This window comes from Heterodontus francisci, chromosome 1, assembly GCF_036365525.1.
Source record: "Heterodontus francisci isolate sHetFra1 chromosome 1, sHetFra1.hap1, whole genome shotgun sequence".
NCBI lineage: Eukaryota > Metazoa > Chordata > Chondrichthyes > Heterodontiformes > Heterodontidae > Heterodontus > Heterodontus francisci.
This window is the reverse complement of record NC_090371.1, coordinates 181,206,226-181,269,524: the sequence shown is the minus strand read 5'-3', so window position 1 is coordinate 181,269,524 and position 63,299 is coordinate 181,206,226. Positions and strand designations below refer to the sequence as shown.

The following is a 63,299-nucleotide window of genomic DNA, read 5'->3' as shown; positions in this document are numbered from 1 at the left end:
AAAACTCGCTAGAGTTTCCAATGGGTTCCCGACCACTAATGGCCCTGCCATTTAGTAGATTAGTCGATAAAATTCCTGCTCCATTTCCAAATGTCAATGCATCGGAGATCTGGGTGCCTGACTCAATCAGAATTTGTGAGGTCAAACAATGATGGACACCTATACCAATATTGGTGTCAATGGGACATTGGCTAGAATAATAATGCATTGAATTGCTGTTAGCAACAAAAGCACAGATGGTAACAAGATTAAATCTTGTCTCTAATAGCTCAACAGATAAACATATCACCCAGTGTGATACCAAGCTGAGGTTCAATCCACAGTCTGTGCTGAGTTAACTAATTGGTTGGAGTGGCGGTAACTGATCCTGGGCTGGATGGGAGGGGGATAAAGAATCAGTCAGAGTTCCAACTTTGGATCACTGTTCAGAAAATTGTGTCATGCACATATTGGATGAGGACAGGTTCAGGCTTAGCCATTGTCCACAAAAGGTTGGGTAGCTTGCCTGCACTCGTTTCTCATCTCTCACCTAAAGAATAGGCACTTGGGCAAAATGTTGCAAGGCACAGAACTGTCCCCCAGCATGAATCAGTGCCTGCAGGAGAGAGGGAGGAAAACTGGAGAGAAAAGGGAGACACAAAATTGGCCAAGTTGGATACTTGACCTTGATATTGTAAAAAAAAACCTTTCCCCATAAACACTACAAGTGGTGGTGAACTAGCATCATCAGAAATACACCTGTCATCACTGGGCAGTTGACAAACTTCTCCAGTTATGTCTCTTTTCCTCTCATTTTCTTACAAATGCTGAGCATTAAAAAAATATTCTTTTCATTCATCCACTGTCAAATTCTGTCCCGATATGTCTCCAGTGGTTTGATCATTTTTTTTTTCAGATGGCCTGTTAACAAAAAGAACATTCTTGGAGCTGAATGTTATGAGCACGCCGCAAATCGTGGCGGCATGCTTTGAAGTTGGTGGTCCGCCCGCGCAGAGCGGCCACCGCTGAAACCCCGCAATATTTCGCGCAGGGGCTCATGTAAATGGAAGGGGTGGAATGGCTGTCCCCGATGACGTAGAGGGAGTGACTGCTCCGTCCCCGGCAATGGCATCCAGCCCCACCACGAAGGCACCATTTTTAAAGGGCTTCAAGCCCTGACAGATGATTTGAATGTTTAAAGGGAACATGACCTTTAATTTAAATAAAAATAGTAAAGTACACATCAAAGCCCCTCTTCCACCCCCCCCCCCCCAATCATCAACCAATACATTTATTTATCTCTCTCCCCCGAAAAACCATTTTTGCCAGTCCCAACCTTTCACCCCCAAATTTTCAGATCTTTGCCCTTCAACCCCTTCCCACCATCCCCTCAGCCAATGGAATAAGTTTTCTCCGCTCCCCCTGCCCCCAACCTGAAAATTCAACTCCTCCCCCCTCCCCAACAGCCTTGAATCCTCAAATGAAACCGAACGGAATAATTAACATGCATTTTTATTGATTTTATTAGGCAAATGAAGGCTCTGCCACCGTGCAGCAGGGTTTGGAGGGGTGGCCGCACCAAGGCCTCGCCGCCACCGCTAAAATGCAGTGGGGCCTTCTTGGCGTTGGGGGGTCAAGGTGGGCCTCTCAGAAGAATTTTCTGGGCACGCCCCGCCGCCACAACTCCCGTCGTTAGAGGGCTGGTAAAATCCAGCCCCTGATGTTCAATTCTGAATAAATTAAGGAGCTGTGTGGGACTGCCCACTACATAATCATTGTGATAAAGAGGGTGGGGTCAGACAGTGTGAAATCCTATCACTTTCTAACAAATATATTGATCCATGTGTTCTACAAGTTAATATCTTTGTTAAGATTGCAAAGGAATTTTGTTGGCATTCACTAGTTTACTGGCACACAGCTTAATTTTAAGGTCCTTGTTTCAGCACAAGGGATTAAACCCTGCTGTGCAATAGTAGTATTGGATGTGTATGAAATCCCTTTGTCCACTATTGTAATGAATATGTTAACTATTTATTGTAAACTGTGTTAAAGCTTTCATTAAAATAGTATACAGAGGAATTTCACATGAACGCATCGTAGCCTTCAAAAAGAAATTGGATAAATACTTGAAGAAGAAAAATTGCAGAGATATGGGGAAAGAGCAGGGTGTGGGATGAACTGAAATAAAAACCAGAAATGCTGGAAATGCTCAGCAGGTCTGGCAGCATCTGTGGAGAGAGAAGCAGAATTAACAAGAGGCCTTTGCTAGTTCTGAAGAAGGGTCACTGACCTGAAACGTTAACTCTGCTTCTCTCTCCACAGATGCTGCCAGAGAATTTCCAGCATTTCTTGTTTTTATTTCAGATATCCAGCATCTGCAGTATTTTGCTTTTATATTTGTGGGATGAACTAGATTGCTCTTCAAAAGAGCTACTGCATTCTTGATAGGCCTCTGTGCTGTACTCTTCTATGATTATCAACACAGGAATAAAATGTACCACCCAATGTTTGTGTCCTGATGCACCCATTTTTCAAACTCCTATTGACTATATAAGATTACACTGAATATATCTGAACTTGGAGAAATGTGAGAATGTGTTCCGTTAAACATGCAGATAAGAAAGGTGCAACAACCCTCTTTGAAATAAACACACAAATTGTCTGGTTCAATCTCTGTTTCCCATTAGTTAAACAAGTTACATGATATTAAACAGTCATGGTATGTTACAAAGCATTCAACATTCAATATATATATATACACATAGAATCACAGAATTTTTACAGCACAGAAGGAGGCCATTTGGCCTGTCAAATCTGTGCTGGCTCTCCGAAAGAGCAATTTACCTAGTGCCATTCCCCCGTCTTCTCCCCGTAGCCCTGCATATTCTTCCTTTTCGGATAACAATCCAATTCTCTCTTAAATGCCTCGATTGAATCTGCCTCCACCACACTCTCAGGCAGTGCATTCCAGATCCTAACCACTCGCTGCATGAAAAAACTTTTCCTCATGTCGTCACTGCTTCTTTTGTCATTACCTTGAATCTGTGCCCTCTTGTTCTCATGCTTCCACCAATGGGAACAGTTTTTCCCTATCTACTCTATCCAGACCACTCATGATTTTGAATACCTCTATCAAATTTCCTTTCAACCTTCTCTTATCCAACGAAAACAGCCCCAACTTCTCCAATTGATCCACGTAACTGAAGTTCATCATCCCTGGAACCATATTTCTGAATCTTTTCTGCACTCTCTCCAATGCCTTCACATCTTTCCTAAAGTGTGATGCCCAGAATTGGACACAATATTCCAGTTGAGGCCAAACCAGTGTTCAATACAGGTTTAACATAACTTCCTTGCTTTTGTACTCTATTAATGAAGCCTAGGATGCTGTATGGTCTATCAAGTGCTCTCTCAACCTGTCCTGCCACTTTCAATGATTTATGCACATATACATTCAGATCCCTCTTCCCTGCATCCTTTTTAATTTATATTTTATCAGGATGACAATAGATTGGTTCAAAAATATTACTGTAGCAATGATTATTCTACAGTAGTGGAAACTGACAAATGTTTTCATGCAACATTGTGAATAATATATGCTGTCCAGTGTCCACAGTAAACCAGGTAATTTTCTTGGTTGATATATTTGGAAATGTAAGTTAAAGCTTCCCTTGTACATGTATAAAGACTGAAAATGGAAGTTCAATGATATCTTGGAATTAATGTGGATTACAATTTCAAAACACATGAACACCTGAGCAAAATTTCCATCCAGTTTGCAAATTCAATCAGCATCATTCAAAATTTCCCTGTAATTGTCTACCCCCCCATGTTAGAGCTCCTTTATGTCCTCTTCACCTGGACAGTTGCATTTATTTTTATTATTTGTATTATTACACAAAATAATGGAACGCCAAAGAATAGCAGATGTGGGAGCATTCACTGATTTTGAAGGTCTAGGTGCATTCCTGACCTCTGCCACTGATGAGGTATTACTTCAAAACAATTTTAACTTATACAAAGTCATCTGAATATCCCAGCAAGATTGGCTGCTCACATGCAATTTAGAATGCAAAGTATTGAACAACTGACACATGCATTTTACACAAGTAACAAATCAGCTTCTGAGCAAGAAGAACTTTTATGAACATTACACCCAAGAAAGGACATATTGGCCTTGAAGTGAGTAAAGCATAGAAGTACTAGAATGATACCTGAACTCCAAGGATTAAGCTGTGAGGAGAGATTAAACAAACTAAAGTTGTATTCCCTGGAATTTGGAAGGTTAAGGGTAATTTGATCAAACTTTAAGATATTAAGAATAACAGGTAAGGTAGATTGGGAGGAAATATTTCTGCTAGTTGGGGAGTCAAGGACTAGGGGGCATTGTTTCAAACTTAGAGGCAGACTTTACAGGAGTGAAATTAGGAAATATTTCTTCTCGCAAAAGGTGGTAGAAGTTTGGAACTCTCTTCCATAAACAGCAATTGATGTTACATCAATTATTAGTTTTAAAACTGAATTTGATAGATTTTTGTTAGCCAAAGGTATTAAAAGATATGGAGTTCGGCCACAGATCAGCCAAGATCTCATTGAGTGTCAGAACAGGCTTGTGGGGCGAAATGGCTTACTCTTGTTCCCATGTTCTGTAAGCAAATTCTCATGCCCCTCAAAAAAGTCTCAAAACATTTCATATAGAATGACGCTGCATTGTAGAATAATTATTGTGAACAAATGTGAGCTATTTTTATACAGTCAGGTCCTCCAAACAGCAGTGAGAAGAATGGGCAGTTAATTTATTATTGCTTGTGTTAGTCGAGGGAGGAATATTGAAGAAAATAGTAGAAAGGTCTTTGTAAAATGATGTGGGATCTTTAACCATCAGAACAGACACTCAGGGCCTCAATTTGATGTCTAATGCAAAGACGATGACGACGACACGAGGGCCGCTGCCACAACTTGCATTTACATAGCACTTTTAAATGTAAACATTCCAAGAAACTTCACAGGAGTGTAATCAGGACAAAAAAATGACACTGGGAAGAAGGAGGAGGAGTCAGGTGACCAAAAGCTTGGTCAATGAGATAGATTTTAAGGAGGGTCTTAAAGGAGGATAGAGAAGTAGAGAGGTGAAGAGGTCCAGGCAGGGAATTTCAGAGATTAAAGCCAAGATAGCTGAAGGCATGGCTTCGAACACAAAGCCACAAAGTTTGACTTCAGAGACAGACAGAATGCTACAAACTGAGCCAAATCCACAAAAAGAAAAACAAGAATGCATTGGCCAAGTTGCAATATTTTCTAATTCGCAAGCACCCTGATTTCTATCGCTGCACCATTGTATGGCTTCAGCTGGCTAGGCTTTAAGTACTGGAATTCCCTCTGTAATTCTCTCTGCTTCTCTACTTCTCTCTCTTCCTTTAAGATGCTCCTTAAAACCTTCCTCTTTGACCAAGCTTTTGCACACATGTCCTAATTCCTTGTTATGTGACTCAATGTCAAATTTTGTTTGTTAACGCTCCTGTGAAACGCCTCTAGATGTTTTACTACATTAAAGTAGCTATGCAAATGGTCTTTGTTATTGTTGGCACAGCTGAGAAGACAAGCTTTTGAGTCATATTTAATATGTGTTATTATGGTTTCTCTTAAAAAGGGAAACAAAGAACATACATTAAAATATAACACCAGTAGCTCCTTCAGGGCATTGGTCAGCAAAGGCCTAGTGTTGTTTGAAGGCACTGACAAAAATTCATATCAATCAGTTTTCTTCCAAGGTTGCTATTTTGGATGTCTTTTTGCTGATGTAATATCTGCAATTAAAAGTGGGAAAAAAGTTTAGGATTAGTTTTATACAATTTTCAAAAGCAATTTCTTTGTATTTAAATGCAGGTCTTCCCCCAAGTGTTAAATTTAGATAGACACGGACATGCCAGTACAATGATTATCAGTAAATTCAAGCCAAAAACAGAAAACTCAAGAATATATAATTTATGGAAAGTTTTCAAAGAACTGAGCCAAAAGTTTAATTGATATGTGGAATTGGATTTACACCCTGGTACCTTAATTCCAAGAATACAATGGAATTTTATTTAAAACGTGTTAGTACTGGACTGGTCCATTTCTTACCTTTTGGGCTGCATTTCTGACTATTTAGCTGATCTGCAGAAAGCTGGTTGGAGTATGGAACATACCACGGGCATTCTGGCTGCAAATTACAAATTATATGTATATTAAAGATGAACAAGATTACAGTAAATTTATTGCATGGCTGATGAAAATGGCAAGAGAGTCTTGCATTCTTTAGTACAGATATTAGAGGTATAGCTCAGATGTTAATGGTAGGTTAGTTTTTTAAAAAAAAGTTTAAATACATCACATCCACAAATATGAACCATAATCATGTTGGATTACACAGGAATTACAAATATTTCTTTAAGATTGTGTACCTGGTATGATGACAAGCTCAAAATCTACCTTAAACTTTGAGCAGAGTGAGAAATGGCAGAGAATGTGTCAAGCAGCAAGATTAAATGAATACTCCAGGCTAAGACCCTACAACAGCCTGATCCTCGAGCATTCTTCTGAAAGTACAGACCTATTGCAGAATTTAAAATTTAAAGGCACTTTTGGTTAAGAATTCCATTTATAGTTTTCAGATGGGACTTTCGGCACTTTACAGCCTTCCTGACTCAACACCGAGTTCAACAATTTCAGACAATAACCTCTGCCCGCATTTTGTTTCTTTTTTTGTGTAGGTTTTGGTGTTACTCTCCTTTTTCTCTTGTTTTTGCTTTTGGACAGCAGCTTTTCATCATTCTGCCATTCACAGCTCCTCTACACACCTATTGTTTCTTTACTTGTCAAATTACCACTCCCTTTGGCCCTCCACCACTAACTCTTTTTGTTATTTAATCTCTCCCATCTTTCACCCTATCATAGACCGTCCCTTTTTCCACCTTCCCCCACTTTCACTTGCTTAAAACCTATTACATTTCTAACCTTTCCCAGTTCTGATGAAAGGTCATCAACCTGAAACGTTACCTCTGTTTCTCTCTCCACAGATGCTGCCTGACCTGCTGAGTATTTCCAGAATTTTCTGTTTTTATTTCAGAAATGCAAAACTGATTTCAAGAGATACCTAACCAGTATAGATTACACCCAACAAATATAAATGTGATTTCTGGGCTACTACGTCTCAACCATGTAGCTGCTTTGTGGACTGGTTTCTGCTTGAACTGTGTTTCTTCATCGCTTAATGGTTATCATGAAGACCAGATGCAATGGGGTAGAAATTTGTCTTGAGCTGGTAGCATAAAATGGGCAACAGTGAACCAGCAGCCTGTTTTACAACCCAACTGAATGGAATGTAAAATAACCTGCTGATTCGCCAGCGTGCTTTACGTTACCTCCCAAAACACATTTTTACCACATTGTGCCTTGCCTAATGTTGCTGACAGGGTGATTGTTGTGTTCCTTACTCTTCAGGAAAATCCACTGCTCTTTTTTTTAAAACAGCTTTTATCCTGGCCAGCATTTACTCCTCAATCAACACCACTAAAACAGTTTAATATGGTCAGGAAGAAAGTTAAATTGATTGTACATAAGTACAAAGATAAGTTCACATTAATATGCAAACCAAGGATCAACAAACAAATTTGGAATTCTGGAATGATATAGCACAGAAGGAAGCCATTTGTTCCATGATGCCTATGCTGGCTCTTGGAAACAGCTATCCAATAGCCCTACTTGCAGTAAGAGACCATCATTGGTAAATTGCTTATAGTTCAATGTACCCAGACATTGTAGCTGTGGTTTGATAGTTGAACTCAATATGAAAATGTGGTAAATGGTGCAGGCCCATACATATGTGCAGGTATTAGACTTGGCTCATTGGTATTAAACATAGAAACATAGAAAAGTAGGAGCAGCAGTAGGCCATTCAGCCCGTCAGGCCTGCTCCACCATTCAAAAAAGATCATGGCTGATCGTCTAATTCAGTACCCTGTTCCCACTTTCTCCCCATATCCCTTGATCCCTTTGGCATTAATATATCTATCTCCTTCCTGAATATATTTAATAACTTGGCCTCCACTGCCTTCTGTGGTAGAGAATTCCACAGGTTCACCACCCTCTGAGTGAAGAAATCTCTCCTCATCTCAGTTCTAAATGGCAAACCTTATATCCTGAAACTGTGACCCCTGTAGTAGCACTCTTGTCTCTGAGTCAGAAGGTTAGGGTTCACAGCCCCACTCCAGGGCTTAAGCATATAATTTCTGCTGATATTTCAATGAGAGAGTACTGTATTGTTGGAGGTGGTGTCCTTCGTATGAGACATTAAACCAGAGGTCTTGCCTGCCCTCTCAGAAGGTAAAATGTTCAAAGAGCAGAGGAGTTTGCTTGGCACCCTGGCCAGCATTTATCCCTCAACCAACATCACCAAAACTGTTTAACTGGTCATCTCTCTTTCTTTAACGTGCTATATAAATGCAAGTTATTTCTATATGGAGTAAATCGCACTCTGACTGAGATTGTAAATTCAATTTTACAATGAAAAAGATAAAAATTGCCATGCTCAGTAAAAACACGTCATATTCCTACTTTTAAGATACAAACTTTATTCCATATGGAATCTTTGAAATCGACCTTTCCTTTAAAAAGTGGTTAATGTGCTGCAAGATGGCTGCCAAAGGTCTGCTGACTTGGCCTGTATATTCAAACTGTCTCACTGTCTTGAAAGGACAAAAGAATACATTCCAGACTAAGGAGGTGTCAATTACACCCATCTGAAACAAGGGAAATTCTTGAATTGAATGGGTTCTAATGAAACAAAGATGTGAAGTAGCCACATCATAACAGGATTATAGCCATCCAGACATTAATGGATCACCATGGATTCCACATCCTGGCCCATCGCATGGTCACACCAGGGGAGAGGGCCATGTGCCAACTAACAAAGACTCTAATTTGATAGATTTTGAGCTTAAAACCCTGAAAGGGGGGGGGGGGGGGGCGGGAAAGAGTGATAAAGAGAGAGAGAGAGAAAGAGATCACAACAATCTCACAGAAGGAGACCAGCCAAGGGCTGTGGAAAGACCCAGTCCAAACAAGAAGAAGCCTTGCTGCTGATTCCACACTTCAACCTGGTGCAGCAGAGAATTGACAGTGATTGCCACCTCCAATCTGAAATCTTAAGCACCAGAAATCTACAACACCTCATCAAGTCAAGACTACAAACAACCCAGGCCTGCACCTTTAAAAGAAGAGGCTGTTCTACTTAAGAAGGTTCAACAGGTTTACCATAAACCACAAACACCTACCACACCTTGAACTCATACTCTTTGCCTTTTATTTATCTTCTCCTAAGAGTGCATGCAAGAGTGAATGTGTGCATGAGTGGTGTTGCAAATATTTTGGGGAATGAATATTGTTCAATAGTTAATCTTCTGTTTTAAACCTACAAGAAAACTTGTCACCTTCTGTTTATTTGGCAAGTAAAATATTCAGGAGCTAACTCATCATCATTAAACAAAACATGATTGCAGTCAGTTGGGAGGTGAACAGTGGGAGCCACTCATACCCCTTACCACCTGGTCATAACAACTTTGTTTTCTGGAATTAAAAACAAGAAAACCCTTTCTTATTCTTTCAGGGGAGAAAATAAATCAAATGCAGTCACATTCGTAAATAAATTGTTGCTTAATTTTCAGCTATGATACATTAACAGTTATACTTTGGGAAAGTGAGTTAGTGTGAGGGCAAAGAGAGAGAGAGAACAAGGAGAACAAGGACTTTTTGCCTTTGCATACTAGGGTAATTTGGTTTTATGTAGACAATGTGTTTTCCTGAGGTTGGGTTGTTCTGTGTTGGCTCCCAGGCTACTTCCCCATTAAAATCAGATGAGTCCAGTCACAGATACAAGCAGATCCTCCCTTCAGTGATGTTACCAGAACAGCATGGAGGAAAGAGATCTGCATGAGGATCTCCATTGAAGAGGGAAATTTGAACCTTGCTTTTAAATACAGAAAGAACTATATGTACATTGACATGAATGGGGTACAGTAAACAAAAAGTACTGTGCTTCCCTTACACCTTACTTTCCCTTTAGGGATGAGATACAAGTTATAATTTCTCTGTATATTTTTTAGGATTTCATTGTATAGCACAAACCAAACAAGTACTCACCATGGGATGCTGATAACCTCGAGTTTCTGTCAGTGGTGTCAGCAATGCTGGGCCTGGATAGTGGATGGGGAGTCCGTAGGGATGCCCATAATTAACATATGGTGTACAGGGTGCATATGTCAGAGGTGGATAAGGGGCTGTAGGTGACTGTGAAAAGCCTGTAGCCTGAAAGATACAAAAGGTCACATGATTTACTTTGGAACTGTCTGACTGGGTGAATGCAAATTTTGTGCCATTGACTTGTGCTGTGCCTTCACTTTCCTATTCTTAGAAACACAAAGCAGCACTAAACTTTTTATTTTCTAATACCGTCATAGCTCCTCTGAGCACAGAAAGGCTGGGCCCAATGGTATATTTTACAATCAGTAAAGTTGTTTAACTTGTCTCTCCCAAGTTAAATCAAGGTCATGTTTAGGGTGCATTTGTATCCCCCATGGACATTTCAACCCCTTAATTATCTCTGAAGTGATTTATTTCAAAGATGCAAAAACAATATTCACAAATCCTTGAAGGTAAGTTGATATGGTAGTTAAGAAAGCGTATAGGATGCTTGGCTTTGTAAATAGGTGCATTGAATACAAAACCAAGGAAGTTTAAATCTTTACAAATCACTGGTTAGCCCTCAGCTGGCGTACTGTATACAATTCAGGACACTGCAAAAATATCAAGGCTCCAGAGAGGAGGTTCACCAGGATGATACCAGGGATGAGGGAGCTCAGTTATGTGGAGAGATTGGAGAAGCTAGAATTGTTCACCTTAGAGCTTAAGGAGAGACCCAATAGAGATATTCAACATTTTGAGGGTTTTGATAGAGCAAGAAGGGAGAAACTATTTCCTCTGGCAAGTGGGTTGGTAAGCAGATAAACAATTGGCAAAAGAACTAGAGTGAAAATGCGGAGAAATTTCTTCACACAGAGGGTTGTTAAGATTCAGAACACACCATCAGAAAGGATGATGGAATCAGATTCCATGGGAACATGTATTTGAAGAGGACTAATTTGCAGGATTATGAAGGAAAAGCCAGTGTGTGGGACAAAATTAGACAGCTCTTTCAAAGAGCACAGGTATGACAGACAGAATGGCCTCTTTCTGTGCTGTAAGATTCCAAGATCCTTCTACTCCACATCCATTTTTTAAAAAAAAATTAAAATTTTTCCTCCCTTCTGAATAATAAAAAATGAAAAGAAAAATTAAGAAAGGAAATTTGGAAAATAAATTCTTAAGAGATATCGGAATGTATGGTCCTGACTTTCATCCCTGTTTCTGGCAGGAATGGGCTTTTAGCACGCTCATAATCAGAATATAGGCTCACTGCCTCATTCCTGCTGTTGTCAGACTTGCTGCTATTTGGATTGGGGCCTTCAGACAGGCAGCCAAGGCTCTTGCCAGAAACAAAACAGTCGAACCAGCAGTCCTTAAAGGGACTGTCTGTGCCACTCCTAAACAGGGAATGTAGTTTATTTTCTTTATGCAATTTTTGCAGGTACCAGGAGAAGCACTGACGCTGTTACTGACCCCACAAGATTGACTTGCCTGATACCTGTCTCTTTGCAGTCCTTCCCTTGGGATTCTCTCTCTCCTAGGATCAGAAAATGCCTGTTTGGTATCTAGAGGTGCTGCCAGATTTCCCACATTCCCCACTGTTGCATAAACTGTCTACATCCCCACAGGAACAGATAGTTGGTCATGAATATTGACCATGGAAATAATCAGACTCCAAGCAACTCAATCCCATTGACAACAACGAATAGGTCAGATCTAATGTGCTGCTAAAGGAAACTCTTGGCTGAAACATTTGATCCATTCTTCACAGAATAAAGGGGAAGGGATACCAATATTTTAAAGTAAAACTCATTACAAGTAAAACAGATAAGAACATAATAAATAGAAGCAGGAGTTGACTATGCAGTCACTCGAGCAAGCTCTGCCATTCAGTACAACCATGGCTGATCCTCGGCCTCAACTCCAGTTTCCCACCCACTTCCCACATGATGTGACTCACTGAGACACCAAACATCTGTGTCTCAACCTTAAATATATTCAGTGATGGAGCATCCACAACCATCTAGGGTAGACAATTCCAAAGATTCAAAGCCCTCTGAGTGAAGGAATATCTCCTCCTCTCAGTCCTAAATGATCCTTTATCCTGAGACTGTTCCCTGGGTTCTCGATTCCCCAGCCAGGGGAAATAACCTCTCAGTGTCTACCCTGTCAAGCCCCTTCAGAATCTTGTATGTTTCAATGAGTTCACTTCTCATTCTTCTAAACTCCAGAGTATAGATCCAATTTACTTGGCCTCTCTTCAGATGACAGCCATCTCATCCCAGGAACTAATCTCATGAATCCTCGCTGTACCGCCTCCAATGCAAGTATATCCTTTCTTAAATATGGAGATCAAAATTGCAGACAGTACACCAGATGTGGTTTCACCAAAGCCATGTGCAATTGTAGCAAGACTTCCTTATTCTTGTACTCCAATCCCCTTGCAATAAAAGCCAACATGCCATTTGCCTTCCTAATTGCTTGCTGTACCTGCAAGCAATTACTTGTACTTTCAGTGTTCCTTATACAAGTACACCCAAGACCCTCTGAATATCAACATTTACAAGTTTCACGCCTTTTAAAAATATTCTGCTTTTCCATTCTTTACTACCAAAGTGAATAACCTTACAATCCCCACATTATTCCTCATTTGCCACCTTGTTGCCCACTCACTTAACCTGAATATATCTCTGTGTCCTCCTCACAGCTTACAAAACTCAGTGGGAATGTATGGTCAGCGAACATAGATACACTACTCTTGATCTCTTCATCTAAGTCATTAATATAGATTGCAAACAGCTAAGGCCCAGCACTGTTCACTGCAGCACTCAACTAGTTATAGCCTGTCAACTTGAATCATTAATCCCTACTCTCTGCTTCCTGTCTGTTAACCAATCGTCCAATCATATATCCATGAGCCCTTATCTTGTGGAACAACCTTTTGTGTGGCACCTTATCAAATGCCTTTAGGAAATCCAAGTATATTACATCTACTGGTTCCCCTTTATTTACCCTACTAGTTACATTATCAAAAAATTGTAATAATGTCATATATGATTTTCCTTTTGTGAAACCATGTTGACTTTGTCATTTGTGATTTTCTAAGTATTGTTAAGACGTCCTTAATAATAGATTCCAGCATTTTTCCAATGACTGATGTCAGGTTAACTGACCTGCAGTTCCCAGTTTTCACTCTCCCTCCTTTCTTGAATAGCAGTGCTACATTTGTTAATTTCTAATCCACTGGACCATTCTAGAATCTTGGGGATTTTGGAAAATCATAACCAGTGCATCCACTATCTCTACAACTACCTCTTTTAGAATCCTAGGATGAAGGCTATCAGATCCTGGGACTTTGTCAGATTTTAGGCCTTAAGTTTGTTTACTTTTTTCTACTGATATTAATTACCCTAAGTTCCTCATTCTTATTAGCCTATTGGTTACCCTCTATTGCTGGTATGTAATTTGTGTCTTCTACTGTGAAGACAACCAAAATATTTGTTCAACGTCTCCGACATTTCCTTATCCCCACAATAATTTCTCTTGTCTCTGCCTCAAAGGGACCAATGTTTACTTTAGCTACTCTCTTCCTTTTTATATACTTGTAAAAGCTGTTATAATCTGTTTTTATATTCCTGGCTAATACACTATCATATTCTATGCTGGTTAGTTTACTTTCATATTCTACTTTTCTCTTTTTTCATCACAAAACATTTAAAACATTATCAATCCTCAGGTTTGCTACTATTCTTTGACAGATTATAAACCTCTTCTTTTAATCGAAGATCTTTAACTTCCTTAGTAAGCCATAGATGGCTCTTTCTTGCTGAGTTTTTTTTAATGGAATGTACTTTTGTTGAACAATTTGAATTCTTTCTTTAAATGTTGCCCACTATTTATTTACCACCATACCTTTTCGTCTATTTACCCTATTCAACCTTAGCTAGATCTCCCCTAATACCTGCGTAATTGGCTTTGTTTGAGTTTAAGATTCTCATTTGGGGTTGGAGTACATTGCTTTGAAACTTAATATGGAATTCAATTGTATTGTGATCACTTTTTCCTCAGCGAGTCAAGTACTTAGGGCGGCACAGTGGCGCAGTGGTTAGCACCGCAGCCTCACAGCTCCAGGGACCCGGGTTCGATTCCGGGTACTGCCTGTGTGGAGTTTGCAAGTTCTCCCTGTGTCTGCGTGGGTTTTCTCCGGGTGCTCCGGTTTCCTCCCACAAGCCAAAAGACTTGCAGGTTGATAGGTAAATTGGCCAGTATAAATTGTCACTAGTATAGGTAGGTGGTAGGGAAATATAGGGACAGGTGGGGATGTTTGTTGGGAATATGGGATTAGTGTAGGATTAGTATAAATGGGTGTTCGGCAGAGGCTCGGTGGGCCGAAGGGCCTGTTTCAGTGCTGTATCTCTAATCTAATCTAATCTACTTATTGGCAAAGCTGCCACCTCCTTTAAAAGGGATGACTGGAGCAGCAAGGATTTTGGTCAACATTTGTGAAGCCGGGAAATGAATCATCAAACCAATATTATTCTGGGAAAGAAAACAGTACATATTTGCAAATGAAGCTTAAAACAATGGCAACACAGGCCACATATTAGCAATGGCAAGAAAACATTTCCTGAGAATACATTAAATTAAGTTACTCAATTTATCTCCAAACCCTGATAACCCTCTGGGGGGAAGGGAGGGTGGGAGAATGTCCTTATAGAATAATGTTAGATATTTCTGTCATGTATCATCAGTTTTAGTAGGTGGTTAGCAATAATATTATCAATTTTACCACCTGTTGCTTGAAGATGGTGGGTGCAGTCCGAACAACATGTCACTATGGGCAGAATTTTGTTCTGCCCTGAGGCGGCCAAACAAAATGGCAGGAGGTGCCCTTCCCGACATTGCCTAGGCCCCCTGCCATTTTGTCCAGGATGGGGAAGGTCGTCTAGGCCAATTGAGGCCCTTAAGTGGCCCTTCCCGCCTCCACCTCAATTTTGTGGAAGGCAAAGGGGCCCATCGCCATGTGGAGATGCTGCCAAATAAAGCCTGATGGCTTCTGAGCAGGGTCGGGGAGGTCTCTCCTTTGGGGGGAAATCTAGGGCCTTGACGAGCCCTGCACTGGCGATCACCGCACCCCTCCTCCACCCACCCACCACCCCCCCCAAGGAAGACAACCCCCTCACCAACCCCGCTCCTGCCCCCAGCCATCGCAGGGGCCTGCCTGACCTGTCTCGGCAACCCCGACCCCACTCACCTGTCCGGGGGTCTTTTCCAGTCTTTGGTACTGCTAGGCCACCTCCAGTACTGGCAGTCACCACTGCTCCCAGTGGCGCTGCCAGTACTGCAGAGCTGCTGGCCTTCTGATTGGCTGGGAGCTTTGGAGGTGGGAACTCGTTTCTTAAAGGGTTGAAATCCCCGACAGCAGGCATTTAATTGGCTGCCTTCTGTTACATGGCTTCCGGGATCTGGCAGAGGTCTCCCCTTGCCTTCCGGCCTGCCACAGAACCCACTTCACCAGAATAAAATGCAGTCCTACATGTTTCCACATTTATAGTCCTCACCTCTTACACCGTTCACACTTATCACGGGCAAATGGCACTCGCCATTTGCCATTTCCACTGACAAAGGTGCCACTCTTAACATAGTAAGTGGATTGGTTATTTCGGGCAATTCAATTTTGACACCTTATTAAAGTGCGATTAATTATTCTCAGTATTGCACTGTCACTGTTTGTATCCAGAAGTGCAGTGAAATAATGGCCGAGTGACGGAATTATACAAATTTACCGGTTATCACCCGTGCTGCAATTTCTCCTTGCCTTCTACACGACTGTATTCCTCCTCCATGATCAACTGGAGCTTGAAGCTAAACTGGTTGAGGTCATGATGTTTATTTAGCACTTGGTACTTTTACCACCACTTACGGCAGGTAAATTAGGTTAACAGCAACCTGGACACTATAAGCGATAGGGATTGTATCTGTACTGTCTCCAAAATGGTACTGGCCTTGAGTAGTCTGGCAAGGATTTTCCAAAAAGGAACAATGTAGTAGCAATAAGGAAATGGTGAGCAATAACCAGAGACAACTCACTGCAATCCCTGAGTAGATTTTTATCACCTGTTTTACACTATGGTATAGTGTTAGCGAGTTGGTAGCCCATTTTACATCTGACATTAAGGCAACAGAAATAAAAATCAGGAGAGATGTAAAACAGGCTGCCAATTCTCCATCACCCATTTTACACAAAGTGAAAATATACCCCGAGTTACCGTAATAGTGGTGACTTTGTTATGGGAATTAAATCTCACTACCACGAGGCTCAAAAGTTCCCAGTTTCAATCTGCAGCCAGTTCATGGGTATCTGAATAAATTAAGAAGTTGAAGGTAACTTGTTCTGTGCTGTTCAAATTCAAATAGTTTTAGTATAATAAAAACTTTTAGCTTCACCTCCGAAAGGTTGGATTTATGTAAAATGTCTTTGAAAAGCTAGAAGACACATTCTTGTTGTGGGTTCGTTTGTTGAAAAATTGAATATCATTGTTTTAAATTCCAGTCTGACCCACACTTCACTGATGTAAGCACTCTTAATCAGCGCCTTTGGAGAATAATTTATGACAAGAGCAGCTAAAGACTGAGAAGTGCGTGGGAGCAGCCTGAGGTTTTAATGAAGATGGCTGCCACATGGCCCAGTGCTCACTTGTTTAAAATGGCTTTCTGATTACAAAGCATGTTCCCATGCTGCCTGCAAATGCCTCACAATGGGCAGCCGTGACGGAGAACATTCAGCCATCACTGACTATAGTTGCATCAGGCTCTGTTCTGGTTACTTTATCTGCTTTGGTGCAGTTGGTAAAGGTCACAAATGAATTCTGGACCTCTTTCAAAGGTTAATTGTACACTAATCTTTATTATCTGTATAACTTTGAGATGTGTTAAGATTACTAGAGACAGACAGAAATAATTTTATAGGACAAATGTAGATGAATAATACTCATCTACCCACATTGAGAAATAGCTTCCTTCAAATTTTCTTCCTGTCTCTTAAAAGCAGTGACTCATGCTGCGAGACAGTTCTACAGATATTTGTAACCCCTCCTGAACCTCACCCAAGGAGTTAATTGTCATTTGTAAACCTAGACAGAGAGTTGGCGGGCTATTCAACCATGGAGAGGCATCATAGCTGGCCAGGTATTTGAACTATCCTCACTCACTCAACACAGGACTCACTTTGACAGTGATTAGGAGTTGGACTGCACAATGATTTTACCTCTTACTAATTTTAGTGTTATTGAAGCTAATTGTAACAACCAAAAGTTGCTCCTAGCTCTGATCAGCTAATACAACACAGAGCAGAGATCAAACATGTAAACTTACTGGTTTGTACGGTTCAGCCCCAGAAAAGTTTGCTTCCAAAAGAATATCAAATCATGGGGAGAGAACTGAAGAGTTTAAATCCTTAGTGGCCAGAGTAAGTTTTAAAAAAAAACCTTACAGGCAGCTAAGTTGGCCACCTGACTGAAGGCAGACCCTCAGAAATACATTAAATCAGGGCATTATTAGGTAGCAAGGATTCCAGAACCATTTCAGTGGCCTACTGGGTACAGCCTCAGCTGTAGATGCTCCGCTCAGCACAGCTTGTTGGTTAGAAGCAGAGGCTCATTTGTGGCTCACAAAAATAATCCTGATTGCTGCTGTCCTGCCCTTCCCTCTCCACCCTCAGCCCACCTGTGAATTCCAGCCTCCAGCCAGCACACACCAAATTACCTGACTGCCAGCCAGGTGTCCTCTCGGCTGTCTGATATGATATTGCACCAGCTTGAATCTGGCAAGCTATTTTGGGGCAGGCAGCTCGCTGGTTCTATTTAAATGAGGTGCGGCCTCCAAAATGGTTCAACCCTCCCACTTCCCCTAACGGGTAGTCGGCCCGTGCATCTGCCACTCATCCACCCAAATGGTAACATACCCCTCTCATGATAGCAACACGATAATCCTAATCACTTATACCCTACGAGTTAGATGGACATCAAGTAGTCCATATGAACTAAATTGGTCTATCTTTGATTCCTAGTGCTGTATATATCTGGGGAAGCAGAAGGAACAATCATTTTCCTCCTGTCTCTTCAGGAGAATTTGCAGAGGAGGCAGATTTGAGTTTTGTACTCCTGAATCCGAAATCTCAACCTTAATAAAATAGGATTTAAAAGATACTAAAAAAAATGTTTTCCCATTTAAATCTCTGGATCCAAATATTGCTATCATTTAAGAAAAAACTGAAAATACCGAACTTCAAAAGAGAATCTGTATGTGTTGTACTTAGGTCAGTGTGGAGATGAAAAAGGGAATTTTAACCCTCAAAAACCTGATGGGATGTGAAAATTATTAAAATCTCAAACCCGAACCCAATTCACCTCGAACCCACCCACTTCCAATTGTAATGGGAGGGGATCAGGTTGCTCAATAAATATTTTAATGAGGCTATGTGCCTCAGATTTTATCTCTCTTCCAGGTTTAACCTTGGTAGGCAGTCAAAGGTAGAGGTAAGTGCCTTTCCAGCACTGCTTGTGGGCTAGGAGGAACAGGAGTATTTCCGTCCAGCTCCCCAAGCTAACCTTCTCCTTCCCTCCTCCACAATTGGGCCGTATCCTTTGCAATTGCACCCCCACCCCACCCCGCCCAACATCACTGATCCATTCACCTCTCTGCCCCCTCACTCTGTCTCCAACCCCCATGAACAACCCCCAAAAGGGTATCAAGGAATATGGGAAGTTGGTGGGAAGGTGGAGTTGAGGCAGAAGAGCAGCCATACTAGCACTGAATGATGGAGCAGGCTCAAGGGGCCTTATAGTCTACTCCTGCTCCTATTTCTTATGTTCTTACACAAGACTACAAGCCCCTTTCCTATCACCACCAACCACCCCCGCCAACACCCTGCCCTTTCGTGATCTCTACCCTAGCAGCACAAGCTTCCCTGCTTCTGAGCCGTGGCCTCTTCTGGAGAAATCCCCATCCGACAGGGAGCCAAGCCTGTGAATCAGGCTGGCTTCCTGGCAGGAACCCTGTTGAAAAAAATGGTGCACGCTGTGGAGTTAAAACTCCGACAGCTGGGGGAACTTGAACTCCTCCCTGCTACATGGAAATCCTGCCCTCGTAAAGATCGGGGCTGAAGTTTCTCTCAAGTCCCATTACTTGGAAAAGCAACATATACATTTTGTACACTTTTTTGCTTTGTGTGAGTGGGAGTTCAAGATCAACTGTAAGGTGTCTAGTTTTAACAGATCCATTTAACTTACACTGCTGGTGCTGGGGTTTCTCTGCCCTGCGATAATGTTACCTGGCTTTCACTCAGCCAAAAGAATGAAAAAGTAAATGTCAGCTGAAACTGGGATTTACCAGCACACTCCTGTAAAGTAGAAGATCACAATCTTGAGGCAGGTGCGCAGAAGATTACCATCTTTAGTGGCTGACTCTTGCAAAACAAAGAGGTGTTAGTCAGGTGCTTTAATGCTCCAGTTATATAGGGCTGGATTTTACCAGCACCACCCCCTCCCCTCCCCACCGACATTGGGGGTTGTGGCAGGGGGGCCCGGAAAATACCTCTGGGAGAGGCCCGCCATGGGCCTTGACGCTGGGAAGGGCCCGCCCCATCTGACCAGCAGCAGCAACGCCTCGTGGCAGCGCCCCCCCCCCCCCCCGCACCACTCAGTGATGGAAACTTAATTTAAATATTTTTTAAAATGTTAATCAATGCATATTGACTTATCTCGTCACGAGGCCGTCCTAAGCCGATATTACGAACGGTTGCTGCAACTCCCGCGCCTTCGGATCACCATTCAGAGATCCAAGGTGGAACACTGGTTGGGGGGAGGGGGGGGGGGGGAGGAGTGAAATTTTCAGGGTTTGGGGGGAGCAGGGTAAACTCTTGCTATTGGTTGAGGGGATGGTGGGAAGGGGTTGAAGGTCAAAGTTAATAAATTTTGGGGGGATGTAAGTTCCAGATCGGAAGAAAGGTTCTTTTGGGGGGAGAGGGCAATTAATAAACTGATTAGTCATTGGGGTAGGGGTGGGAGAGGGGATTGGAACTTTGAATAGAATTTAAATTTTTTAAAAACTGTCACTTTAAAACTCAAAATGCTTCGGAAGGGCCTGAAGCCCTTTAAAAATGGTGCTGGCGCCTGCACGGTGGCGCCAGGCACTGTTACTGGGGTCGGAGCACCTGCTCCCTCTACGTTATCAGGGGTGGACATTCTGTCCCCTGTATGTTAATGAGCTGCCGCGCGAAATATCGCAGCGGCACCGCGGTGCACGTCTCATGTGTGCACCACGCACTTCTTGAAGCTCGTCGCCGAGAATGGCGGTGAGCTGTAAAAATCCAACCCTAGAGATCAGCTGCAGTTATACTGCATCTGGTGGAGAACTGGGGTTTTAAAAACTTGCAGCATACAGTAATCTATTATTTTGTCTGTAAATTTCTAAATGTTAGAAGAGAGCTAATTGTAGAATTAGCACAATTCTAACTTTAGAAATTCCACCATCAGGAGCAGATCATAGCAACCTTGGGGTTCTGTCTTTTCTGATTTGTGAGGTGTAACTATGGCTACCCACTCATCTCATTGAGGTGCCGCAGGGGAGTGCAGTAGAATCTGGACATATACCTGCAAGCAGGAGTATCCCAGAGAACAAAGGGACGATTAGCAAATAATCCTCCCCCACAGTCAGGGAAGAAAGGGAACCAGTCATCCCCTGAGGTGAAAACCCCTCGCATGACTCATCAAGGCACTGAACGAGAGTTCAGAGTAGAACCGCCCACTGCTGCCACCCCTGAACAGAACTCCAACCTAGGGCTAATTAAACCTAACCCTCCCCCCTGCAGGCCTCAAAGAACAAAGACCTATTAGGCCAGTCTTGGAAATGTGCAAACTGAAAAGGTTTCCCCAAAAACCACATGTTTATTGGGAAGACAAAAAGAGCAGTTTAAAGCAGAACTGCTACCAAGAAAAAACATGCTGTAACAATTGTTAGGGTTCTGAATGAAGAGAGAGATGCATGTGTGTGTTCCTGTCCTGATCTTCTCTCTAGTCCCTTTTAATGAAATACTCTCCCAAAAATAAATCGTATTTCATTCCACTGGGTGTGGAGGTGTCATGCAGACCCCCACCTGCCAAGAATGAGGCACATTAATTTTGTCACATGAGCATTGATTTTAAACTGTTGCTGGAGTGAAGAACTGACTTGTTAAAAAATCACCAGACACTTGACTGGAAGGACATTTGCATATTAACAGACAGTGCTTGTGGAGACAAAGGACTGTTCCATGGTCCACTTAACCCACAATGGACTTTGATCACCAGACATTGAAGGTGAGGAAGCTCACATTCCAGGATAACTGCTAAGATGGCAGAATCCACAAATAGAAGTGTCAAACCAGCTAGTCACATGACTAACCTGCTGGGCAACCTGGTTTTTTTTTTAAATTGTGCCACAGAGAAAGAGGCAGGTTGAAACTGAAGCTGGAGCAAGGAAGCCTCTCTCTCTCACTTTCACCCAAGCCACAGGACCCATGGAAAACACACAAACCTCAAGAGAAAAAAGTTGAAGCGTGAACTGGATTCCATCGAATTGCAAAACTTACCAGCAACCAAAGGACCATTGAACTTAAAGGACTGCAACTACCAGATATTGCCTCAAACTTTCCCCCTTTATTCCTTCTACTTTGTCTCTATCTGCGTGTATGTTTATCGTGTATGTATGCTAGCATGGTCGCATCACATATTCGTAGTCAGTAACTGGATTAGAGTTTAAGATGAATAAACTTCTACCTTTCTTGTTTAAAATCTAAGAAAACCTGTCTGAATTGATTTCTTTGCCTTACAACTGGAAAGCTGTGAACAAGGATTCACTAAGGGGGAGCTAAAGCACAGTGTTTTTAAAAAATTAAACCTGTTACGATTAAACCAGGCATAGGCTGAGAGGGAATCCCTAGACCCCTCTCACCTGGTCGTAACAACTCCATTACATTTTTTGATCTTTTCTGCAATTCTTTACTCCAGATTTTTGGCTCTTGGAACTCACTTAGTAGAGTGATCTGAGGTACGACTCCCTGTGCATTCAAGAGTGTCTTCTCTAGCCTCACTACCTAGGTAAAATGGTCAGTACCATGCCAAGCACATGAATAGGAATCCCTGGTCTATCAGTCGTTTTTTTAAAAAACTTACTGGAATTATTCTTTTGCCACCACACAATCTATTTCCATCCCTCAATATGCAGTAGAATATCACAGCAAAGCTTGTTCTAGTTTTAAAATATTGACAAATTTATTCAATAAACAAGAAACAAGCAAATATGTAACAATGTCATAAAACAGTAGAAATACTACCAGATATCTTCTTGAAGGGGAAACTGCAAAAGGTTGCAAATCAAAATGCTAACCAATGTCTTTATGAACAACTGCTGTACACACAGCTCCTCTCCTTGTCTCCATGTTAGCTATGGCAGAAAGCTCAAATGAAGATCTCATTTTTTCCCAATTCAATTATGTTCTGAGTGGTTATCTGTTCCTTTATTCTTATGGCTGTCAGCCTGTTACCAAAGCTCATTAGAAATTCATTAACTACCAGCCTCATCCAAAAATTACAGGCTATCATATTTATAACTGAACGAATCATAATGTCTGTATATATTTGATAATGGTGAGTTAAATCCTGTCTAAAGCCTGCCATAAGGGAGACTACAATGACAAGCATACATCACAACACATGAAACAAATGGGTGAAGGCTGCAGGTGTTTTGTTCGAAATCTCATGTATTGCATCAGAATGAGAGGGACAGCTATCAGGCTAAAACAAAACAGAGATGCTTCATATTTGTCACACTCCTTATATCCATTCTTCCACACAACTTGCTCCAAGATCACAACAGATGTGAGATAAACGATTAGTTGTATTTATGTGATGATCGGACATAACATTTGTGCTCAAACTCAGTGCCATATATTCAATTCCATATTTCTTTGTAAGGAGACAATGGCCAGCACATAAAGTATAATGTTAAATTAAGATCCATTTAATAAAATCATAATTTACATTTCTTTCATTAGGTGCTATTTTAATTAGTTTCTGTAGAGGCTTCACAGGATACGTATTTAATACTACAGTCTCATACCTGTTTTTTCAGTTTCTTCCCCAGTAAGTCTTTTTCTTTCCTTTCCTTGATAAAGTCTTCCTCATAAGTCTTAAGCTGCGAAAAAAAAGTAAAAATTCCCTTAACTGATGACTAGCCACAAGATCAAGCAAATAATATGTTATTAAAGTAGAAAATATTGAAAAAATTAAATGTAAAAAGGTAGTTACTATGTAATACCCGTGTGTTAAGTAAAGTAAGTTTTGACTGGAGGTGCTCAATGTTTTTCTTCAAATCTTCTTTTTCTTCATTCATTCTTTCCCGGTCACACCTTTCTTTCTGAAAGTCTTCTTCAAATATCAGCACCTTTAACAGAATCACAAACATTTTAAGAGCCTGTGGATATAATTTAACCTATGCTTGTCAACATCCTTGATTGTATACAGAAGAAAAAGCACAAAGCTTCTGCAGTTACATACTTTCCTGATGTGGTTGAGGAGGGAAGATGAACTGCAAAGCCCTAGTTATTAAATTCCAAATTAGAAGTTAGAATATAGAGGAAGAGATGAATTAGCAGCTGGAATTTTACAGTGGCGGTGGGGGGGGGTGCACCCATCCACCGGCCGAAAAGTCGGTGGCAAGCATGCCTCCGATGGACCTGGGGATCCAGACTGGATTTTACGCTCCCCAGGCTCTTAACTGGTCTTGGGCGGGACTTCCACCTCATTGTGGCTGTAAGTCCCGCCTAATGTCGCTGCCGGCCAATCAGCGGGCCGGCAGCTCTTAGTCCCAGCAGCACCACCGGGAGCGGTGGCCACTGCTGGGACTACACCCAGCTTCAGGATGAAGATGAAGGACAGCCCCGGAAAAAGGTAAGTCTTTAGTGCCTCGTCGGGGACAATCGGTTGGGCCCCAGCTAGGCAAGGGGGGGGGGGGGGGGGGGTGGTGGTCAGTTAGGAGGGTGGGGTGGGGGCGTGTTGTGCGTTGGGGGCAGTTGGGGCTTCAGAGGCGGCCCTCTGTGGGACACAAGATGCCTGATCAAGAGGCACCCCCCACCCGCCCCCCCGCCTGCCAGAAGGCTGCCAAGTTTTATCAAGCAAGTTTTCTGAGGCCTCAGCCACCTGCCAGCTGAATGTAAAACACCCATGGTGGCAGGCGGAGTCTCTTAAGTGGCAGGTAATTGGCCACTTAAGGACCTTGATTGGCCTGGGGCAGGCCGGAAGTTTCTTGCCACCGCCACTCCGTGTAAATTGGCAGTGGAGGCGGGAGAGGGTTGGCCCGGTTGGGCCCGCCCCCAGTCTCCCACTCCATTTTACGCTTCCCCCCCCCTCCCCATCCCTCCTGCCACCCCCACTCTTTTAAAGGTTGTAAAATTCCAACCAGAGGCTCCAATTGGGATCATAGTTTATCTAGTCTGAGCCAAAAATCCAAACACAGTCCAGGCTGGTGAATGAACTGGGGCAATTTTCATAGACAGCCAAGGAAGTTGGACACGTCTCCATTCATTCCTATCACCAACTATAACTGGAATCTCATATGCATTTAAATGAGAATTAAAGACGGTCATCGACTTCCAACTGCTGTTCACCAATGCAGATGATATTGCTCACATATAGAAGAAAACAAGAGGGAGCACAGGTGTAGGATAAGATATTCATCATTTAGGACTGAGATGAGGAGAAATTTCTTCACTCGGAGGATTGTGAATCTTCAGAATTGCCTACCCCAGAGGGTTGTGGATGCTCCATAGTTGAGTATATTCAAGGCTGGGATAGATATATTTTTGATCTCTCACGGAATCAAGGGATATGGGGAGCAGGCAGGAAAGTAGAATTGAGGCAGAAGATCAGCCATGATCGTATTGAATGATTGAGCAGGCTCGAGTGGCCAAATCGTCTACTCCTGCTCCTATTTCTTGTGTTCTTATGTTTTCCGCATGTACAACAACTTGAATTTACAAAATACCTTTAACATTGCAAAACATCCCAAAGTGCTTCACAGAAGCATTATCAAGCAAAATTTGATAGTTCGCCACAGAGGAGATATTAGGACAGGTGACTAAAAGCTTAGTCAAAGAGGTACATTTAAAGGAAATAAAAGCAAAATACTGCAGATGCTGGAAATCTGAAATAAAAGCAAGAAATGCTGGAAATACTCAGCAGGTCTGGCAGCATCTGTAGAGAGAGAAGCAGAGTTACTCTGCTACTCTCTCCACAGATGCTGCCAGACCTGCTGAGTATTTCCAGCATTTCTTGCTTTTATTTTAGGTACATTTAAAGGAGTGTCTTAAAGGAGGGGAGAGAGAGGTAGAGAGGCGAAGAGGTTTAGGGAGGAATTCCAGAGCTCAGGGCCGAGGCTGCTAAAGGCACAGCCACCAATGACGGGGTGATGAGAATTGGGAATACACAAGAGGTCAGAATTGGAGGAGGGTTGTTGTGCTGCAAGAAGTTACAGGGATGGGGAGGTGCGAGTCCATGGAGGAATTTGAAAAGAACACTCAATAAATAAATATAAAGAAAACAGTGGGGCAGGCTTTTTAAAATCCATACACCACACTAAGTTATTATTTCTTGCAAAATATTCAATGCATTGTATACTACCTGTTGTTTTAGGACCTCAATTTGTGTGGTCAGTTCTTCAGGATGAGATTTTCTCATTCTCTCTCCACTATCAAAACTATGAGACATGCAAGAAACACTCTGCTTTCTTAAAGCATCAGACAGAGCCTGTAACAAAATTAATTTAAAGACTTCAGACTAACAATCTTTATCCAGTGTCACAAGAGCTTACATTAAGCTTTTTTCCAAAACACTTATGAGTGAGTAAGACCTACATCCTACTACTGTGTGGTACAGCATGTTGGAGCTCCAGTGAACTGAGCTACTGTGTCACCATCTAAAGTGCTTAGAGATTTGAAAATCCTTTTGTTTCAAGGTTCCATTTGCCAAACATTTGTGAGGTATAACTCTACAGTATTGTTTACAAAGGAGAGATATACATAGACTCACTGGTGAAATCCTTGGGCAAATAGCAGTCATGTTAGCAACATCCTGCAAAAACTACCACGCAAAACCAGTTTAAAACCCAACAATAATCACCAAACTTCAAACCCAACTGAACAGCTTGAATGAAAGCAGAAATTGTTATAAGTTCAGAGCAGGCCTGCCAGCATTTGAAAAGATTAAAATGGCATCTGAAAAAGGGGGATAAAGGTGAGAAGACTTTAATATTTTGGGTGTATCTCCTTCATTGAAGGAACAAAGTTCTGATGAAGGGTCTATACCTGAGTATTACCTTATGTTTTCTCCTCAGATACTGAAAGGCCTTCTCTATTTCCAGCAATTTTGTTTTGATTTCATGATGTTTTTTATCACCTTATGTTTCTTGAAGCATTTCACCTTGATAATTTATTGGCATTGGCAACAAGGGTTAAGATCCTGATTGTGGTTGCACTTATAATTTTCATTTAATTTACTAAATGTGCAAGAACTGTTCAACGAAAAAAATAAAATATACACTGTGGTTCATTCTGGAATTATTACAGAACAATCCACTTTTGATCTGTTAAAGCAAGAAAGTAATTCTCACTGTGATGCTAAGCAAGTCAAGGACTTGCACCTAAATATGTTCCATGTATTCAGAACTGTAATAATAAATCTTTCAAAAAGTACTCAAGGTCTCCTCTGTGGATTTCTGTGTTGTGTGAAACAGTGGGTGACTGATATTTGAATATCAACTGGTGAACATAGTCCAGTAATACAGAGCACATCTGTTTCCTAGTTTTAGAATGCTTGTATTAAGTCAAACTGATAGAGAATTTTAAAAAATTCTCTTTTTCCTTTTTTTAATATTAACAAAACCGCTCTCACTGTGATTTTGGACTTCTAACTGTTCTTGTTAACGGTTATAATTATCTTTCTTTCTGTCCCAGTGGACTGAATTTTACCGGTCCCTTGACGCCGCGGGTGCTGGTAAAATTCTGAGGGGATAGGTCCATCCCAGCGCGCGATGTCGAGAAGCGCTCGCTGCATAATACCAGTGGCGGGGAGACCTCCGTGCAGCACCCCCCCACCCCGCCCCCCAGTCTGGCCGCGGGACCTTCATCAGCATATGCAAATTAACACTAAAGAGATGCAAATAAACATAACTGCAGGCGGCAGCCATCCCACGCCAATTTTACAGCCGCCATTCGTGCTTCGCGTGCCTTCGGAATTCTGTATGGAGTTCCAAGGCGAGAACCTGGTGGGGAGGGGGGAGGAATAACATTTCCAGGGCAGGAGGGGTGGGGGAGCGGGGAAAGCAAATTTAATTGGTTGTGTGAATGGTGGGAAGGGGTTAGAGGCCAAATGTTAGAAGGTTGGGGGGGAAAATTCAGGAAAGGAATAAAGTATTTTTTGACAATAAGTGCCACTTAAATGACCATGGGTGGGGGTGGGGGAGAAGGACCCCCACATCTTTATTAATAGTTAATAAAAAATTTTGAATTATGTACCTGTAAAAAATAAAATTAATTCTAAGGGTTTAAAGCCCTTTAAAAATGGTGCCGGCCCTGGCGTGGTGGCACCAGACGCCATTGCAGGGGACCTGGCGGCCGCCCCCCACACATCATCGGGGGCGGCCGCTCCGCCCCTCTATTTAAATGAGCCCCCGCGCGTAATATCACGGGGGCTCCTTGGTGGCACTTCCGTATCAGAAGGCCGGCAAGTTGAAAGCATGCCACCGTGGAGTGTGGCACGCGATTAAAATGCAGCCCAATATTTCCTTAGTCAATTCTGTAGGACTCCCCACCATACAGTATTCCCCAAATCTATAGGGCAGGGCAGTGAACTTTTGCCACAGCCTTACTGATATGAACGGTCTATGAAAATTTTTTCAGGCAGGTTAACCAATCCTCTGAATTTCCTTGTCCCTCTTCTCCCATTTAAGGAAGGATGTCTCCACTTGGGCCTTTCCTTGCAGGGCCTGGGGGAGATCAGGAATTCAATTCGGCACAGCAGGAGGAGAGAGAAAACATACATTACGTATGCACACGCACACACACAGACACACAATGTACGGCCTTGCCCTTCATAGTCCAGTTCATTCAAGCACTAATGGATTGTACCACTAGATCATTTAAAAGCTGCTTCCATCTTGGAAAGGAACATGATCACCACGGATTGGATTCAGCTCTGCTCCAGTACTTTGTATGAATAACCAGTTCTCTCATACTTCACATACCACAAGACAATATGCAGTACAGCACTTGACAGCAGTTAACCAGATGTTTCGTGCTGACTAAAAAGGACATTCTTTTAAAAGTTTAATTAGAGGCAATTTAAAAATTGTATCATTTTGAGGACCATGAGTGAGGCCATCCAGTCCTTCATCATGCTGCCTACTTGAAAACAAATGGGCAAAACTCATGCTACTAAGTTTTACCAGCAGAGAGTGAGAGGTGGTGCCCATGTACCTGTGCTTCAGCACCTTTCGGGAAGAGAAGCGAAAACTGGATTGAATAAAAAAATCCCACAAAGAACTTTGTGACCATGGGCATGAGAAGCAGTTTTACTGGAGAGAGACTGATTTGCTTGTGGAGCTATTCCTCTGCACTGGGCTACAGATGAACATGCAGATAAGAACAAAGTAGTTACTGTACAAACCTTATTCAGACGAGCAATTTCATGTTCATAATATTCTTTTTGTTTGGTTATCGAAGTGTGGCATTGTTTCAAATGCTTGTTCTCTTCTTCAGCCTCAAACAACTTTGCATTTAGTGTCTGCTTTTGTTCCTTTTTTTCAAAAAAAATGGGGGAAGAAAACAACATCAGTAATAGGAAGACTGGATTTCAGGGTAACAGCTTCAACCAATTCGAAAAGTTACACTTGTGGAGATGATCATAATATTAACCGTGTAACTGCTGCAGCTTTGGAATCAAAGTCCAAGGTTTCTATTAAATGTGCTTGCTCACTTACAGTCAAATATCAATTATTTTCAAGCCATTATTGGTAAAAAAACATACCTCTGCCATTTCAAGTTTTGCTTTGGCAAGCAGCAGCTTCTTATCAAAATCTCTCTGTTTCTGGTCCAGTTCTTTCTCCAGGTCACTCAGGGACTGCTGATAAGTGGTGGTCTTTTCTTTCAGCTGTAAAACATAAAAGCCACTTAAGGATCCATTATATATTGGAATATTATGGATGATTCAATTCAATCAAATATCTGTTAGATAGCAGAAATAAAGGGTGTGGGGAGGGGGCGCGGGAAGGAGGCTTCTTATTAATAAAGAATCAAGAATCCAAACTGGCAAAGCAGGACACAAAGACACAGTTCTCAGAATATTTAACACACTTATATATTTTTTAAAATTTGTTTTCTCTCTGCCTTTCTACGCCCTAAGCACCAAACATCATCCCCAATCAAGAAAATGTACAAATAACTCGCTGTTGGGTCTGTGCAGATGTAATTCTCCACCAATTCACTAGGGGGTGCACGGGAGCAGTCTAACATCAAATTCAGATACATACAATGAACTCTGCAAAGTGTATTTGTGTTGAGACTATTAAAGTCTTGGTTGGGAATTAACAGATTGCATTTTACAAAAGGGTGTTGAAAACAAAAGCAAAACAAAGCAGTTTTTTTTGGTTTAAACAAAAATGTTGCACACTACGTTTCAATACTTTTTAGGATTTGTATATTAGCAAGATACATTTTAAGCACATGTACCATCCACACACAAGGAATACTACATACAAAAACCTAGAACAAAAATGTTGAGAAGATGTGGGCGTTTTACCTTCTGCTCATACACTGCCTTCATGTTCCTGAACTCTTGGTCCCACTGCTTGTTTATCTCCAGAAGCTGTCAGAACAATAAATTCATTGTGCCACATTGAATTAAAAAGAAACATTTCTCCACACAAAGCCTAAAGGTTAACATTTTTAAATGTTACAGATTGGAAAGAACCACACCACAAATAAAATACAATGTTTGCCGACATAGGAAACAGCATTAAAAAAGTGGGACAGTTCCTGAGTTTCAGACTTGGAAGAACACAATTATAGGACATGCCACCACCAAACATATCTTCCCCTCCTCTCCTCTTTCAGCATTCCGAAGCATCCCTCCAAGATACCTGATCCACTCCCTAATCAGCCCAACACTCCCTCTCCTTTGCACAGCACCTGCCCATGCAAGTGCAAGAGAAGCAATAGCTGGCCTCTTACCTCCTCCCTTTCCACTGTCCAGGGTCCCAAACACTCCTTCCAGGTGAAGCAGCAATTTACTTGTACTTTCAACTTATTACACTGTATTCACTGCTCATGATGCTATCTCCTCTACGGTGGGGAGACCAAACACAAATTGGGTGATTGCTTTGCTGAACACCTCTGTTCAGTCTGCAAGTATGACCCTGAGTTTCCGGTCGCCTGTCACTTTAATTCTCCGCCACACTCCCACGCTGACCTCTCTGTCCTCGGCCTCCTATGCTGTTCTAATGAAACTCAGTGGAAGCTCAAGGAACAGCATCTCATCTTACAATTAGGCATTTCACAGCCTTTCAGCAATTCTGAGTTCAACAGTTTCAGATCATAAACACTGCCCCATTTTTTTTAAAGACAGCAGGTGCAGGCAATGTTTCCACCATTGCAATTTCCTCTAGACCCATCTGTTGTTTCTTTACTTGTCTCATTGCCAGCCCCTTTCGCCTTGCACCATCATTCCTTTTGTCATTTAAACTCTGCTGCATTCCACACTAACACAGACCTTCCTTTTTGTTCTTTCTTCCCCTTCCTCCTTTCCCTGCCTCTGTACTTGCTTAAAACTTGTTAAAACTCTAACTTTTTCCAGTTCTGATGCATTGGCCTGGATTTTACCAACCCTCTGGAGATGGGGTGGGAGATGGGAGGGTTGTTAAAGTGGCAGTGGAAGCACTGGGAGGGGAGTCTGACATCTTCCCGCCGCTATGGGATATTCTCAACAGTGGGAATGGCAGTAACACAGCTGCCAACTGACCAGAGGCAGGCAATCAATTAAACCAATTAATTGGTCAATTAACGGCCACTTCTCACCCCCACCCGAATTTTATTGGCGTCAGGACGGGCCCCCACTATGTGGGGAGACCACCAGGCAAACCGTGGTGACCTCCCAGCAGGTTCCCAGGAGCGGGCCGCGGGGGGGGGGGGGGGGGGGGAGCAGGGGTGTGTGGGCGTGGGAAGGGGTGTGAGCCTTTCTTTATGGACACTCCATGGCACACAGAGGGGACCAATGGCCACACCCGCAGCTCTGACACTGTCACTGGAGGGTACTCCCCTCCAATTGTCAGGGCCTGCCTTCCTGGCCCCGGCATATTAAATAAAAAAGTTTAACCTGGCCTCTGAGGGTGCTTCAACATGGAGCCACCCTCTTCTTCTTCCTGGAGCCTCAGCAGAGGCCACCTCTGTTGGTGGCACTGCTGAGCTGTCAGCCCCCTGGTTGGGCCAGCAACTCTGAGAAGTGGGCTGCCATCCTCCCATTGGATGGCGGTTCCAGTGACGGCCTCTTAATTGGCTGCCGCCGGTAAAATGCTGCTTGGGGTCCGGCCGGCCACCCACGTGGGCTCAGAAGCTGCTTTTGGTTCTAGTGGCGGGACTTCCCAGCTTCTGGAAAAATTTCCAGCCGTTATCTCTGTTTCTCTGTTCACTGATGTTGCCTGACCTGCTGCGTATTTCCAGCATCTTCTGTTGTTACAATAATACGACATCATAGCAATGAAAACATCTGTTCAGCTTCATCCCAACTCAGTTTTTTTAAAATCAGTGGTTCATGGGATGTAGGCATCACTGGCCAGGCCAGCATTTATTGCCCATCCCTAATTGCCCTCGAGAAGGTGGTGGCGAGCTGCCTTCTTGAACCGCTGCAGTCCATGTGGGGTAGGTACACCCACAGTGCTGTTAGGAAGGGAGTTCCAGGATTTTGGCTCAGCGACAGTGAAGGAACGGCGATATAGTTCCAAGTCAGGATGGTGTGTGGCTGGGAGGGGAACTTGCAGGTAGTGGTGTTCCCACGCATCTGCTGCCCTTGTCCTTCTAGGTGGTAGAGGTCGCGGGTTTGGAAGGTGCTGTCGAGGAGCCTTGGTGAGTTGCTGCAGTGCATCTTGTGTGGTGCGAATGTTACTTGCCACTTATAAGCCCAAGCCTGGATGTTGTCCTGGTCTTGCTGCATCTGGACACAGGCTCGCAGTATCTGAGGAGTCATGAATGGTACTGAACATTTTGCAATCATAAACGAATATCCCAACTTCTGGATGGAGGGAAGGTCATTGATGAAGCAGCTGAAGATGGTTGGGCCTAGGACACTACCGAGGAACTCCTGGAATGGTGTCCTGGGACTGAGATGTTTGACCTCCAACAACCACAACCATCTTCTTTTGTGCTACGTATGACTCCAACCAGCGGAGATTTTTCCCCCTGATTTCCAATGACTTCAGTTTTGGTAGGGCTCCTTGATGCCATACACGGCCAAATGCTGCCTTGATGTCAAGGACAGTCACTCTCACCTCACCTCGAGTTCAGCCGAGTAGTCGGTCCGGTTTCATTCCTTTTCTTAGACTTTGTAGCAGTTTGATACAACTGAATGGCTCACAAGGCCATTTCAGAGGCTAGTTAAGTCAACCACATGTGGGTCTGGAGCCACATATAGGCCAGACCAGGTAAAGCCGACAGATTTCCTTCCCTAAAGGACATTAGTGAACCAGATGGGTTTTTACAACAATCGACAATGGTTTCAAGCTTTTAATTCCAGATTTATTAATTGAATTCGAATTTCACCATCTGCCGTAGTGGGATTCAAATCCATGTCCCAAAGCATTCGCCTGGGCCTCTGGATTACTAGTCCAGTGGCATTATCACTACGCCACCGCCTTCCCTAATATCATAATGTGCTATCATTTTAGTCTAAACAAGATCAAACACCTGAAGCAAGGCCCAGAGAAACTGTTTCATCTTTAGATTTAAAAAGGAAGTTTATGCAAATTCTCAACTTCTCCCTCCATTATAAACTTTCCTATCCCTATTCACAACCATCCATTCCACCTTGTGCAGCTGCCACTACCATCGTCCCACCACTGGCAGCCGTGCCTTCAGCCACCTAGGCCCTAAGCTCTCGAATTCCCTCCCTAAACCTTTCTGCCTCTCCAGCTCCCGATCCTCCTTTAAGACCCTCCTTAAAATCCCATTCTTTGCACAAGCTTTTTAGCCAGCCTATATCTCCATCTTTACCTCGGCACTGATTTTAGTCTGATTATGATTATGTACTGTGCCTTGGGATGTTTTCCTGTGTTAAATATACTTTGTAACTAAGTTGTTGTTGTAGCCAAAGATGTCACAGAGAAGACTGGATTACAACTGCAATTTAAAAATTAAGGTACCTCTTTTTTCTGATTTTCTAAAGTCTTAATCCGTCTTTCAAACGTTTCTTTTCCATCTGTGGAAGGTTTCCTCTGGTTTTCGATTTCCATTCCAATCACATTCTACCAGGAAAAAAGACAGAAGAGTCTTCTCACTCTCCAATTTCTTACTGGCATTTCTAGCCATGCACCTTGTGGCACACACACAGACACACACACACAGACATACCAAATTTATGTTAACTACTTTTAACTTTCACAATCTAAATTGTGTTCACCTGTGGGTAACTTTGAATTGCAAACTAGATCACTTATTTAATTGAAGGCAGCATTTAATCATTGGTCTCTTTTCAGGAAATCAAACATTCTGAAGAATTATGCTTGGTTTTGATTGTCCTGTTCATTTGTTCATTATTTTGTTCAAACAGATGATAGTATCAGATGAAATGAGTTGGAGTGGTTATTGTGCCTATCACTGTTAATAGCAATCATCTACCGATGCTAATTTAGCTTATTTACACTGGCGGGCACATTAATTCATACTCAGCCATGTTCCTTGAAAAGGCCATCAAAAATTACAGCATTTAAACACATTCAGACAAATATGATTTCCATCCCAACAATTCCTAACCAGTTGCTCTTTCCAGCTCCATGTTTGATGATTTAATTAATGGTTCCCTTCACTGTGACTCTGTGACTTTCCCTTTTCCTAACATGTCAATATCTCCTTCTTCAAAAAGCTCACCTTTGGCCTTTGCATCCTTTCCATTTACGGCCATATCTCTCATCTCCCTTTCCTCTCCAAGACCATTCAGAATGTTGTTGATTGCATCTCTATGTTCACATCTCTCACAATACCTTGTTTAACTCTCATCAGTCTAGTCTCTGACCATCAGCACATTAACCTTCCTTCACTTCTCTGCAGTGTTACCATGCCATCCTCCTCCACAGACCAGTTCTATCAGAGTGTCCTCACATTATTCCATTCACCACATCTTCACTGACCTACACTGCTGGTGCATTGATATTGAAAACCTTGTGCCTCCAAAGTCTCTGCAACCTTTTCTAGATTTACAATCCCTCCCATGCTCACTGATCTTCTGACTGTGCCAGATTCCACACAGCTTGCTGTTCCACCATCACAGACAAAAGGTTCAGCCCTACTCTCCACAACAACTGAAGTAAATTGCTCCACATCTCTTATCCATTAGGGAGTACTATCTATTCCTTTTTTCCCATTTCTCTGTGGGAGTTCAAGGCCACTATGTAAACTCAGGTTGTTCTCTTTAACCAAATACTTTCCACTATTCACCTTAAAAACAACTCACCAGTACACAGCACAGTAAGAACAAAGAGCAGTTGCATACGGCCTTACAATTTCTGCCTTTTCGTAGAAAAAAAGATGAATCCAGTATTATTTCAGTGCTGTAGTCCTCTCAGGATTTGTTCCAGACCCTTTCAGACCCATGTGTTCAAACAGTAGCAGATAAAATAGATCCTGTAGCATTAAGACACTTTACCTCTTTAATCTGAGTTGATGCACCTTTATAAAATCTCTCTCTTTCTTCATCTGAATTTCTCTGTTTATTTACCATAACGTTTGGGTCTTTTTCAAAGTGAAGACAATAGCTGTGTATTTTCAGCTCCAAATTTAGTGCAGCGCACTGATTCAAATCTGTTCTCAAACCTGGCTTTTAAACGATCCCAGTTCATTTATCATATTTCAAACCACACCAAATTACATAAAGGGACACTTCAACATTTTTGATCAATGACACTTGATGAAAGGGAGGTCAGGGCTTCCCATTATGTTGCAAACTTGCTTTGCCTTGCTTGAATGACTAAGGTATTCAACACAATCAACCAATATCTGGAAACGGCAATACCTGTAAAACCTGCTAGCAGCAGGAGCATAGCAGGGGCTTAGTAGTACAACCGCACAATGTGGGAAGAGCTGAACTTCAATTCGTGAAGGTCAGAACAATAAAGGACCCGAATTTAATCTGGTCCGCTTCATTATAGAATATGATCTTCCCTGCTCGACTCTGCATCAGTCCAGATGATTATTTAATGCCCAAACACAAAAGGAGGAGGCAGGTAGAACAGGAAGAACCAGCATGGTTGGTTTGCTTTTATAAGACGAGAAAGATGGGATCAGCTCCAGTTGTGACCAACAGCACTGAATGTTTGTCGATAGTGAACCACGTTTAATTTCAGTGCGCATAGATGTATATAGAATATATTGATTTATCTGACCAGATTTATCAAAACACTTGCCCCTTGCAAGTAAATTCTGGATACAATCAGAGAACTAGAATATCAAAAAAATATCAAATACCAATTTGGTTCTGATTTCTGGTGTAGTGATTCTTCCTTTATGTCATTTTAATTTCTATCCACTTCTTTTGCTCCGGCTTATTCCTACGGAGGACAGTACTACATCGAACCTGCGTCCTGAACAAACCCTTAACCTTTAACATTCCCACCAGTCTGTTTTTTCACCAGAAACTATTTCTCAGTGGGCTATCCATAAATTCTGAAATGTATACCAGAAACCAAAACTCTCATTTTCAAAATAGTGCCCCCCATTTTTTTTCCATTTATATTTCTGTTTCTTATGATCTGGAAGCATTTATTAATGTCAAGAACTTTTTAATGTTTTTTTGTTAGCACCAACAATTCAAGCTAAGATTCCGCCCTCCTAGCCCCACCCTCTCCTGCTCTTGGTCCGTTCTGAATTTGGCAACAGGCCACCTCGGTGTGTCTTTCACATCATGTCATAGAAATCAGACTTTCAGAAGCACTTATAGATACGCGGGAGTTTGTAGATGGACCTGCTTGAAACGAAAGGAAAGCTTCCCGTCTGTGTCCCGCTAGTAAACACAGAAGTCCCGGTTCATATCGCATCTACTTCTTAGAATTTCTACAGTTACCTGAGGGTTTCCCCCCTCACAGCTAAACTGAAATGGGCTGCTGTGAGTGAAAACAGCAATATTCCGCAGAGCTCTTCCACGTCGAGCCTGTGCAGTTTTCTTTTTAAGCAGATTATTTGCAGCCAGTTTTACGCATGCAGTTTAAGTAGCACAGCGGTTTGACGACTAACCTACACCACTTCAAACACCGAGCACAAGCGCAAGTTCAATTCATTGTCCTTTGTCAACTACACAAACAGCTAATTAAAATCATACAGGTTCTTCAGGTGCTAACATGGTAAAGTGCACCTTACCTGCATTTCATTTCATTGGGAGACGCAAAAAAAAGAACCCTTTCATTTTTTGGTTGTTCTTTGCGAACCTATTAACGAAAACATCAGCTCAAAACACCATTGCGTGGGTTGATGATAATTAACTGCGCTGCATCCTCTCACTGATAAACTGCAGGATATTAGCGTTGATGCTGCCCTCTAACGGAGATTTGCTTCTGGGCTTCACTCCAGTTTTATGTCACTTAAACGAGAAGCACACGATCAACTTTTTTTTAAAGGATGGTATCATTCAGGTTTAGTGCGCTAGTCCTTCGGGTGGACTCAGATTGCAGACGTATGGTTTTAGTCCTGGTTAATGTGTGGTTTTAGTCTACACCTTAAAATCGTTTTAATTTTAGTTTCAGTCATGTGCCTGGACTTCAGGTTTTATTCTTCAATGTAATAACATAGGCTTCAGAAGAAACCTCGGGACTAATTATGAGAATGCACGCTCCCAGCAGGGAGTTTCGCCCGCTACATGTTCGGGAAATAATGAGCATTTTCCGGAGTTTCCATTCACAATGTTAGGAAATAATGGTAATTTCTTAGTCTGTTCTCCCTCCAGCAGTGACGATCCCCACGAGGAGTACCATTTTCTAAAGTTGTCCTTTTACTCTCATTTCTGCTCCCAGTCTCTTAAATTTGACATTAGTTCAAAACTTAGCCCAAAAGGCATAGCTGTTGCCATCTGTATTTTCATTCTATTTTTCACAGTTTTTTTCAAAAGTTTACATTTCCAAAAAAAGTCTCAATTGTGGTTTCACTTTCCAGACAACTCAAGGCCACAATACACGTTGAAAAAAATAAACTGGCACTTCACTGAACAGCTACAAATTGTTTTATATTTGTAGTGAAATAGTAACTGTGTATTAAAAAAAACACTGGTAAAATATTGCTTCAAATAGTCACCAAACAAAACCTTCGCACCTCGGAAGCCATGGTGACAACGGGAAGTTCCTGCTGTGACGGAGGATTTGCTGCAGATGTCTTTTTGGCAATTTTTCAGATTTATTTTACTCTCAAGCTACTTATGTTATTGTGACACGCAGCGTATATGTAGACACTACAAAAAAAATAAGTATTTTAAAAGTTTCTTACTCTTGTCAGAGGGATTAGATTTTTAAAGCCAAGGGAAGATATTTTATGGTATTAGGAGTGCCAAAGTAAACTTCCTCACCTTTATTTTACTATTGGGACCTTGTTCATTTGGCACACATCAACTCTGGGAGCTGCTGCACCCTCAGGGAGATAGAATATAAGCATAGAGAACACTCCTGTTTTCTATTAACTGTTTAATTGCAGGCCACCTTTTCTGGGGCACACATGCAGCTTGCACAGTGACATACAAGTGTCCAAAGATATGGTCTGAATTAACACTGCCAGCTGAAGCTGTATTAGAATTCATCATTCGCACACGGTACAGGGCTGGCTGTCTGAGTCTTTCTGCCAAGTTCTAACATCTGGATGTCCAATGTGTACTTTCTGGAGAAGGCTGCATGTTGTGTCAGCAGCGGTCCTCCCAATTTTGAAGGAGCTGTAGAGATTTGAGGAGATAGCTTTTGGCTCTTTTGGGCTGCAGTCTTGGAAAGGACTAGGGTAGGGAGGAGTTTGAGGCGTGTGCCTCCCTCTGATAATGTCATTGTTACTGTTACGCATTATCTCACTCAACAACCTGGACTAATAATCTGCAGACGGGAGTTCAAATCCCACAACGGCACCAGGGAAATCAGCTAAATAAATCTGGAATAAAAAACTAGTCTCAGTAATGTGACCATGAAACTACCAGATTGTGGTAAATAACCCATTTAGTTCACTCATTTCCTTTAGGGGGGTAAATCTGCCATCCTTACCTGGTCTGGCCGACATGTGACTCCAGACCCGCAGCAATGTGGTTGACTTTTAACTGCCTTCTGAAATGACCTAGCAAGCCACTCAGTTGTATCAAAACCACTATGGAAAACAATAACAAGAATAAAACTGGATGGGCCACCGGCATCAATGAATTTGTACAGGACAAAGGGAGACCCTCCCCAGTTAACCCTGTAAAGTCATCCTCAATAACATCTGGGGACTTGTGCCAAAGTGGGCAGAGCTGTCCCACAAACTAGTCAAGCAACAGCCTAACATAGTCATTCTCATAGAATCATACCTTCCAGCCTATGTCCCAATCTCCTCCATGACCATCTGTGGGTATGTCCAGTCTCACCGGCAGGGCAGACCCATCAGAGGTGGCAGCGCAGTGGTGTACAGTAGGGAGGGAGTCGCTCTGGGAGTTCTCAAAATGACTCCAGACTCCATGAAGTCTCATGGCATCAGATCAAACATGGGCAAGGAAACCTGCTGATTGCCACCTACTGCCCTCAGCTGACGAATCAGTGCTTCTCCATGTTGAACACCACATAGAAAAAGCACTGAGTGCAGCAGGTGGTGAGAAATCATGAGGGAAAAACCTAGTTGACCTCATCCTCACCAATCCAGCTGGCGCAGATGCGTCTGTCCATGACAGTATTGGTAGGAGTGAACACCACACAGTCCTTGTGGATACAAAGTGCCATCTTCACACTGAGGATACTGTCCATCGTGTTATGTTGCACTACCACCATGCTAAATGGGATAGATTAAGAACAGATGTAACAGCTCAACACTGGGCATCCATGAGGTGCTGTGGGCTATCAGCAGCAGCAGAATTGTATTCAACCACAATCTGTAAGCTCATGGCCGGGCATATCCCTCACTCTACCATTACCATCAAGCTGGGGGACCAATCCTGGTTCAATGAAGAGTGTAGCACAGCATGCCAGGAGTAGCACCAGGAGTTCCTAAAAATGATGTGCCAACCTGCTGAAGCGACAACACAGAAATATATGCATGCTAAACCGTGAAATGCTACAGATAGAGCTAAGGAATCCCACAACCAATGGATCAGATCAAAGATCTGCAGTCCTGCCACATCCATGATGGTGGATAATTAAGCAACTAACCAGAGGATGAGGCTCCAAAAACATATCCATCTTTAATGATGGAGCAGCCCAGCGTACCAGTGCAAAAGACAAGGCTGAAGTATGTGCATCCATCTTCAGCCAGAAGTGCCGAGTGGATGATCCACCTCAGCCTCCTCCTGAGGTCCCATCATTACAGATGCCAGTCTTCAGCCACTTTAATTCACTCCACATGATATAAGAAATGGCTGAGTGCACTGGATACAGCAAAAACAACCCGGCTGTAGTACTGAAGAACTGTGCTCCAGAACTAACTGCATCTTTAGCCAAGCTGTTCCAGTGCAGCTACAACACTGGCATCTACCCAACAAAGTGAAAAATTGCCCAGGTATGTCCTATCCACAAAAAGTAGGATAAATCCAATCTAACCAATTACTGCCCCATCAGCCTACTCTCAATCATCAGTAAAGTGATGGAAGGTGGCATTGACAGTGCTATCAAGCAGCACTTACTTAACAATAACCTGCTTACCGATGCTCAGTTTGGGTTCCACCAGGACCACTCGGCTCTAGACCTCATTACAGCCCTGGCCCAAAAAAAAATGGACAAAAAAGCTGAATTCCTGAGGTGGGGTGAGAGTGACTGCCTTTGACATCAAGGCAGTCTTTGACCGAATATGGCATCACTCTAGCACCTGAAGCTCAGCTCTGACACTATTAACGATGACAATTTACTTCATTGTATCTGCTATATGTTTAATGTGTTTATGGACTGCAGAGTGGCTGATCTGTCAGATGACCTCAGCAGTTTCATGGAATGATCTGGGTAATATAAATGGCCATGTTTTGCACAGCAATGGGAAGACATTGGTGGAGGTTGCCTGCAGGTTGTACTGAAGCAGATGGCACTGCTGTCACAGCTTTGCTAGAAAAGTGAACACAACAAAGCCTGATCCTTCTTTGATCTGTCCACGTAAGAATATTGGGGCCTATAAATACAGGCCCTGGGTACTGATGGCTGCAGATATGTCCAGCGAAATTTTATGAACTTAGCCTCTGCCAAACTGACGGGACCATTAGCGAGTCAGGAACCCGTTGAACTCTTTGGGCCCAGCTCTGAGCTGCCAGCAGAACCTCTCAAAACAAAAGCGTTTTAATGTTATTCTTGTACAACCCTCCTAGCAAAAGCTATTGTTTTGATTCTCGAACAGAGGAAAATAAAATCCCAGCTGAGCACACAGCAACACTGGCTAATGCTAAAAACAGCATCAAAATAGAGACCCTGGGATCCTGAAGCTGCTGATTGACAGGGTGACAGCATATGTCAGCTGAACAGATCTGTGGCAAAAGAAGCTGTGAGAATAGCATTTAAAATCAAATTTAAACAGATTTGTAGATTGGCTTAACTGTGTTATAGGTACATTGAAAGCTTGAAAGCGTTTATTCTACACTTACTCAGTGTTCTTTATGAATGATTTTTCATGATGATAAGCCTAGTTTAATGTATAGCTTTCATTAGGAAAAGCGGATATCAAACAGTTTTTTTAAAAATTCAACCTCATTTCACACAGAAAAATAACCTTCCCACTCTATAAACTTTTCCCCACAGAATTTAAAAAAAAATAGAAATGAAAAGAAACTAAATACAAAACCTCCAGAAAAATACTGTGTGTTTTTTAGCAGTAGTAATAATCTGTCCTGCAGCTGGAGGAAGGGAGTGTGCCCCAGTAAGGTCTGTGGCAGTGGGACAGTATTTCAGGTTGCCAACTCTGATGACTTAATTTTGAAATTAGCTGGTGCACAAGGTAGCACGCACTGAGAGATCGAAGGCCAGGCAGGAACTTCAGTGATTATAATAGTAAGGGTGCAGAAAAAGAGCCTTTGAGGCCAACAACAATTCCTCAACACTCATAAAATGGAAATCATTTCATGTAAATCAGAGTGACACACTCTCCAGTCACTGTTTCCCACTGCACAATTAATAATGATGATGCTGAATGCTACTGTACTGTACTAAAACATAACAAGTGCATAACTTCTCTACTATGTACCATAGCAGAAACATAAACAAATAAAAAATGCCGTATCATGGTACGCATCACTGACAGAAAAAAAGACTTAACAACTAAGCGGGCGATTTCCACCTGTTCCTTGCCTGAACAACGGGCACCTAACAATTGAAACTATAGGGGCACCTTGGCCACTCTTCTGATGCCCCAATGCCCACCTGATGCAATTCTCAGGCAGGCCTGTAAACAGGCAAGCATCTCTTATGCCTGAAATAGGTATCAGTTGCTTAGAAATCAAAATCAGGCTCCGATGTGTCATGCCCAGTAAAGACATATATTCCTAACTTTTAAGATATGAAGTTTATTCAACGTAGATTCTTTGAAATTGACTTTTCCTTTTTAAAAATGTGGACAATATGCAAAACATGGGCACCGAAGCTCAGGTTAAATGGCTTGTGTATTCAAACACTGCTTCACTGTCTCAAAAGGACAAAAGAATATATTACAGACTAAAAGATATTGACTACACCCATCCTGAAATCATCAAGAGACATTCCTGAATTGAATGGGTTCTTCTGAGACAAAGAAGGTGTGAAATAGACACATTATAACACAATGATACTCATCCAGACATTAATAGAGAGCCATGGATTCCACATCCTGGCCTATTGTGTGGTCACACCAGGGGAAAAGGCCATGTACCAAATAACAGAAATGCTAATATGATGAACTGTGACTTTAAAAGGTAACCCTATGGAGAGAGAGAGAGAGAGAGAGAGAGAGAGAGAGATCACAGCAACATCACAGAAAATCAGTCCAGCCATGGACTGTGGAACGATCCAGCCTAAACAAGAAGAAGAAGCCCTGCTGCTAATTGTACACTTCAACTTGGTGCATCATAGAACTGAAAGTGACTGCTACCTCCAGTCTGAAATCCTAAACCCCAGAAATCTACAGCACCTCAACAAGTTCAAGACTACGAACATCCAGGCCTGGATTTTTTGAAGAGACTGTCCTACTTAGAAGATTCAACAGCTTTACTGTAAACCACAAACACCAACCAGACCTTGAACTCTTACCCTTTTCCTTCTAAATATCTTCTCTTGAGAGTGCATGTGAGAGTGAATGCATACATGAGTGGTGTTGTGAACATTTCGGGGAATGAATATTGTTCAATAAATAGTTAATCTTCTGTTTTAAATCTACAAGAAAACCTGTCACTGTCTGTTTATTTGGCAAGTAAAACACTCAGGCGCTAACTCATCATTTTAAACAAAACACGATTGCAGTCAGTTGAGGGTGAACAATGGGAACCACCCATACCCCTTACCAACTGTCCGTAACATATGTTATGGCACTCTGATTGCAATTTTTCAGGTACAAGTCGACAGGGCATTAGCCATGTATGCTGTCCCAATTTATATGAAAGATTATGCAGCCTAACCAGTGTTCCTTAAGGATATTGCTGGAAATGCTCAAAAAATGGTCCACGAAGCCTTTATTTTTTTAGTGGGCCCAGAGGGGCTGGAGTGTTACTCCTGGGTCACAGAAAAAACACTCTGTTCTGCTGCTAGCCCATTCACGTCCTCATCTGGGATTGCTTCCTTCCCCAGGATGACATACTAACCAGCTTAGCATGCGAACTGGCTGATCTCCCATCCAACCCAAAACCAGCGAGCTGCAGCAAGGCATCCATTTGGTGTCTGCAGATTAGCAGTGACATGCTGAGGCCTGTGCTTCAAAAAGGCTTGGGCCTCACATTTGTATGATTAAATGGGCAGAGCACCGTAGATAAGCTTGGGTTGTTAGATTTTAGTTTAACTTGACCATTTTCATACCGTATCCACTGTAATGACTAACAAGGTCAAGGAAGCCATTTTAATCTTAAGACTTGACCAAAGAAGATATTTTGTATTCTGTATTAACTAATATGTATTTACCCAGCATGGAACAGATGCTTGTTAAAGTGATGAACCTTGACTGAGATTTAACTGATGAATCAATAATCATTCTGGAAAGAATGGGTTTTTATTTAAAGCTTGTTAAATTTAATTACTGTAAGTTTCTATATCTGTGTGAGAAAGTGCAGTTTCAGCTAAATGTGTTCAAACAATGGGACCTTTTGGATCGCTGATAAAGCCTATGGGATGGTACATCGTGGCCTTAAAGAATCTAGCTTTAATGAATAGAGAAGTTGTTTAAGATCAGATTAAGAAACAGTGTGAAACCATTCCATTGTACTCTACCGAGCAGAGGTGGCCAATAGTGGAAGACAATAATTAAGAACCAATTAAATTCACCTAGCAACAGCTAGAACCAATTATTGTTTTACAAAAGCCTGTATCTGAAGTCGTGTGATGGCCATCCAGAGGTTAAAAACAGGGTCTTGTAAGGTTTAGTTGTGCAGCGACAATAGAAGACCTCAGAGATAGAAGAACAGATTATCAGCCAAGTTCTCCACCTGACAAGGGATCAAAACCATAAAGAGAGGACCGTGAAACTCTGCGACCAATACCCGAGCAGGAAGCACACCTGTGAGAGCTGTAAAGTTTATTCCCAAGTTTGTTAAGTATAATCCTACTTTTAATTGTTAAGTATTGTTTTACTCTCAATAAACTTCCTGGACTTATTAATCAAGTACCCTGTTGCCTTAATTGGTTAAGTCTTGCCTGAAGATATTGTCTGCAATGGACTTTCAGCACTGCTCCACTTGCTTTCTGCCCATTTTGAACACTATTTCAAAATTGCCCCTGAGTGCAAATAACATTGATACCAAATTGCTGGCTATATCTGACATATGACTGCATTAACTCTTCTGAGCTGATCGGAGAAAAGATTCAAGTATGTGGTTGTAATAAAGCTAAGAAATATATAAATGACATTACTTGCCAAAGCACTGTATTTTCAAATGCATTTTTTCTGCAGGTTCCATTGAAATTGACAATTTTCTCACATCATCTATTTCCTGTACAACAGGGGGACATGTTATAAAAGGAAATACACTCAGTGTGTATTCCGGGATTTCTTGAAACCAGGAAATTCTGGCTGGGCATTTATTCTCTTGCTTCCTAGAGGGCGTTCTCCATTTCTGCTTCCTGGCAATGCTGCTAAATTAAACAATAACTCACCTGCTGCATATCAGGATTCTCTTCATTTCTGTCAATCCGCTGATGCTGGGAGGCAATTTCAGATTTCTGTTCCATGCTTTTGCTCTCCATCTCGTTCCAACTTTGTGCCTCAGTGCCCACATCTACAGGTGTGCACCTGTTTAATACAAAAGGTGACAGTATAACCATGGAGTCTTGATGCTGCTGCCCAATTCAGTCCCCACCTTTCCTGGAATCATCTTTGAATCTCTTCAGTTTAGTTTCTATCCCACTCACATCAATGAGACTACTCTGATCAAATTCATGAGTGTGACTTTGTCTGTGGTGCATTATCCCTATCTAAATCTCTCTGTGACCTTTGAGAATGTTGGCTGATCCAATCTTCTCAACTGTCTTTCCTCTGTGATCCATCTCCATGGCGTCACTCTTTCATGACTCCATACCCAACTGGCCCTACACAGCCAACACATCTTCTGTAATGGCTTTGCCTCACATAGCCAAAAGATCATCTCTCAAATGCTATCTGGGTCCTCATCTACTTTCACATTCTCAATACAATTACTATAAGCATAGAGTCAAAATCTCTATGATGCTAAAAATACCCACCTTTAACCCTATGCTTGACCCTGAGCTGAGCCTCAAAGCCACAGTTAGTCCATCATCATGACTGTATACTCCCATTCCCAAAATATTGCCTGCTTCTAGCTCACCACATTCTTATTGCCACTGAAACCCTCATCCATACCTTTGTATGGACTTGGCCTCTTCAACAATCTCCTTTGCTGATCTCCCAATTTGCACCCTACCCAAACTCCAACTCATGCAGAACTCCACCGTTAAAATCCTACCCCTCCACTAGCACATTCATTTCAGGAGCTATGTCTTTATTTACAAATTTCACCATGGCCTCATGCTACTCAACTTCTGCCACCTCCCCCAAACGTCAAGTCCCTCCGTTCATCCAACTCTGGACTACTTTACAGTCCCCTTTTCTCTACTTGCACATTCATAGAGAATGCTATTAAAAAAATACATTTTTAATTTAATTTTCAATGATACAATATTAGCAGTATATACATACAACAGATATAATTATATTTAAGATTATTGTGGTACATTGCCATATTGGTTGACACAAAGGGATTGGAGTGTAAGAATAAAGAAATCTTATGTAGGGCATTAGCGAGGCCACGCCAGGAGGACTGTATAAGGTTTTGGTCTCCTTACCTAAAGGAGTACATACTTGCCCCGGGGGAGTGCAACTAAGGTTCCTGGGAAGAGGGGATTCTCTTATGTGGAGCAATTGAGTAGACTAGGCCTATATTCCCCAGAATTTAGAAGAATGGGAGATAATCTAATTCTCAAGGGGCTTGGCAGTGTATATACGAACAAAAGAAATAGGAGCAGGAGTAGAACATATGGCCCATCGAATCTCTCCACCATTCAATACGAACATGGCTGATCTTAGGCTTCAACTGCACTTTGCTGCCCATTCACCATATCCCTTGATTCCCTGAGGGACCAAAAATGTGTCTTTCTCAGCCATGAATGTACTCAACAATGGAGCATCCACAACCCTCTGGGGTAGACAATTCCAAAGATTCACAACCCTCTGAATGAATAAGTTTCTCCTCATCTCAATTCTAGATGATCGGCCCCTTATCCTGAAATTGTGCCCCTATGTTCTAGATTCCCCAGCCAGGGGAAGCAACCGCTTTGTGTATACCCTGTCAAAGCTTTCTATGTTTCAATGAGATCACTTCTCATGCTTCTAAACTCCAGAGAGAATAAGCCCAATTTACTCAACCTCTCATCATAGGACAACCCTCTCAATCCATGAACTGAAGCTAAAAAAATGTTTTCTGTGACTGGGGAATCGAGAACACAGGCTCACACTTTCAGAATAAGAGGTCAGCCGTTTAGGACCGAGATGAGGAGAAATTTATTCTCTACCCCAAAGGGTTGTGGATGCTCAGTCGATGAGAATATACAAGACTGAGCTTGATAGATTTTTGGGCACTAAGGAAATCCAGGGATATGGGGATAAGGCGGGTAAGTGGAGTAAGTTCAGCCATGATCTTATTGAATGGTGGAGCTGGTATGAGGGCTATATGACCTACTCACGCTCCTATTTCTTATACTCTTATGTTCTTACTTTCTAACTTACCTTACTGATATGTTTGATGGATGAAAGGGGAATAATGCACACCCTCCACTTTACAACATGCTTCTTATACAGTTTGCAAAGTCAGATTCTAAGATTATCTTACTATGCTTTATTGACAATTCTAAATCTATCATATAAATGTTGTCCATTGCATAAATTCATCTTGAAAAAGGCTTTGTCATTTTTAATCAGCGTCATAGATGTCAAGTTGTCAAGATACCTTGATCAGTTCCATTTTGTATTCAGAAAATTTATTTATTTTTTCAAATAGACTCCACCAACCAGCACATGAGAAATTATATTGATTTTTATGGTGATAATGTGAGGTGAAGATCAGGAACCTCCTCCCACACATTCTCCAGGATCTGCTACTGTCAGCTGTAGATGATAATGTTTTTCAGAACTATGACTTATTTTGGGTGAGTCTCATTTCCTGCTGCCACCTCAATTGTCAGCTTCTGGCTTTTTGAAAGCAATACCTTGCACTGCAACTATGTTTTAAATAGGTTGGATAATTATAAGTAAAAGGTAAGAATTTCTCTCGTGGAGCTATTGCCCTCAACCACCATTATTTCATACCAAATGTTCAGTCCAAATACAGTGGAATCTACAAAATGTAAGATTCAAATTTCCCTAATTCCCAGCCAAATTCTGATAGAAACAAGTATTTTCCAAATCCCGACACTGCCAAGGGCATGCCAAGCCACTGAATGCTAACCAATAGCTGCAAAAAAGCTAACAACTTAAAACCCACTTGAATTTATGCATAAGACCTCCTATTCCTGCCTCCATAATATCACCCAGTATTATCCGGCCTCAGCTCATCTGTTGCTGAAGCCCTCATCCATGCCTTTGTTATTTCTAGATTTGACGTATTCCAACACACTCTTAGTGAGCCTCCCATGTTTTACCCTCCGTAAACTTCAGGTCATCCAAAACTTTGGTACCTGAGTCCTAACTTGCACCAAATCCCATTCACCCATCATCCCTCTGATCACTGACTACACTTTCTCCTGGTTAAGCAATGCCTCAATTTAAAAATTCTCATCAAAGCAAAATACTGCTGGAAATCTGAAACAAAAAAGTGCTGGAAATGCTCAGCAGGTTGGCAGCACCTGTGGAGACAGAAACAGAGTTAACATTCTGAGTGGGACATGACTCTTCAGACCTGCTATTTCCAGCACTTTCATTTCTATTTAAAATTCTCATCCTTGTTTTCAAATACTTCCAATTGCCTCACCCCTCCCTGTCTCTGTAATCTCCTCCAACCCCACAACCCTCTAAGATAACTGCGCTCTTCTAATTCTGGCCTCTTGAGCATCCCTGATTTTAATTGCTCCACCATTGGTGGACATGCCTTCAACTGCCTCAGCCTTAAGCTCTGGGAATTCCCTCTGTAAACCTCTCCACTTCACCTTCTTTAAGACAATGCTTAAAACCTACCTTTTTGATCAATCTTTGGTCACCTGACCTTGTATTTCCTCATGTAACATGGTGTCATATTTTGTTTTATAACACCCCTGTGAAGTGCCTTGGAATGTTTTATTACATTAAAGGCACTATAAAATGCAAGTTGTTGTTGTATAAAATGACTACACTTAAAGTGCATTAGAAAACATTTTTGTAACTTAGACTGTGGATAATATGAAGAGTAATGTACTAATAGGCAATGTTAGTAGGGTAGCTCGTCTGTTGCAATTGCAAATCAGAAAATTATGGGCAGGTTGCTTCTATACTAATTTTCCGCGCCACCCCGTGTAGTAGCAAATCATCTGTTAATGGGAGGAAAACAAGTTTATTTCATTAAAAAAAAATAAGGGAATTTGAACCCCATGTTATTGAGCACAGGATCATTCCATTCAGTGGCTGTAGGCAACAATTTTTGAGCTTGCACACTCCTTCAAAATGCTGAAGTTCCTTTCATACTCCTCACACTAATCCATTTTGAAGATGTTATAAGGTTTGGGAATTTTTATATTTTTGCATTAAAAATAATGCATTTTAATTAATTTGAAATGCTTTAATAGTTTACAATTTTTAATCTAAAAGGATATTTGGTCACGCCCCCAAATTCTAGGCCATGGTCTCCAAAATGTTGACTAACTATATCCAACATGGATGTTTGACATGTATGCTGTTATCTGCAATCCTACTTTTGTGTCAGTGAAATTTATGTCTGCCCTGAACATTGACATTTAACAGCTCCATGCTCAGTCTTTTCTATTAATGTGTATACTGTGTTATTACAGGTTATCATTATTGACTCTGCTTACATTGTTCTAAACAAGTAGTTGACCATGTGCTCAAGGCCCATCCTTTTGGAATTAGTAATCAGCAGCCATTTGTTTGGCATTCATTGGGCTGAATTTTATAAGCCCCCCGAAGTCGGGGGTCATGGCGGGGGGTGGGGGGGGGGCCTGGAAAATCCTTCCAGGAGAGGTCTGCCATGGGCCTTGACTACGGGAAGGACCAGCCCCATTTTACAGGCGACGGCAGCGAGGCTTCGTGGCGGCCTTCCCACCACACGGAGTCTTTATTTAAATATATTAATTCCATTAAAATGAATAAATAATGACTGAACTTGTAGCGACAGCTGTCCCACGCCGATATTGTGACCAGTTGCTGGAATTACCAAGCTTTCGGATCTCCGTTCAGAGATCCAAGGCGTGACACTGGTGGGGAGGGGGGAGGAGTGAATTTTTCAAGGCGGGTGAGGAGATGCAAAAACCACCGCAATTGTTTGCAGGGATGGTGAGAGGGTTTTGGGACAAAGGGAATAAAGTTCGGGGGGAAAGGTCGTAGGTGAGAGTTACTTTTTTTTGGGTGATAGGACAAATAATAAACAGTTTATTAATTGGGGGGAGGGGAGAAGAGGGGATTGGAAGTGTGAGTATAATTTTATTTTAAGCTTTTGCCAAACCTGTCCCTATAAAAATTGAAATGACCTGTCAGGTCTCGAAGCCCTTTAAAAATGGCACCGACACCTGTGCAGTGGCGCCGAATGCTGTTGCTGGGGATGAAGTGCCCGACCCTCTATGTCATTGGGGCCAGACAGTCTGCCCCCACCAGCTTAATGTGCCGCCGCGCAAAATATTGCGGCGGCTCTCGTGCACGTTTTGAAGCTCGCCGCCAAGTACGGTGGCAAGCTAATAAAATTCAGCCCATTGTGTCATCATTTTGTCCTGAGACTTGAGTTAGAGTGTAATGAACACAACATTGGCAGCTACATAACGTGCCTGACTAGGAGGACTCACCCAATACTGAGGCATTAGTGACAGATAACTTGATAAACCTCAGAAAGCTTCAGGCAGACATCAGTTACAAAATATATAATTTTTCTTTAGCAAGATGCATTAAAACTCATGCACGACCATAACCAACATAGATCAGAATAAACAGGCCCACATGTTACTGCACATGAATTAAGAACTTCTTCAACTCTTCTCTAAAACAGCCATGTTAAACTCCCCCCTCTTTCTGTACCTGGTAATTAGTTTCAGGCCATTTTGATAAATTATCTTTCTGCAATAATTATCCAAAGCTACACAGTGGCTACTACATTTGCCAGGGTGATAAGGGTTTATGATAACTATCACCATGCCATATTGTCTCTCAGCAACCAGTACAATGTTAAATGCACTGACAGACACCTCACATTAAATAGAGTGCAGTTGTAGCAATTCACCTTTTTTCTTATATCCTCACACATCTGAAGTATGTATGAGGAGTCCATGAGTATAGCACAAAAAACAATGGGGTTTTGGGTGCAAAGCAGGAGCTAGGAGATTAGCCACCTATTGTACACCATGTCCACTTTGCCTTTCCAACAGTAAATAGGCAAAACAAACCCACTTTGTTCAGGCATTGGAAGTTGTCACTAACAGCCCTTAAAGGGATTGCTGGGGGCCTCTTCCAAAAGGTAAAGTTTTGGGAGTTTTAATAGATAGTTGTGGGTGAGGAGGAACAGGAGAGCACCTCCAGGCCTCACGAAAATCTTCTGGCCCAAGTTTTGCCACCCTGCATCAGGGCCACTGCATTAACATCCCTCAGGTAAGTCCTGGGAGAGGGATGGAAGTGATCAGAAGTGAGGTGGGGAGTTGGGAGGGTGCGAGGCAGGGGGTGGTGGTGCAGGATAATTGGGAAAGAGGGAAGAGATAGGGTGAAGGGGAAAGCAATCATGATGGGGCCAAGTGGGGACTGGCCATGGTCTTCGACACTGCAGTGGAGCCGGAAATAGCCCTCCTGCACTTCCCAACTCTGCATTCAGATAAATACTTATTTTTAAACTTTAAGGTCTGCTGATTAGGCTGCATGCAGACCACCTTTCGGGCTGCAATAGGGCACTCCAATTTTACAAATGGGACCTCAAACAGGCATTAGATCCCTTATTAGGGCCTAATAGTTATTTCAGGTGCAACACTGGATGTATTTTTCTGTCTTTACCAATTCTGCACTTCCAAAGTGTATCGCGCTTATGGCCCACCATATTGGGTGCCTAAATGCCCACTTTGTGCCTGAAAAACAGACTTTCTAAGCCATTTTGTTTAATAGCATTTTCACAAGATAGCTGCAGAGTTTATATTGCTTTACCAATGACTAGCAATCTTCTGTGATGTGCTACTGGTTATACTGTAACAGGCTGCAATACATCACCAATATAGAAATACTTAGAAGTGACAAAGTGACAACAGGCCATTTGACCCAACCAGTCCGTGCCAGCATTTACCCTCCACGCAGGCAAAGTTTTAATCATGTAAAGCTGCCCTGTTCCCATATCCCTTCAACCCCTTTTCCTTCAACCAACTATCCACTCTAATCTTGAATGTAGACATAGTTCCTGCCTCAACCACTAACCCTGGAAGTCTACCTACCGGACGACATGCAAAGGCTGCTCCAGAAGAGTCTTCAGTTCCCTGTTCTTGTGTTTCAGCTGTTGACAAAAAGACTTGGAAAATAAGTTTCTTGATCAAACAATGTACCAAAAGAGGTTATAAATTTCACAACAGTAAAAGAAGCTGGAAACATACTTGAGTGGAACATTGCCAATGAAAATACAGGGCGGACGGAGGTTGAGGATCGAAATACATGGAAAGATCTTTTTGCGGGGAATTTTAAAATGACACAAAGCTAAGAATTGCTGTTGGCGATATCATTGTATGGTCACTAAATAATCATTATCAAATTCATTCCTACTATAGTAGCAGTGTTTATTTTAATGGGTCAATGTTTCCCTTTAAATGGCAGAGCGAGAAATTGCTATGAATGTATTCAGCATTTGTAATATAATGGTGACAGTAATCATACACTATAGCAATAGTTACAATGTACAAAGAAAAAACAAGCAAAATTAAACAAGGTGAACAATATTCTTATATAGCAAAGTAGCAAAGGTGTAATAATAGCAAATTTAGGTACAAATTCAGAACCTAAGGCAAAATCCAACCAGTCAATAATAATATCAAATAATAACTTAAACTAAACCAAGAAACACTGTGATAAGAATCTGAGCAAGGATTAAACCCAAGGGCACTGAGACAGATGGGCTGGAGTTAGGAGTGCGAGTAATGGAAATTGCACTAGGAAAAATCTTAGGTATGATTTTTCATACCTAAAGTTCCAAAGGATCAGTACATAGGAGAATTAATATTTTAGATAGTCAAATGCCGACATCAATCCTGTGAAAGGAAAATGAGGAGAAATTCAGAGCCTTCCAGAAACCCAGCACCACCAGGTTCAACCTAAGAGCATGCAGACCACATGGGTCAGCGAAGAATACTGGGGCTGGTGCCTCCACTTCATGTGCTATAGTTCAAATGGAGAAATAAATTTTCTGTAAGATATGCATAAGAAATGCATAATATGTCTCTGACTGCATGAGCTTCCATATCTAAATATGTAACTTGCCATTTACCAGTGTTACAAACTCAATGATCAACACTGTGAAAGAGAGAAATGCCATGGCTTGCGTTAATGGCTGAGGATTGACTGGGGCTGGCAACTTCCTGATTAGTCACTGCTGTGTCAATGTAAAAAGAAAACTCAGATATAATTGGTACCTTGCAGATAAATCAATAAGAATGGCATTGTTTTATTGATGAATGGCTCAGTTGAAACGCCCGAATACTCTGCATTGGCGAAAACTGATTCAGTTTATTTAAACAAATCATACTGTGACAATGAAGGAAAACTGCCACTGTGGCAGTGACTCAGAAGCAAAGTACCTCAAATTAACATTGAATGAAACAAAGACTCTGATGTCTGAGTTGTCCGATAAGTTTTATTCTTTATTGTTCTTTTCTAGTGGTTTGCTAGGCCATTTCAGAGTCAACCACATTGCTGTGAGTCTAGAGTCATATTAAAAAACTCAGACTGAGTAGGAATGGCAGGTTTCCTTCACAAAAGGACGGTAATGAACCAGATTGCTTTTTACAACAAAATCCAGTAGTTTCATGATCACCATGATGACATTAGCTTTTTATTCCAGAATTATTTAATAAAGTGAATTTAAACTCCCCCCTGCTATGGTGGGATTTGAACTCATGGCTCCAGATCATTAGTCTGGGAATCTGGATTACCAGTTCAGTAACATAATCAGTATGCTACCACACCCAAGACTTTAGAGTGTGTTGTATAATACTGATGGCTTGAACTCAAATTTAACTTTGACTACTATTAAAGGCCGACAAACATTTTTTACAAGAACATAAATAAATATTTACATCAAGTTGTCCCCAAAGCATAATGGATTAAAAATGTGAAGATTGATCATTCTGTATATCAAAAGAGCATTACTACATCCTGCTTCCCTTCTCCCTCCATGCATGCTCACAAACACACAGACACAGGCAGTATTCCCTCTAATTTCCCTTCGTTGTGCGTGGCTCGTTTGTTGCATTGAATGGTCCCTTTAAGACTGCCTTGCGGCTGCACATGCACATATCTTAAAGGGAGTGCTTCTTGTGCATGGCTTGTTTGTTACATTGCACGGTCCCTTTAAGACTGCCATGCGGCTGCACATACACATATCTTAAAGGGAGTGCTTCTTGTGCATGGTCTGTTTGTCCCCTGCGCAGTAAGTTCTGGACTGTTGCATGGCCATGCACCTGTGCAGCTCAGAGGGAACATTGTACACAGGGGGTCATTTTAGCCTATCTTACCTGGTGAGAAAATGACATGATCTGATTGACTACCCATTTTACAAACTGCCTAATTTTACTTTCCATTGTCGTAAAGAGATTTTAACAGCTGGGCCTTGCCACTGACCAAGTTCCTGCCCAAAACTGGGGGGGGGGGGGGGGGGGGAAGAGGGGTTGCTGGGGCAGATGGGAGATTGTTTGAGACAGGGGAGACTTGCACTTTCCTTGTGGGGTCCAGAGGAGCTCTCCTGTTGTTCCTGGCTCCACAACGTAAAGTGTTAAACTTACTTGGGAAAAAGCTTCTTCAGTCTTCAGGTTGAAGTTTCCAGGGAAGCAGCTGCGGGTTGCCACTGTCTTCCATGTTAAGATGATATTGGGGTCCTATTGACATAATAGACCCTGATTTGCGTAAATGTATGCTTCTCCCAAGCTGGCTTAGGCTGGCACCTCATACACCTGAAAAATCAGGCACTTTAAAATCGCAGTGCAGTTGATAATTCACACACTCTGGAGATACTGTCCTTCCACCTAGGTGTGATAATAGTGACTGCTACAGAACATGAAGAATTTGCCAAAGAATAGGAATTGAAGAGTAGGACAATGTTTTGCTCCACAGCTGATCTGTTAACAAGATCACTTTCTCCAAAATAAGTCTTTTCAGAGTTGTGCATTTCTATGATATAATGAATGAGCCATAAACAACAGAGAAAGATAGGCATTCTCTCATTTTTGGTAAAACAGAAATTTCACCTTTAAAAATGGTGGGATGGGGCAGCAGTAAGTCGATTAAAAAGGGAAGAAAATTATGCTGAAAACGTTAACTGACTCTTAAGTAAAATACAACTTTTAATAAATTAAATCAATGATTTATTCACCATAAAAGAATAATAAATCTTATCTGAAGCAGGGGATTTCTAAATTGGTGTGGTATTTCCCCAAATGATTTATTTCCGTGATCTAATATTTGTATTTCGTATTGGAACAATTAGTGACTCTCCCACGAGCTATTACCTAACTAGAAATTACACTGGTGGATGGAGATTAGTGACCAGAACACAACATTCTGCCTTGCTCAGTTTTAACTGTGGAGTAAGCATGCACATTGACCACAGATGCCTGCTCCCTCCGCTCTCAGAAATGTCCCTGAATTAAATGTCACTTTAATATTAGATTAGATTAGAGATACAGCACTGAATTATTAGATGAGTATACATCAGAATGACTCAAGTTATTGATCCTTCTCTGATTATTCAATGGGGAAATGGAATTGCTGGAGTCTGAAGACATTACTATAAAACTCATTTCAAGAAATATGTTATTAATTTACATAAAAACTCACTTTCTTCATCTAGTTTATTTACTGTGTAAATGAAAATCACTTACAGATTTGATGAATCCATATTTTACTAAAAAAACACAAGAATTCAGTCGGTCTCTTTCCAATTTATTAATGAGCGTGGGACTGATGCAACTTATTCTTAAAATGCAGCTTTAACTTGACTTTTATCACTATTCTAATTCTGAATATGTCATCTATTCCGTCATAAATGTCACCAAAGGCAATAGGAGTAGGTGGAGGGGAATACCAACCATTAATGTGTATGCATTTTTTTCGAATGTTGTTTTATTTTCACAAATATCTAAAAGGAATAAATGGAAATTATTAATCAGACATTCTTTACTAAACCTCAAATGATACTACTCCCTCTGTGCAGAGTGCTTTGTGAAATAGTAATTTCACCTCATGTGGTTCACCTGTCTAATACCTTGTTCAATTTGTGCTTAAAATTGAAAGGATAAATGTTTCAAAGTGGCATCCTTGATGTTATCTGGTGACACATCTAATGACTGTTTCCTGCAGAAAGTAATTGGAAGCACACAGGGCCTGCAAGCTGTGCTGTGAGGTTTTGTACAATTAAGCATTTATGTCACAGCTCTCTGCACCTTGTCACTAAACAGAATGGCCATGTGGGATTCTATGATAAGTTGACATTGCACTGCTTCTATCTGAAGAAATACTTTAGTCTATCATCAGAAATGTTACTTCAATCTTTTACCTGTCAGACTTGGCCAGAATTACAGTAGTGATTTTGTAACTAGTTGGGGAAGCCCTGATGGACAGACATTGAGTATTTTAGGAACAAAAACAAGAAATGCTGGAATCACTCAGCAGGTCTGGCAGCATCTGTGGAAAGAGAAGCAGAGTTAACGTTTCGGGTCAGTGACCCTTCTTCGGAACTCATTTTAGTATTTTAGGATCTTTTTTCTCCCCTTTGGAAAAATGCTATGAAATCCTTCTGCAGCAAAAATGATCCTACAACTCTGACTGTGCCTTAGATGAGTCACCCTGTCCAGAATTGGTATTTATTTGAAATTTAAAAAGTGCATCTGAAGTTAGCTTGATCATGACTATGTTGCAACCACGTCAATCTTTAACCCTGTAAGGCTAAAAATATAGGATGTAATTTTACCAGCCCCCAGGTGGCAGGAACGGAGGCAGGGGGGCTGGTAAAATGCCAGGACCCACATCAGGAGGCTCCTCAACACAGTCCCACTGCCGGGAAAGTTTCCTAGCAGTTGGAAAGACAGCGGCTCGGCTGTCCACTGAACGGAAGCAGGCAGCCAATTTGGATGATTAATGGCCCAATTAAAGTGATTTTCCCATGCCTCTGGCTTTTGACCAGTGGTGGAGCAGCCCAGCTGCAGGGAGGCTGCCTCTCAGTAGCTTCCCAGGAGAGACTTTGGAGCTGGAGGCTCCATGGTGCAGGGAGAGGGTCCTAGCAACAGATGTCACCCCTGAAGCTCCAACGTTGCCACCGGAGGGGTTTCCCCTCCATTCTCCAGGTCCTGCCTGCTTGCAGCGCACGTAAAAATGTATTTAATGCTCACCCTTCTGAGGGTGCCTCAAAATGGAAGCGCCCTCAGGTTCTCCTTGCTGCCTCGGTAGTGGGCACCTCTCTCAGTGTCACTGCCAAGGCTCCTGAGCTGCCAGGCCTTTAACTGGGAGGACAGCATGGAAAACCTGCCTGATGTCCTTAATTTTTCACCTCCCCTGCCTGCCAACTCTTAATTGCCTCCTCCTGGCAATATCACAGGGGAAGTCCCGCCTCCCACCCAAGCATGCCAGCTACCCGAAAACCATCCTGATGACGAGACCGCCATCGCTTCGGCAAAATCTCACCCACAGCTTTTGGAACAGGATTTTAGCCACACAGAGGACTTGGGCCTCTCAACAGCCAAAGAAATAGGACTGGCATGTATGAATGCTCCAGCCATTTTCTTTGAAAGTTGCAATCGGGTTCCTACAACAGGGGTAGGCCCTTGCTTTGCATAACTAAACAGCCTCCCACCAGGCTTGGGTGGGAGTCCTGAGTCTAATATAATGTGATATACTGGACATTGAGTTGTTACTGGGTAAAGTATGCTAATCATGCTGCATACCTCATCACAGAAAGTGATATAACACCACGTGTGTGGATGCCTCGTGTACAGGCTTGGAAGATGTAAACCATAGCAGTAAGACATGTTTAATAAAGCTCTCGTTTCTTTTAACCCATCTGACTCTTCAGATAGTCTGTGATAATCTAACAGTAAGCAGAATATTGCACTGAGTGTCTATTTTAAGGTCTGTTTGAAAGTGAATCAGGCAGGCAAATGGGTGCACACAGATCCCACGAGACCTTCAACTGCTGATTGCCTGTTTTTCAGGCAGTTGAAAGTTCTCGCTGGTTTATGGTTTCATGGTGACTAGTCAACTGTTACTACCTCGCACAAGAGGTCATTATCCATCTCTGAGCCTCAATAGTGAGTGCTAGTGTGCTATTCCACAGCAGGAGGCATCACAACCAAACACAATCCTGTCCTCACCCAACATCTATAAACTACTTCCAGAAGCAGAAGCCCCATACAACTTTCCCTTCTCTAACCCTCGGGTACTGAGGCCAACTGTAGCACCCCAATCACTTTCACCATGGAAAATCGATCCCTCAGTTTTCAACACTTGCAGTTGATTTTTCTTAATAATTTTTACTGCAGTGAATTGAGCACACAGTTAATACATTTAAAGCCACATCCCTATTTAAGTGTAATATTTTGATAGACTATGGGTACAGCTGCCACTTTCAGATTTACATCAGAATTTAGCAGTGAAGATTGATTTTAAATGAGCAGACAAGGCACCGATAATATCTTATCGACTGATATCAGTCCCATGTACAGGGTGGCGGCAATCAGATTCTGCCTGAAAATTCCATTGCACACAGCACAATGCTTATTTCATTGTAAAAGAAAACTGTGATCACTGCTTTGTGTTCATTTACCAAGTAGAAGGAGTCAGAAACAGAGAAAAGCACTCGATGGGCTGCAGAATGTGTTATTTTTTGTGATGACAAGCAATATGGTACCAATGAGTGGTTAACTGCTGTATTTCTGAAAATAGATGGTAGTGATAATATGGGAGACAGATAAAACTTTCTCTACCAGTAGCAACTGAAATAAACATACAAGTCGATGGAGTGAAAAATTTCTTCATTTGACAGCAAAACTATTTGGAGGAATTTTTTTAAATCTTAATTTTCAAACCAATAGGATTGAAAAGGAGCACTACTAGTTACAGAGCATCTGCCCAATTCATTGTATTCCTGCTGAAATTTCCACATCTGGAAGATTTTCTTTTGTTAGCTGATTGAACAGCAGTTTAAAACATCCCTTGTGCAGTAGGGAATAAGCTTCAAATTCAGAGAGTGGAAATGGAAGCAGTCTCACTGTGTGGTATAATTCCAATGTCCTATTTACTTAGAGATACAAGGATCTAGAATGTGGGACAATTTTTCTCCATTTGGTGATGATAGAGCTCTGGTCAGCATTAAAACATACTGCTCATTTGTGAAATTTAACATTTAAAATCAGAACTCTTAATACCTTGGCTAGTAAAAAAAAGGGTTTTGTATAATTGGCTTTAGAGACTGTTACGATTCAGCCAGAGGTGAAGTGGCAATTTTCAAAGTGAGTATATTGTACATTATGCACAGGGTTTTTTATGTGGTGGAGAAGCTCGGTGGTCTTACTCTCACAGAATATTGTTCCTTAGTTGGATGCATTTTCCAGCATTTTGGAATAGTTTATTTTTTATACATACCTAGTTTTCTTTCAGGCATGTATACAACTTCACATGAGCTATGAATCAAATAATACATTTGCCTTTTGTTACAAAATAATACTTTTTGAGCCTACAAATTGCTATTGCCACTGTCAACAGATGGATTTATAATGATTTAGTATGATTTTCCTCAGTCCACCACTTTAATACAGGCTTTATCTATTCATTTTAATACGCAACACCTTTGTTAAAGTAGCCAACAAAATATTATACAAACACATTAAGCAATCAGCAAATTAATATTGTCAACTGTAATTTCAAGATTTTGGTCTCAAAATGATTTATTGATATAATAGTGCAGTATAAAATGGCTCTTTTTCACAATAACTGCCATAGTACTATACAACCTTACGAACATACAAACAAATGAATTAGGAGCAGGAGTAGGCCACTCAGCCTATCAAACCTGCTCCGCCATTCAATAAGTTCATGGCTGAATGGATTACTCCACATTTCCACCTACCCCCGATAACCTTTCACCCCCTTGTTTATCAAGAATCTATCTACCTCTGCCTTAAAAATATTCACAGACTCTGCTTCCACTGCCTTTTGAGGAAGAGAATTCCAAAGACTCACGACCCTCTGTGAGAAAAATATTTCTCCTCATCTCTGTCTTAAATGGGTGACCCCTTATTTTTAAACAATGACTCCTAGTTCTAGATTTTCCCACAAGGGGAAACATCCTTTCCACATCCGCCCTGTCAAGACCCCTCAGGATCTTATATGTTTCAATCAAGTCGCCTCATACTCTTCTAAATTCCAGCGGATACAAGCCTAGCCTATCCAATCTTTCCTCGTAGGACAGCCTGCCCATTCCAGGTATTAGTCTAGTAAAGCTTCTCTGAATTACCTTCAATGCATTTACATCCTTCCTTAAATAAGGAGACCAATACTGTACATAGTATTCCAGATGTGGTCTCACTAATGCCCTGTATAGCTGAAGCATAACCTCCCTACTTTTGTATTCAATTCCCCTCGCAATAAATGATAATATTCTATTAGCTTTCCTAATTACATGCTGTACCTGCATACTAACCTTTTGCGATTCATGCACTAGGACACCCAGATCTCTCTGCATCTCAGAACTCTGCAATCTCTCACAATTTAGATAATGTGCTTTTTTATTCTTCCTGCCAAGGTGGACAATTTCCCACTTTCCCACATTATACTCCATTTGCCAGGTCTTTTCCCACTCACTTAACCTATCTATATCCCTTTGTAGCACCCTTATGTCCTCTTCACAAGTGGCTTTCCTACCTATCTTTGTGTCATAAGCAAATTTAGCAACCGTACCTTCATCTAAGTCATTTGTATAAATTATAAAAAGTTGAGGCCCTAGCACAGATCCCTGTGGCACACCACTCGTTACATCTTGCCAATCAGAAAATGACCCATTTATGCCTACTCTCTGTTTCCTGTTAGTTAACCAATCTTCTATCAGAAGATGGCTTCCCACATTGCCTTTACCTTGTGTGATTTACCATTTTGTGCTTTTGGGCCTAGGGCTTTGGCCTTCAAAATTTTTTAAAAATGGATATACTTGGTACATGTCCTATTAAAGCGGGCATCCAAAATAAATAACTTGCATTCTTAACATACCCTAGTACACTCTCCACTATATCCTTAATCGTAGCACAAAAGAATGAACACAATAGCAGATACCAAGATTTTCTCCTTGATATTATACATGGAAAGAGGTTTAAAAATTGTAAATCCTACTCAAAGTACTAAAAAAACTATGATAGCTAAAAACTTTGCATATTCTGCTGTCTTCTGCTGAAAGCTCCTGTTATCTCTCACCACATGCAGAGTTTTGGGATAAAAATGGACCTGCCACACAGCAAGCAAAGTTCAAGGCCTGTCATGGCTGGAGTGGATGATCCCACTGAATACCTCTAGCTTCAATTAACAGGAGTTGACAGGCAATTCTGCCATTAAATGGCATTGACCTTGAAACGAGGTTTTATGAGAGAGGCTGTCCAAAGTTCCAGCGAAGGGTGAAAGGACTTGGCCATAGGATAAAGGAATGCTTCCTGTATGGTTAATTACTCTCCAGAGCCATTCGTATGAATTACTACACTGTAGCCACCATCATGACATTGGTAATCTTTCAACCTCTGTAGAAGCACTCGCCAACCTTACATGCAGTGAAGTTTGCCTACGGTCACTATGTTTAAAAGCAATTATTTCAAAGAGATTTCCTGTGGTCTGGTATAAATTAAGGTTTTCATTTATTCTATCAGCCTGTTCCTATGTCTTAGTTTTATTCTATATATTGTGAGGTAAATAAATTACTGGCGGGTGAAGCTCCATACTAGGGACACTCATTCATAACATTTACCCTGATATCTAGTACAAGAGTAAACCAATATAGAGTTCAACAGAGGCCTGTGAGGAACAGTATTTTTGTTTATAAGAACATATGAACCAGGGGCAGGAGTAGGCAATTCAGCCCCTCAAGCCTGCTCCACCATTCAATACGATCATGGTTGATCTCATCTCGGCCTCAACTCCGCTTTCCTGCCTGTTCTCCATAACCCTTCAACCCTTTACTAATTAAATTATCATTTATCACGCTTGTAAACATTTTTTTCATTTTCTCCAATATATTTATATTTTTTTAGTAATATGGAAGCCAGGATTGTGTACAGTGCTCTAAGTGTGGTCTAACCACGATAACTTCTCTGCTTTTGAATTCTATTCCTCGAGAAATGGACCCCAGTGCTTCGTTTTCAGTTTTTATGGCTTTGTTAACCTGTCTTGCTACTTCTAATGCTTTGTGAATCCTTGTGAATACCCCCGAGATCCCTTTACTAAGTAGATTGAAGTTATAGTCTATCCTATTAAGTATTGCGTATATATTAAGTCTTTTTTCCAATATTGGCAATTTGTTGATGTCATGGGTCAGTGTCAAGTGACAAAGAATTTCATCAGATATCAAGGTGTCTACAGGATCTCATTGATTATCCAGTATGATGTACTGCCTCATGGAGCAATGGACAGTGATATGACAGAAGAGCAAGTCATTTTGGATGGTGAATTGCAGAAAAGTTCATCATTTTCCAATAATGACACCATAACCCATGACAGCAAAATCTGAGCAGCCTTCTAAATCCCAACACGATATTCCTGCCATAAGCTCACTGCTAGAGTTTTGCTAATCTTGATAATAATATAGTTTGTTTGTGTAGTCAGACTAATTGAACATGGTGCAGCCATTCAAACATTAGTGAAAGGAAAATAAAAGATCTGTGGCCAGAAGATATAAGACATTCTGTGAGTGCTGCTGGAATTCTAGTTTCTTTGTACTGCAATAAAATGTGGTAAACAATAGGAAAATATACCACATATCAATGACAGCAGGAGGTTCGCTGTACACTATGTGACATGAAATGATGCCATAAACTATATAAAAAAATTATACTATGTTATTCACTGTATTCCTAGTACATATAGTACGACATGTGGCCAACATGAAGAAATGTAACATTGACATCAACTCCTAAGAGACCATCGCCTTGGACCAAACCAGAGAGAGGCAGTCTGTGTGAAGGATCCCGACATTTTGAGACTCATCAATGACAAAATGAAGAGGAAATGTGAGAGCAGTGGAAAGGACAAGCCCTGACCCGAACTAATAATACACAACCAGACATCCTACATGACACCAAAAGCCCTATGTGCCATAAAGTCTGTAGATCCCGAGTCATCTTCAGACTCATGGAAGACAATCATTCTCGCCTGAGAGGGATAGCCAGTAATAATAGTACATATCACAGCCATCACATATAAAGAAATGCTTTATCACAGATTTTATTTTTTAGAAATGCTTTTTACCAGTATTTTTTAAAATGGAAAACAG

At 41.6% G+C, this 63,299-nt stretch overlaps 1 protein-coding gene across 4 annotated transcripts; it reads right to left on the bottom strand.

The window, feature by feature from the left end:
- Nucleotides 1–2,649: 2,649 nt before the first annotated feature.
- On the bottom strand, nucleotides 2,650–37,456 carry LOC137373808 (TNFAIP3-interacting protein 1-like). Of its 4 annotated transcripts, XM_068039214.1 has the most exons (11): nucleotides 36,905–37,452; nucleotides 33,700–33,801; nucleotides 30,090–30,155; nucleotides 29,319–29,441; nucleotides 28,959–29,087; nucleotides 25,917–26,042; nucleotides 23,557–23,682; nucleotides 23,359–23,433; nucleotides 10,159–10,323; nucleotides 6,103–6,181; nucleotides 2,650–5,786 (listed from the first exon to the last, which is right to left on the bottom strand). In XM_068039214.1, exons 1-11 carry the CDS (start codon nucleotides 36,908–36,910, stop codon nucleotides 5,755–5,757), a joined length of 1,029 nt encoding a protein of 342 aa, XP_067895315.1. In that variant the 5' UTR covers nucleotides 36,911–37,452; the 3' UTR covers nucleotides 2,650–5,754. The 4 variants fall into 4 exon arrangements, with proteins under 4 accessions (XP_067895315.1, XP_067895334.1, XP_067895324.1 ...); XM_068039233.1 differs by lacking the exon at nucleotides 10,159–10,323 and having other exon boundaries at nucleotides 36,905–37,455; XM_068039223.1 differs by lacking the exon at nucleotides 33,700–33,801 and having other exon boundaries at nucleotides 36,905–37,455.
- Nucleotides 37,457–63,299: the final 25,843 nt, after the last annotated feature.

Coding starts and splice junctions, on each gene's coding strand:
- LOC137373808 (XM_068039214.1), bottom strand. Junction 26,043..28,958: donor AAATTGCTCGTCTGAATAAG/GTTTGTACAGTA, acceptor ATTTTGTTACAG/GCTCTGTCTGATGCTTTAAG. Junction 5,787..6,102: donor TCAGAAATGCAGCCCAAAAG/GTAAGAAATGGA, acceptor TTTTAATTGCAG/ATATTACATCAGCAAAAAGA.